Raw genomic sequence first — 72,089 nt, forward strand, 5'->3', positions numbered from 1 at the left:
GCAAACTGCATGGTGTGGCCCTCCCCAAAAAGAAATTACTTCTCACCCAGTTTTTGTAGAGAATCAAAGAAGAAAGTCTATAATTATAACTGCAGTTAATATCTACAATGAGATTACTCAAAATGCTAGTCCATTTTCCAACTACATACAGGTATGTGTGAGGTCATATTTCTTTCTTATATACTTCAATCAAAACAATATATTGCAACAGATTGAATTTAAAAACAGATGTGTGAATCCAGCATCGTCCTGTTAGACCTCAAAGAGATTTGCAAACACATAATATAATTTTCTTTTTTTTCTGGATTTTTAGATTTTATTTCTTTTTTTAATTGAAGTATAGTTGATTTACAATGTTTTGTTAGTTTCTGCTGTACAGCAAAGTGCCTCAGTAATACATATATATACATTTTTTTCTATAATATTTTCCATTATGCTTTATCACAGGATATTGAATATAGTTCCCTGTGCTATACGGTAGAAACATTGTATATCCATTCTATATATAATAGTTTGCATCTACTAACCCCAAACTCCCAATCCCTCCCCCTCCCTCCCCCATCCCCCTTGGTGACCACAGGTCTGTACTCTATGTCCATGAGTCTGTTTCTGTTTTGTAGATACATACAAAATACCATTTTTCTAACTATTTTTTGTAATGTGGTAGATTTGTTATTGTTTTTTACATAAATTAACAAAGATTTTTAAATTTATCAGTTTAATTTCTTATACAGTAAATATAAATACACAGAATACGCACTAATACAAGCATTTTTAAGGTCACCAACAAGATTTCAACGTGTGAAGCAACCCTGAGACCAAAAGTTACAGAACTACTGGTCTAGAAGTCAGCCCAGGAAGAAAGAGAGGGGGGTTTTGTGAATACATCATGTCCCTGCTACAAACACTACAGAGTCCATCTCTCCATGTAGAATTCTCTGTCATAAAAGTCACAAATACCTGAGGAAAGATAACAGCAATCATCTGTGATATGAGAATAAATCAACCAAAAGTAGCTGATCTGGGCTATTTCATACAGAAAAGACTCATGGTGGGGGGGGATAAAACAATGGAACATGTGAAGCTATGGTGCTTCTCATTATTTTACCTAACAGGGAAACGAACAGTCCATGAAGACACCCGTCCAGTAAGGATGGGAGCTTCCTTACATTCATGTTTTCAGATGCTCCTAAATTTAGGTAGAGTGATTTCCATTTTATACCATATTTCCAGACTCAATATTTTCAGTTTGGCCTTTAAATGATTTACAGTTTGATAAGATTCAGTCATACGTAGCTACTTATTTTAGAAATATCTTTGAAATGCTAGATTCTTTGTTGTCACAGTGTATACAAAACAAGCCTCAGTAAATTTGAAAGTACAGAAATCATACAAAATATGTTCTCCAACCACAATGGAACTCAGAAATCAATAACAGGAAATTTGGGAAATTCTGAAACGTGCATACTATATAACACCTCTTAAATAACCAATCGATCAAAAAAAAAATAAAAAAGAACAAAGGGAAATTAGAAAATACTTCCTAGACTGAAGTGATAATTCCACATAGGTTGATGAAATGGTGATTGGTTGACCACACCTGTGTCTCCCCTGGACCAGCAGTTGGCCAGCTGTGTGACTGTGTGTCTGCCATTTCCTATCTCATTACTCCAGGTGCTGCTACAAAACCTCAGCTCAGCCATAAGAAGACTCTCTACTAGGTTAGGCATTGCTCCAAATAATGTCAACTCAGCTGTGGACTCAAAAAATAAATTTGTCTCTAAAATTTCATATGTCTATAGTCAACCCATGACTATGTTGACAACATATTCTATTCCACTTATAAACAGTATAAATAATATGCATTTACAACACATTTCTTATCATATCACTTAAAAGAACAATTTCCACTGACATTAGAACTATTAAAACCATTGATATTGAGGTCTCAAACATAATTAGTTAATAAGTTAATGTATAAAGGAAAAAATGCACATCCCAGAATAATGGACATGTCAGGCAAAAACTGTCAAAATGCTTGTAGGAAAAAGTAATAATATCCTTTACATATATAGTTAGAATGAAGCAAATGGAAATTTCCATAGCAAAAAAAAAAAGAGTCAAAAGATCTAGAATATATTTCAAAGGTGTCAATGAATTTCACTTAGGTTCATTCAGAATTATTCTCCCCCATACACATACAAGGGAGTATTATAACTTTTATATTCACAGTAGTTACTGAATTTTTGAAAAGATAATACATTCATGTGATTCAAAATAAAAAGTAAAAGAATAGAGTGAGAAATCTTCCTGGCACTTCTGTTCCCCATCTGCACAATTACCATCCATCTCACCTCCAACCAGGTAACTACTATTATTACTTTCTTGTGTATCCTTCAGACATACTTTATGACCACATAGGCAAAAATTATAATATTGTCTCATCTTCCAACTTTTTAACACAAGTGGTAGCATGTGACCCAAAGTGGGCTGCATCTTGGTTTATTCAACTAACTGTATACACCAGAGATATTTCTATTACACTACATAGTGGATTCCCTTATTTTTTAAAATTGTTTCATAGTAGTAGTTTATAGACAAAAGAAAAGGACCGGAATTCACCAACCCATATTAGTGAAATTTTAGAAATTTTTTGTTGTCAAAAATAATGTTGCAATGAATTATACAGTACATATGTTATTTTTAAATATGTGAATATATTCATAGGACACATTCCTAAAAGTAGAATTGATAGGCCAAAGGGTATGCATTGATAATTTTGATCAATATTGATAAATTGCTCTCATGTAGTTTATATTTACACATTTCCAGTATATGTGAGTCCCTGATCCCCACAGCCTTACTAATAGAGAATATTAACAAATTTTCAATTTGCCCATCTGATAGAGTTGAGGAAACTCAATCACATAATCTGATGTATCTCTTTATTTAGTAAGAAAATCAGTCCCTTATGTGATACAAATTGAAACATTTCTTCAATCATTTGAATTGTGACTATGCTCAATTTATGTTTGTTTGTTTTGACCAAGTATATGTTTTGTGGTTTTGATGACTGCCCCTAAAGTAGTCAGCTTGTCAGACTGTTTTTTATGGGTTTTGGATTTTAAGTTATGGTTAGAAAGTTCTTTTCCACTGTTAGGTTATAAATAAATTCCAATTTTCATTAATTACATTTAAATCTTTGACCTACATAGAGTTTTTCCAGCTGTTCACTGGGAGGTGGATCCAAATTATTTCTTTCCAGATGGCTAGCCTCATTTTCTCAATAATATTTATTGCATAGTCCATATTTTCCTCCACTTATGTGAGATACCAACTTTAGTTTATACTAAATATCTATAAGTATAGGTCTTTTTAACTATCTTTCCATTAGTCTACATGATGCTATTTTAATTAGAAAGGTTCTATAAAAGTGTTTCATATCTGTTAGAACCAATCTACCTGCATTGATCTTCTCCTTCTAGTGTTTTTGTTATTGTTCCTTTTTTGATATAACCTTATACCTTTCATGTAAGATCAGATACCATAAAACTCCTGGAGGAAAACATAGGCAGAAAACTCTTTGATGTAAATCATAGCAATATTTTTTTGGATCTGTCTCCTAAAGCAAAGGAAATAAAAGCAAAAATAAACAAATGGGACCTAATTAAACTTAAAAGCTTTTGCACAACAAAGGAAACCATCAACAAAATGAAAAAACCTACTGAATGGGAGAAAATACTTGCAAATGATATGACCTGACTGATAACAGGTTAATAGCCAACATATATAAACAGCTCATACACCTCAACATCAAAAAATAAATTACCCAATTTAAAAATGGGCAGAAGAACTGAATAGACATTTTTTCAAGGAGGAAATACAAATGGCCAACAGGCACATGAAAAGATGTTCAACATCACTAATCATCAGGGAAATGCAAATGAAAACCACAATGAGCTATCACCTCACACCTGTCAGAATGGTCATCACAAAAGAATCTACAAATAATAGGTGCTGGAGAGGGTGTGGAAAAAAAGGAACCCTCCTACACTGTTGGTGGGAATGCAAAATGGTACAGCCACTATGGAGAACAGTATGGAGGTTTCTGAAAAAAATAAAAACAGAGTTACCTTATGACACAGCAATTCCATTCCTGGGTATATATCAAAAAAAAAAAACAAAAACAAAAACATTAATTCAAAGAGATACATGCACCTCAATGTTCATAGCAGCACAATTTACAATTGCCAAGAAAAGGAATCAACCTTAGTTTCCATCAACAGATGAATGGACAAAGGAGATATATATATATATATACATACACATGTATACACAGGTATATATGTATATACACACACACACATACACAATGGGGTACTATTCAGCCACATAGATGGACTTGGAGGGCATTATGCTAAGTGAAATATGTCAGACAGAAAAAGACAAATACTGTATGATATCACTTCTATGTGGAATCTAAAATATACAACAAACTAGTGAATATAACAAAAAAGAAACAGACTCACAGATATAGAGAACAAACTAGTGGTTACCAGTGTGGAGAGGGAAGGCAGAAGGGAAGTAGGGGAGTAAGAGGTACAAATTATTAAGTATAAAATAAGCTACAAATATATATTGCACAACATGGGGAATATAGCCAATATTTTATAATAACTATAAATAGAGTATAACCTTTAAAAATTGTGAATCACTATATTGTATACTTATATAATATTGTACAGCAACTATATGTCAATTAAAAAATACTAAATAAATAAAATTTACAACAGTAAATGGGTATATAAAATATAAATAAGCACTCTAATTAGTTTTTGTAAGCTTATAGCATTTATAGTTCTGAAGTTAATGAAGCTTAAAAATGCTCTAGAAAAAAAAACTTTACTGCTAATAAAAGGTAAGCATCATAGGAGCCTTCTGCAAGTTGTAGTAGTAACATCAGAGATCACTGACCACAGATCAACATAACAAATACAATAATAATGAAAAAGTTTAAAATATTGCAAGAATTACCAAAATGTAACACAGAGACATGAAGTGAGCAAATGTTGTTGGAAAAATGATGCCCACAGATTTACTGGACACAGGGATGCAACAAACCTTCAAGTTGTAAAATATGCAATATCTGTGAAGCACAATAAAGCAAAATACTATAAAAGGAGGTGTGTCTGGATTTATGTGTGAATTCCAATAACTTCACCATTCTATGCCTCAGTGTTAACCATTTTAGGAAAGGTCTTGCTTGGCATACGGTATAATCTTTCTAGATATAAACTGGAATCTTAATTTTACTTCTTCAAGTTTATCTTTAAATTTTTTTCCGTCATACTGTTTTGATTGGTAGATGCCAATTATGCATATGTTGAATCACCTTTCCTTGTGTTTTATTTTCTCTCTCTTTTTCACTTTTAACACATTTTAATTTTTCTTTTATTTTGTTTACTTTTTTTGTTTCTTTCCTCTATGTCCCCTACTATGTTTTCCATGGTGTCCATCCTGCCCTTTACTTGTTTTTATTTCTATAACGGTTTTATTATATTTCTCTCAGCTCATGCCTAATTTCTTCCTATGTCATGCTGTCTCTTCCTTGATTTTTTTGAATTTTTTCTTGTTTTGTGGCCTTTCCTCATACAGGCAACTATTCACTAAATTTTGGAGTTTGTTTTTAACTGCCCATCTGATAGAGTTACCCATTCTCACTCACATGCTCATTTGGATGCAAAGCATATACAAAAGAGCAGAGATCTTACATAAGACCTAGTCTCTTCTAGTCTCTCTGACCTTAGAGATTTGTGTAAACCAAATTTTGCATACCAGGTAAGGAAGTTAGAACATTTTTTTGATATTTACTATTTTAAACTTAAGTTGCAGCATGTAAGTCAACTGGAATAGTGTACCCCACAGATACATTTCACTAACACTAGAGTTATACTTTCCTAAAATGTAACAGTAGCCTCAAGACTCATAAAAGAACCTGCCAAACTACCTTTCCTATGTCTTACGTGCATCTATTTTCTGTTTGTCTCTTGAGATGGTTGATGACAAAGGAAGTTGTCTCCTTTTCTCAGGTCCTTTCAACCCAATGGGACCCTGAGTCAGTGTGGGTGGGAGAGGCCTTCTTTAACAGTACCATCCTCCAGATAGATAGATAGATAGCCACACTATATCTATATAATATTTTCAGGATGAAAAATATCTACTTGGTGAAGTATCTCTGGTGTCACAAAAGATGTTGGTCTTTTTTTCCATTGTTATATCTTGTTTCTTCTTTTTTCTCAATAATTTTTACCTTCCTACCCAAAGGTTCACGCTTTGTCTTCTCTTACCATCTTTCCTATACTACTCTTTTATTACAAGTAAATATTGTTCAAAACTAGACCCTATGAAAAATTCTATGCAGAACTTACCTACAGTGTTGGCCTGGCCTCTGTCCTCTTCTGTGGGCACAACCTGTCATTCATGGTTCTGCTCACATCTCCAGTTAGAGAATCAGGTCCAGTGGCTACAAATGACCCCCACACCCCACCCTCCAGACAGGCTGGGCCAGGGTGCCAATGACCACAACAGGAATGGACCTTGCTTGCAAGCTGGGAAAGTCATTTCTTCCTTCTGCAGTTTGGAATCAGGACATGAAACGTAAAGTTAGTCCATTAACCATTTAAATGGAGGCCTTAAATCTAGGTCTGGGGCATCCTGGTTTATGAAGACAAGAAAAAGCGAGAGAGAAATAAAGGGTAAGAGAGAAAGCAGAGAAGGGAGAGAGGGATCGGGCTGAAGGATGAAGGCCAGGAGAGAAAGTGCAGGCTCCCAGGGTAATGGAGTGAGAGCAGCATGGTCTGAGCTGTTAGACCTCCACGAGCCCAAGCCTGCTTTTCTGATGCTGGGATCAGCGAGTTTGCCAATTATCACTTTAGATTTCCTTTTTTGCTTAACCTGGTTTCACTAAACCTGTTCTTTGTGAAACAGTGATTCCATAATTAGATATACATATGCTTTAACACAAGGCAACATGAAGACATTTTGTGAAAGAGCAGTGATAAAAAGCAACAAAAATATTTGAATTAATAAAATGACAGCAGAGATTCAAATTAAGGCCTGGGAGGAGGAGTGATGCTGGACCCTTGCAGCCCTGACCTACAGGAAATGACTTGTTTGTGCTGGCTCATTAGACTTTGAGGAATCCCCTGTGGAGCATATTATGTAGAATAAAATTAGAATAAAATATCACAACCTCCTAAATTTTCAACCCAGCTATGAATATCAGAAAGCTATGCTTCCAAACCTGCTTACACACCAAAAATGTTAATTAGATCCTCGAGACCACTTCAGATGAATTAACCCAGATTCACAGACATGGTATGAAAATGATCCTTTTTCAACCAACTGGGGATCATCTATGAGGAATAAAACCATTATTGTTTAGAGACAATTTTTAAAAAACAGACATGGTCCAGCACAGACAGTGGGCATAGCAGGAAGGTGAAGTCAGTGGTCCCACCTGGAATAGTAACTCCGCTGGAGGTCAGATACCAGATACAGGGCAGGTCTCCCAGTGTCAAGCTTTGGTGAAACATGGCATGAGCTATTAAATTAGATGAGCTATTAAATCCCAGTCATGAAAGAGAATGAACTGGATGTACGAGACCTGTCCACCAAGGGCTCATGATCCAACTTTCACGACGAATATCTCCTGTTGTCAAACCAGGGAACCCGGATGTGTGTACGCACACATGTGAGCCAGGCACACGCAGGTGCATGCTTCTTCAGATGTGCTTTCTGTCTCCTTCACCCGTGTTCTCATTCACACGCTCAGCGCTATTAAACCCATCAGCATTGCTTAGAAGTTTCCAGTCCTGTTTTGTCCTGTTTTCTCGCCTAAGTGCAGACTACCTACGAATTTAGAAAAGTTGATGCAGTACAAGAAGAAATTCGATCATCTTACTCTTTATTCAAACAGAGCTGCAATCATCTGTCTCTGATTGAATATATAAACACATTCATTTAACTCGCATGTCTTCCTATGGGAGCGGAGGGCTGGGCGTGTGCATCTGATTTCGTTCACCCCCAGGAATGAAAAGGCTTATGTTAATGTTTTTTGCTTTTATTTTGGTGCCTAAATGTTTAGTTTACTAAACAACTGTTGAATGTGGGTTCAATATGAGTCGTAAAAAAACGTTGATGGAGAGCAGGAAGCATACTTGGCCAGAAAAAAACTACATCCAACATCTCTCTCTGTAACTTGTTTTGCCCTTGGAGCCCTGCAACCAGGGCAGGCTCACCCAGCCCACTTCTCCATCTAGAGCAACAGCCCTGGGAGTTAATAGTCCCTGTGCATGTCCCTGTGATTTAATAGACGGTGACAAGTAAAGGATTTGTTTAGAATCTTTGGGCTCACTCTTTGGAATGATAACAATGTACAATACATTTACCATTAAGATAGTCTCCTTAACAGCTTCTTTTTAAGCACCAAACACTTTTTTCCCTAAAAAAAAGAAAAATCGGATTCAAAACCCCTGAATATTGAATAGTGCAAAATGCAAAACAGAGCTGCTGTGGTTAAAGAGGGGAGGGCTCACTGTAACCACTACTTCCCAGTAAACCCAAGATCTCGCTAGAACACTGGCACATGACAAGGAAAACTGAATAAAATAGCCTTTCCTCCTGGATGGATGCAGAGTTAAAACTCTCGTGCTCTTGGGCTGGAAGAATTAACGTCATTAAAATGGCCATACTACTCAAAGCAATCTACAGATGTAATGCAATTTCTATCCAAAATTATTGATACCCTTTAAGTTATGTGGTTTTTAAAATAGCTTCAGTTATTGCCAGACCTGAATTCTTTCTGAATTTTCCTTTTTTTATTCCATACTTCTCTGTGTCCACAATGATATAACCGTACGCCAGTTCGAACCACACTTACAGCACAGTGCTGATCTTCAGCTCTACTTGTTGACACATTCATACTCTATCATGTTCTCTCCTGATCAAAGGCCTTGTGAGGGAGGCTTCACTCTGTCAATAAGCAACTTAAATGTCTGCTACTAAATACATCCAATGCCGGGAAGTTGTTCTCTTCCCTTTTCTGCAGTACCTGAGTCACATTTTATGACATAAGCATTTGATACTATTTAGTAAATGTCACGATCAGCAATTATTCTTCTGGAACAGCTCCCCTGACAGGTGTGGTCTACTCTCATTGCCGACCATTTGGTTTCTAACTCAAGTTCCCACTGAAGATGGCCTTTCCCAGGGGGCTGAATGACAGGTCTGGTGACCTATTCAGTGTTGAACTTGCCCATCACCACCAGCACCAGAGCAGGTCATTTCCTTTCTGTGTATCTATCCACTGCCTTGTGCCTTTGTGAGGTCCAGATGATTTTATCTAATTAAGTAGAATTTCAGTACATCAAATAGAATTGGTATCATTTTGAGGGTCCTGTTGGACTTTTTAACCTTGGCTTCATATTAGAATCACCTGGGGAGAATTTTGAAGATGCTAAAATATTGTCCACCTCAGGTAAATTCAGTCGGACTGTCTGGAGGCAGGGCCCAGGAGTCAGTTGTTTCCAGCTCTGTTCAGGTGATTCCAACAGTGGCCAAGCCCTGAGGGCTGCCAGGTGCAAGATGGGGCTCCTTGTATCTTCTAGGAGACAAGCGCTCTGAATGTGTCCTGCGGGCTTTTCTACTCCTTCCTCTGGGCGGCGCTACATTGCTTTTCTCTCTAAGCAACACTATGTTAAACTCACATCTGAGTGCCCTCCGTCTACCATTTTAATCGCGTTCTCCTGTGACAGGGCACCTGGCCCGGAGTCCTGCTCTGCATGTGGAAGCTCCCTGCGGGCAGGAGCTGCCCTTCCCCTCACTCCCCTGTCTCTGCAGTGAACAAGGAGGGAGAGGACTGATTCTGTGGAGGTTGCCTGGCAGGACTCTGGCTGTCATTTCAAGGGACTCAGAGGAAAGCCCGTTTGTACCTCCAAACCTTGCCATTTTCAACAACACAGCTGGACTAGTCACTCTGATATTTTAATTCCCGTCTTCATCCTGAGTCCTTTCTCAAATGGTTCAGGATCTATGCGGCTGGGAGTACGAGTGAGTATAAATCCACATGGCTTGCTCCGTGGCTGAGCTCCATCTCCGCAGCGGTGCAGAGATGCTGCCTCTGAGGGGAAGCAGTGTGCCTGCTCCAGGCATCCGCAGGCGCCACGCCGAACACTAAGTGGACGATGAAGGATGCTCCGTTTCCGCCCGGAGCCCAGCGCAACTCCTCAGTAGTGATGATAGGAGGGAACAAGGCATCCCACGCGCAGCCCACGACACCTGCCGCTCTGGGGTCACCAGGAGGCCGCCTAAGCTCCCACGGAGAGTGTGAGGCAGGTACAGTGGCTTGGGTCTGCCCTTGACCCTCGGTGTAGCCTCCAGTTAGGTGTAGGATTCAAGAATAAGTAGGTTTATATTCAGATTAACACTAAAATCATTTTTATTATTTTATTTCTGAGTTTTACCTGCTAGTGATTTTTATTTTAGAATTTCCCTTAGCTGAGTTTTCTAAACTCTAGTCTGAAGACCTACTGCTTATTGAAAAGGAACAAGAATTAAAATGCATTACTAAAATAAAATGATTGTTTTGTAGTTAGCTTTTGACATTTGTGCATGTTTATTTCATGGGAACTATCTCCAACTTTTCGTTTTAGTTTAACATCTTGCTTAATTAAGCCACATCACAGCTCAGATAGTATAACATTCAATATTTTTGAAAACATACTATGGAGCAGGAATGTACTAGGTCTTTATGTTAAATCTGTTTAAAAGCAGATAAATGGTTCCTACTTTACAAATGAAAAATTAAAATACTCAAATATTTGTACTCACATGCCCAAATTCCCACCTTCATTCTGAATGTTTTGTCTTTTTTTATCTAGTCTAAATCAGGAATCAATTTTTTAAAAGTTATGCATTTAATACCATAAATATTTTAATATTAATATACACTCTGCTTTCCCAAACTATATTGCATTAATACATCAGTCTCTTCTATTGTATTTTTTTACATTTCTATTTCTTAATTGAAGAGTACAAGTTTTGGAATCTCATGAACTAGATTTATGTCCTAGGTCTGCCTGCTGTAAGAGAAATGAGCAGTGGCTTTGTATTCAGAGATAGGAGTTTCCGTCCAGGGCAGCCGCTCCTTATAGCTGTATGGTTGGTCCTCCCAAAAACTCATTTTCCTCATCTGAAAAATGGCGGTTACATTGCTTTCTTCATGAGGTTACTGTGAGGAGAAAATGATGTAACGCCTATAAATCCTATTGCACTGTGACTGCATCACAAATGTTAAATTGGTCATGGTTCCCTTTCTTGCCTCTTAATCATCCATACAAATATTTCAAGTTTATGTAGCTAACCCCCCTGCTATTCAGAGAGTCACCATGCATATGTCTTTGTGTCCCCTGATTCTCGTGTAACTGATCATTTAAGGAGAGGTTGAAGTTTACAGCAGCAAAAACATCTCAATTCTCCCTAATGAGTCAATCCAAATCGATGATTATATGACAAGAAAAATAGTACAACAGAAAGGTGTGATCAGGGTTTTTTTCTCCCAGAAACACGCATTTGAGTTTTAGCCCCTAGAGTGAAGCCTGAGACAGGTAGAAGTCAGCAGAGCGAGGGCAGTTTTCCTCCTAAGAATTCCCTTGTTTTCTCGCTCACCAAGAATTTTACAGAGCACCTGCTACCAGAATCCTCGGGATGCAGATGACAAGATATCATTCATTTCCAGAATTAAGCCCACATTCAAAATCTTCTATCCCACTGATGTCAGTGTGACAGACAGGGCTCACTCTAGAGTTTCCAGTGCGTTTAATGAACGGAGAATGTGAAATCATGAGTTTTCTACCCATAAAGTGTTTGCCAACTTGGCTTTGCATTAGATGCAACACTTGTCCACCGTGTTCATCCTTAGGAGGCCACTTATGTTATCATAGCTCAAAAGACAAGCCCAGGTCCATGCAGATGGACATGCCAGCTCCCATGTTCACACACATGTACAAAGTCCAGATCGTCCAGTGGAATCAGACCTCTGAACAGGTCAAGTTCAACTTTTGTTTGTTTCTGTTTACAAATTTCCCAGTGTTGTCAATGGAAGAGACAGTCTTGAAAGACTATTTCATTGTAAACCCACCCATTGCTGAGGCATCTTCTACACCTTCCCTTATAGCCAGACATGTGGGCTTCCTGTGAAAGGTGACGAGGTGAAAATATAGTAGAAAAAGCAAAAAAGCAGGGAACCAGCCAGATCTGAGCTCAATTCCTGGCTTCATTACTTAATGGTCTAAATCAGATTTGAAAATTAATTTATTTGAGCTTCAGTTTCTTACAAGGGCTAGCAACACCAGCCCCATGGAATGTTCTTACTTCTTCTGTTTTCCTATCTTGCATGGATCCTGTCTGCTTTAGTGTGACTTATACTCTTGGCCTTTTTCTTGGCTACCTCTCCTCACCATTATTTACCTTAAAATAACCTCTTCTTTTCCTCATCCCAGCCTAACCCAGCATTCCTGTTTCATTAGGATTTTTCAGTGAGAAGGAACAAAAAGCCCCCTCACATATCCTAGGTCAGGAAGGAGTTTTATCAGCTCAGTGATTGGAAAGTTTGAAGGTTCCTAGGTTTCATGCTCAGTCTTCTTGACACTATTAGTGCAACAGCTATTCCTCTGTGATTTCTTGAGCTCTAAGCTCCTGAATGTGCTGCCTTTGCCCCCTGAAAGATGGCTGTCACTATTACTGGGGCTTCGTTCTTCACATCTGGGGAGACTCTGTCTCTTCCCATAGTGATTATAAAATGTCTTCAGCTTCACTACTTGGGGAGCATCTCAAGCTATGAGCCTACCTCCAACCAATCACTGTGTCACCCTGATTGGCCCTCCTTAGTCGGAAGTGGGGTCTACCCACCTAAGAACACATGATTGCCACACACAAGAAGAGGGGTGGCGTGGATTTGGAGAAGGCAAATAAAACTTCCCCATTCCCTCACCACCACCAAGTCTCCACTTTCTGCAAAGCTTCCCAGCCCTGACCCCTTTGCTCTTATGTTACAACATTCTAACTGAACCTGATCCAAGAAGCTGACTCTAGAAACTTCCATGGGAGAGGCTGCAGCCAGACAGCAGTACCATGATGTATCTGCAGGAGAAGGTCATCTACTCGACTGCCAGTAATATGGAAAGAATTTGCTAAGATTGTAAAGACCCTTTATAAACCACACATGGGTAGGAAAGTCTTCTGGCTGGTTCCAAAGTAAAGCTCATCTACCACAATAGACTTGAACACTGGTGAGAAGATACTGATTTATGGGAGAGAAAATTAGGGGGGAAAATCCAATAGCAGAGGAATCGTTAATTAATTGAAGGTTTATTACTCAGTTACTGCAACAAAGACAAAGGTATTCAAAATTCATAGTGTCATGGAACTTACTAATTCTCTATATCAAATTGGTATGTTTTGAAGTAAAAGTCTGTTTATAATATGATTATATTTACATGAAACAAATAAACAAAACCAGTGCATATAGGGGTGGTGAAGACAAAGGAAAACATGAAAATATTAGAAGTGCCCATCTGTGGCATAATGGATATATTTTAATAGTGGAAAGGAGGAATCCATATTAGTTTTTAAATTACAGGGTATACTATCAACAGATTCCAGAGAGTTTGTCATATGTACAGCCTCTCAAAGTGGCTTTATATGAGTAATACATGTTATATTTAGTGAAAAAGCAAAAAACAACCTAACGCTAATACTTAAAATATTCAAGATGACACCCATAATATTGGTTCTGTCATGACTTGTTAATACAATATTATTTATCATCTGTCACACTTTTAGACTGTGCTATTCAGTTCTATTAAGCCTCCATCACGTAAATAGTACTGCAGAAAAATTAACACACAAGCTCCATGTATATACATCATAATAAATTTAAACCTTTACAGGTAAATACAAATATGTCTCCTTCTTTAAGAAATTTCATTCTTATCAGCCAATAGAACCCTCCCTAACAGAAACGCCTATTACAGGACACCCTATAATCTTATTTCTTTCTCTGGAAAACCGGGAGCCACCAGCATCTCCCTGCCTGGATTCGCAGATGCCTGGCGCTTTAGTCTGATTACAAAGCTTGCCCATTTTAATCTGATTCTTTCTTCATGATACATGGGCCTCTCCTTGCAGGGTGAGTTCATTTGAGTGTGGTTCTGCCACTTTAACTTAATCAGCTGTTTTCAGCGTCATCCAGATTGAAGTGTTGATTGTGTAGTCTTCTTAATAACAAAATATTAATCTGCAAAGCAAATATCAAAGGAGCTGGTCCGTTGGCCATCCATGGTGAGAGAGGAAGTGGTCTGATGTTCTTACCTAGAGTAACATTTGCATCCTTATAGTTCTTCCTGGGTAGCTGTTGTTTTATTTCGGTGTGATTGCTCTCTGGACTTCATGATTTTATCCTCATTCCTAGGACACCCAACATATTCACTCCAGGGGTCATCGAGACAGAGCAGCTGCTACCGGCAATGCTGAAAAGGAACCTCTAAATTTCCCTTTTACGCCAATGCCCCCACATCCCTTTTTGGGACGACAGATGTAATGACCACAACAAAAGCAAATATTGCAAATGGATGCTCAGGTCTACAAGACACACCTCCGTCCTGCCTGGCCAGTGCAGTCCCTTCTTAACAGCTCTGCATCCTTTGATCCCCTCAACCCCCTTCCCCAACCCCCTTCCCATTCCACAGGGCAATTGCGGGAAATGCTGGGTAGGACAAGGGAACACATCCACAGAAGCTTAAAAAAGTAGATCCCATTCTAATTCTGTTCAGGACTCTACTTACCAAGAGGTCCGGCCTGTGCTGCATGGAAGAACAGCTGTTACTCTCAGGTTACGGGAAGATGCAGAAAAAGGCAAGTCCTTCTATAAACTAAGCTCAAAGGAATAAACAAAGGATATGATGGGGTCATGGTTGAAGCATCAACAGAGCCCTGAGATGAAGCCTTGTCTCTGTATCATTCCTTCCATCAACCCTCCTGCCCTTCATCCAGGGCATGGCAAGTACCAGCCACATGCCGGCCCTGGGAAGGCGGGCGCAAGAGGACTTCACAGCCCTACCCCCAGGGGACTTGGAGGACACGATAACACAGACTTATAGAGACCACATTAGATGCCTGGCATTGCTCTAGATGTTTCCCATATACAGCAAGTCCCCTACATACGAACGAGTTCCATTCTGAGAGTGCATTAGTAAGTCCAACAAAGTTAGCTTAGACAACCAAACAACACAATCAGCTACATAGTACTATACTGTCATAGGTTTATAACACTTTTCTCACAAATAATACATAAAAAACAAACACAAAAAATAAAGAAAACATTTTTAGTCTTACAGTACAGTACCTTGAAAAGTACAGTAGTACAGTACAACAGCTGGCATCCAGGGGCTGGCACTGAATGAACAGACAAGAGTTACTGGCTGGAGGAGGGAGAGGAGGTGGGAGATGGTAGAGCTGAAGGGTCGTCAGCAACCGGAGACGGAGGGCAAGCTGCAGTTTCGTTCACATCTGACGCTGATGGCACAGGTTCTGGACATGCAAATGCACATGCGCATCTTTGAAAGTTTGCAACTTGAAGGTTCGTATGTAGGGGACTTACTGTATTGATTCTTTTAATGCACAAAAATACTGTATGGAAATTACTACCACTGTCCCTATCTTTATAGATGAAGTAACATAGAAACAGAAAGTCAAAATAACTGGGCCCCAAACACAGGGCCAGAAAATTGCAGAGAAGGATATGTGCACAGGTGGGAATGGCCGGAATCTGTGTCCTGACCCCCCCAGCTGCATCCACGGTCCCTGCCATGCTCACCACTCATCCTCTCAAAACAAGACAAGATTACAGCATCTTTAGGGCTGCAAGTCAAGGTAGAGATCATCTTATCAAAAGTCTAGTTGTTTGGTTGAGGAGACTGGCACCCAGGCAAGGCTACTAAAAGACCAGGCACTGGGACGTGTCCGTATTCGCCGTGATGCTTTCCCCAACTTAAAACTAGCTGAATCGTGGAGGTGCACCACACTAACTGGAAGGCCGCACCCCACTTTCCCCAGCCTGCATCTGACATAAGAAGCACAATGGAACACTTCTCTCTATAGTTTAACTTCAGTTTCTCTCTCAGTTCCCCAACTCCCTATCAGTCTATGTATTTGTGAGCTTACATCTCATTCCAAGTCTTGTGTCTTGACACCAGGCACCTCACCCCAGCAAGGACCTTCACAGTGTCCAGATCGCCCACAGACAGCGTGACTTTTTTCCCTAGATGTGTCCATCATGGGAGAGTAAGTAGCTGACCTTCTGGAGTATCTAAGAAGACCAGCACAAAACCAAAATAAATAGGTTCATTTGTGCCGTATTTTAGATTCCACATATAAGTGATATCATATGGTATTTGAGACCATATCCTCTTAATCATCATTTTATAATGAGGACATGCAGGCAGAGAGAACAAAGCTCCTATTTAAAGGAGCAGAGATAAGCATGTGTCTCTGGCTAGGTCACCAGTCATGTCTTCTGATGCACTTCACTTTTCCTTTCTACTGTTCTGTACTTTTGGAGATGCCCAGCTATACTCAGCGGGTCATTAGTATTGAATATATATTCTAGTTTGCATCCACCAACCCCAAATCACCAATCCATCCCTCTCCCTCCCCTTCTCCCCCTTGGCAACCACAAGCCCAGTCTCTGTCTGTGAGTCTGTTTCTATTTTGTATCAATAGGATGGATAAACAAGAAGGTCCTACTGTACAGCACAGGGAACTATATCCAATCTCCTGGGATAAACCATAATGGAAAAGAATGTGAAAAAAATATATATATATACATATATATGTGTAAAGCTGAGTCACATTTTTGTTAAGCAGAGATTGGCACGGCATTGTAAATCAACTACACTTCAATTAAAAAAAAAAAATGGATATGGTCTCCAGAACAGTGACTATCTTGTACAAGTGCCCGAAAACGGTCACGCTAATTGTTGACGAGTGATTTTTATCCAGTGTTGGATACTTAAGTGTTTTCACTTTGTGAAAATGTATCACTTTTTTTAGCGTTTTTTTAATAACGATTTTTTATTGAAGTATAGTTAATTTACAATGTTGTTAGCTTCAGCTGTACAGCAAAGTGGTTCAGTTATATATATGCATATATATATGTGTATATATATATACACATATATATATTCTTTTTCAGATTATTTTCTGAAAATGTATCACTTTTGGTTTGAACCCTTTTCTGTGTTTATGGTATACTCACTAAAAGTATATGAGATTTGAGATCACACACACCTGAGTCTATAACCCCAGATGTTCACTCCTACGTTTGGGCAAGTTTCTTAATCTAGCCTGGCTTCCATTTAGAAATACAAATAATCACACCTCCCAGAGATTTCCTGGGAAAGTAAAAGAGTTCCACACACATAAAGGCATCTGGAACACAACAGCCCCCTTGATCCTCTCATAAGGAAAGAGACTGTGTCTTTTGTTTTTACCTTTTTTCCCAAGTGCCCATCATGAATCAGCTTAGCTAGTGTTTTGTTTAAAGTACCTATTAAGTGATTAATTTTTCTCAAAGCACCTATTAAGTGATTAACTAATTTTTCTCAAAGCTCCTTTCATTTACAAATGGAAGTTCCCACAATCCTGAATTTGAGGACTTAGAGGTTCTTTCCACAACCCAGGGGCAGAGGAGATCCAGTGGATGGGAGTTTCTTTTCCCATTGGGATTGAGCACAGCCCTGCTGAGCTGGTTAATATAGTCCTTCAAGACCTGGCTCTCCCTGGGCTTTCCCCAGCCAGCAGACTTGGTGTGGGGGGAAGCATTTGTAGGATGTAATGACCTGATTTGCATGGCTAATCACCCTCCCTGACCTGTGCCAGCAGCCTGATGCAAGGCTGAGAGCCAGCAATGCCCGGTGCAGACTCTCTCTCTGCACTGCATTTGCTGAAGTGCTCAGACAAATCACTTAGAGCCTCCACATCTCAGCCCTGTTCTCTCGAGAACAGTGGCCACAGTTTATATTTGTTTACCAATTAGCTGACTTAGTTAATACATTTAAATTGCTTTGTAGATAGGTGATATGGCAGTGTTAATTATTGTGATTTGTGGACACTTCTCAAGTCCCTAGTCTTGTATGCAAGAGACAGTAACTACCTCATTTGGTAAAAAGAGAAAGAAATGCTAAGTAGAAATTGCGTCAGCAAGTGCAAATGTTTACATGAAAGAAGAAAGGAAGAATGACAGGACTCTTTGGTGGGAAATTGTCCTTGGGCCACCAAATTAATCTGCTGCTTGAGGAGTCTAAAATCTAAAAGAGACAGAGTGACTGGCGGGGCTAGTGAGAGCCTGGAACAGCCTCAAATCCTCAGAGAGGGCGGGTGGAAATCTCAACAGCTGGCTCTGGGAGAAGGCAAGGTGCCCAGCAGTTATGAAGGCTGCGCTTGGTAGTAATTAATTATCAGATTCAATATACTTGAACTGAATGTGGATTAAGAACCAAACTCTCTGCGGGTGATTGGTAGGAAGAATGTGACCATGAGAAAGACAAGTACTAATGAGTTACTTTCAACTTTTGAAACATTCATGATCTAAGAGCAGATCACCTACACATTCAGGTGAATAAAGAGCTACAATAGATATGTGGATAAGAGCAATCAGGAGAAGCTTCAGAGAGGAGGTGACATTTGAACAGGGTTCTGGATAGTTAAGTAGGAATTTACCAGGAAGAAATGACAAAGGGATCCTGGGGGCAATGGGATATGCAGGCCATTGTGGCCACTATATTGAGAGTGGACAGACAGACCCAAGGACGACCAAAGCAGCTAGGAGACGATCAGGATAGTAGGTGACAGGATAGGTGACAATGTAGCCCAGGGGAGCATCTGAGGCCATCTCCCTAGTTCATCATCACCTAGAAAACAAGATTCTGTGCCAAGGACAGATTTCAGGTCTACAAAAGGATCTCTTCCCTCAGTCGCTAAAATTTCACTGTACAATGAACCCCCAAGAATGTATGCCACGACAGTCAGAAGGTGTATAAAATGTCAGGTTTATGCTATTAAGTGTACAAACCTACAGCAGCCAATGGCCTTTACGTAACAGATATTTCTTTCTGGCATGATCCCTACGGGATCACAATCCCTTTACTCATGTCCTCACCCGTCCACCTGTCACACTCCCAACCCCCCAACCCTAGGAGTCTCTGCTGGATATTGATCCACGTGGGCCTCCGGGGAACTGAACCCCCTTCCTATTTGGGGGCACTTTTGTTGCTCGCTCTTGGAGGAGGCAGGATCCTCTCTTTGTAGAGGCCACCCCAGAGCCAGTAACCCCTCTCCCACCTGGAGGCAGCCGGGAGGGGGGGGGGGAACAAGGCCACCCTCTGGGCTCCGACAATGTGGTCCTGTGGGGCTGTGGGGACCGGGTGCAGAGCCCAAAATAGCCAGAGAGCACGTGCATAGTCACAGTCATAGCAGTGGTGGGGCCCCAGCCAGATCCTGCCTGACCTTTCTGGATTCCAGCTTCAGCCAGGACCACCATGCTTCTCCCAATATGTGTCGTATGGGTTTGCATGTATTTCCTGTTTGAACTTACAACCAAAATGTTGACTGCACTGAACAAGTCCCACCTCATACGGGAGGAGCATGGGGACACCGGCCCCATCCAGCACTGCCTGAGGCTCTGTCCGGTGCCCACTGTGTGGGCACACAAGATTGGGCAGAGTAGGAGGGGGCTGGAAGCTACCCAGTAATGAATCTGTTTCGTCTCTATCCACACCCTACGACCCAAGTAACAGAGGGTAAAAGCAACCATATATTTATATCCACTCCCTGTTTGTCTTGTGCTTTATGCAGACCATCTCAGCTGATCTGATTATCTATGTAGGACAGTATTATCCATGTTGACAGAAACAGAAACTGAAACTCAGAAAAGGGAGGTGATTTGAAAACAACAGAGGAACAATACATGTTTTCTTTACTCCCAATCCACATTCTTTCTATCTCACCAAACTACAGTCTACCTGAGAGAGGTAGGTCTGATTATCTGTGCTAAATGTCATTTCACAGGTTGTGCAAACGGGGGACAGCAGAGCAGAGCAGAATTCAGGAAATAGGTGCTTATTTTTAGGTTTTACTATATTAGTAAATGACCCCTATTATCCTGCAGAAATAGAAGCTGTCTTGCTTTTACCCCTCTGGTATCATTCATGAATAAATACACACATACATAATAAATACATACATAAATAAATACAAAAATAAATAGGGAAAATCTTTACAAATCATAATCTTATAAAGGACATGTATCCAGAATACATAAATAATTCTTATAACTCGATAATAAAGATGGATAACCCAATTTTAAGATGGGCAAAGATCTGAATAGAAATTTCTCCAGTGAAGATATACACATGGGCAATAAGCACATGAAAAGAGGCTCATTCAAAAAGAGTCAGGTACCACAATGTTCATTGCAACTCTATTTACAATAGCCAGGCCATGGAAGCAACCTAAGTGTCCATCAACAGGTGAATGGATAAAGAAGATGTGGCACATATATACAATGCAATATTACTCAGCCATAAAAAGAAACAAAATTGAGTTATTTGTAGTGAGGTGGATGGACCTACAGTCTGTCATACAGAGTGAAGTAAGTCAGAAAGAGAAAAACAAATACCATCTGCTAACACATATATATGGAATCTAAAAAACAAAAAAAGTGGTTCTGAAGAACCTAGGGCAGGACAGGAATAAAGATGAAGACATAGAGAATGGACTTGACACAGGAAAGGGGAAGGGGAAGTTGGGATGAAGTGAGAGAGTGGCATGGACATATTTACACTACCGAATGTAAAATAGATAGCTAGTGGGAAGCAGCTGCATAGCACAGGGAGATCAGCTCAGTGCTTTGTGACCACCTAGAGGGCTGGGGTAGGGAGGATGGGAGGGAGAGGCAAGAGGGAGGAGTTATGGAGATATATGTAAATGTATAGCTGATTCACTTTGTTATAAAGCAGAAACTAACACACAATTGTAAAGCAATTATACCCCAATAAAGATGTTAAAATAATAAATTTTAAAAAATGATGTTCAACACCACAAGTCCTTAGGGAAATTCAACTCAAAAACACAATACAATATCTCCCCACATCCACTAGAATGGCTGAAATAAAAAAGACAAGAGAATAATAAATGTTTGCAAAGATGCAGAGGAATTAGAACTTTGATACTTTACTGATGGAAACGTAAGATACATGTGGTAACATGGATGCTTCTCAAAAACATTATGCCAGAGAACGTGAGACAGAGAATGACAAATATCATGATATAACTTATATGTTGAATCTAAAAAAAAGATACAAAACAGAAACAGACTCACAGACATAGAAGACAAACTTATGGTAACCAAAGAGGATAAGGGGATATAAATTAGGAGTTTAGGATTAACATATAAACACTACTATACATAAAACATATAAACAATAAGGACCTACTGTATAGCACAGGGAACTATAGGCAATATCTTGTAATAACCTGTAAAAGAAAAGAATCTAAAAAAGAATATATATAGATGTACAACTGAATCACTGTGCTGTACACCTGAAACTAATACAACTTTGTAAATCAACTATACTTCTAGAAGAAAAAGAAAACCATTATGCCAGTTGAAAGAAGCCAGTCTCCAAAACAACACGTATTTATGGTTCCATCATATGAAACATCCATAATGGGTGAATCTAAGAGTAGATTAGTGTTGCCTAAGGCTGTGGGTCAAGGAGCTGGGGGGCAGTCAGGGGTAGAAATGGGGGGTCACTGATACTAGGTCAAAGGGTTATTTTCATTCCATCTTTTATTTCATTTTAATAATATACAATATAACAGGAGGTTCCCAGTTTCAATTGCCATTGGAGTGCCTTTAACAGCAACCTAGATGTACACAAAACCAAAGCTGCAGTTTTTACATTTAAAAAAATTATATCAAACCCATATTTTCAGTGTTCAGAGTTTTTAATCTGAACTTAACATTGCAACTATTATGTTGGAATAGATGTGTGCCAGAAATGGAATATCCTCACTAAAAATTATGTGTATGTTTATTTTCTATTCTATTCACATTTTCAGGCTAATTTTAAATTTATTATTATGTTATAATGTGACTCTGGGAAGCCTTACACATTAAATTTTTTTTTAATTTTTTTATAATTTTTTAATTTTATATAATTTTAAAGGTTATTTTCCTTTTCAGTTATTACAAAATATTGGCTATATTTCCTGTGTTGTACAATACATCCTTGAGCCTGTCTTACACTCTAGTGTTTGTACCTCCTCTTCTCCCACCCCTATATTGCCCCTCCCCCCTCTCCACTGGTAGGTCGAAGTTTCTTTGGGGGTTAATGACAATGTTCTAAAATTAGATTGTGGCTGATTTCTGAATAAGTGTACTAAGAAGCATTATACACTTTAAGTGGTGAGCTCTGTGATATGTAAATTATATCTCCGTGAATCTTCAGAAAGAAAGAAAGAAACAAAGAGAAAGAAAGAAAGAAAGAAGAAAGAAAGAAAGAAAGAAAGAAAGAAAGAAAGAAAGAAAGAAAGAAAGAAAGAAAGAAAGAAAGAAAGAAAGAGAAAGGGAAATGCCATTGTCAAATGATAATCATACCCTCTGACATATTTTCCTACTCAAATAAACTTACAGAATTGGTTTAACAATAGCTCCTCTCTGTAGCTGAGGAACCTGAGGCTTCAGCATAGAGGGCAGGTGACCTTCTCAGGGTAACACAGCAAATGAGGAAAGGATCCAAGCTGAAGAGGGTAACCCCAGCAGCATCTTACAATGACAGAGAAACAAGTTCTATCATGTGTTTAACCCAACAAATGTTATTCAAATGAAAGGACCCAATATATTTTGGAGGCTGTATATTTAACCCCACAGTAAGTTTGTGCTGTCTCTATTATTTCCACTTTATGGTTAAGAAAACTGAGATGCAGAAAGGATATTTTAAAATTTTACACAGTGAAGAAGTAAGTTGTCCAAATTCACATTTCTCTGACTTCAAAATGGCAACTCTTTCCTCCTATATGCATTATGCTTTGTTCTTTAGTAGTTCAAATCCTTAACACTTCATTTTCTGTTTCAAAATTATCAAAAACTTACGTAAAGCAAAGTTGTGACGTCCTCATAACTCGTACAAAGAAATAGGCACCAAAGGATTGCAAAAATTGTCAGAATTAAACACAATGTGTAGGAATGATTATGTTCGTTGTCTTCTGAATCTAATATTCCTGAAAATGTTTGAATAGTGCAGTATACCTAGAACCAACATTTAATTTGGTTTTTGTTAATTGTTGCAAAATATATTTAATATTTTTTTCTTTAGAAAAGTAATATAATTAATGCACTGATGGTTAAAGAAGAAAAATAAAAAGACCTTTCGATTCTAGAACAGGTGTTAAATTAACCACAAGAGGACTCTCCTGTTATTTCCCAAATGTAATACAATAAAATTACAAGGAATGCATCACTAAAAAGGGAAAAGCTTTTTAAAATCCTCTTCTCCGGTCTAAATTAATAGCTTCTAGGTTAATTGGTTCCCAGAAGAAAACAAGCTGAATTTGTTTACTCCTACATATGAATAATCATGCCCATCATGTTCCAGGGGAAGGAAACACGCAAGAATGATCAATGTCCCTTGTTCTAAGAAGTAAACAGAAAGCACAGTCAGAACAAGGAGGGAGGGGTTTGAAAATGGAACACAGATAATGGAGTTTGCCCCAGGAAGTCTGGGTTTGTAGACGGAGCAGTAAGAGGCAATAATCCAGGAGGAGGGTTAAGTTCATTACAAGAAAAACGTGACCCTACTATGTACCAACCAGCATTGGATGAAAACTATTTACCCCCTGCCCCCAGCAGAGAGGTTAATGTTTCCTTAATTCCAATTCAGTACAGTGAGTTTCATTTGGGGGAAACAGGGGGACGGAAAATGGGAGGATGGGAATAAACTATTCCCAAAATAAAAATGGCCTGTATATAGATTTTACACTTGAAAAATAGCAAATTAGCTAATTACATTCAGTAATCACAAATACCATTAGCCAATCTCACTGAGCAGGTTAAACTTACATAACAAGTGATTTACACATGCGTACTATTCATAAAAACCTTATGAGATATTGTGGTCCACATTTTTCAGATGGGAATACTGAGGTCAGAGCAGGTATGTGCACTCAAGCTTAAGTGACCTGGTCTGTGCCTACCATGCAGGGCCATTTGACTCCCAAAGCCGTTCTGTTAATCCCTATGCTTATCACCTTCTCTTGGAGGAGTAGGCAGACAAAAGTCTAAAGAAAATCACTCCAAGCACACAGGCGAGCAGGAAAACAAAGTGAACTAACAAGGTGTGCTCAAGGAGATACCAGCCTACAAAAGTCATTGGGGGAAAAATCTCCAGGGAACAAGTTGGGAGGTGAAGCAAAAGAATTAGGAGGGACTAGGTCCTGTAAAGTGCAGTGAAGTCTGTAATGGTCAACTCTCGCTGCATAACAAACAAGCTCAGACTCTCAATGGCATACACATGTAAGCGTTTACTTCTTGCTCACATGTTAGTGGATCAGCTGGGGTAACTTTTGTCCATGTATCTTTCATCCTCCATGCAGGATCAGCAGGCTACCAGACTATGTTCTTTCTGGGGCACCAGCAGCCGCTCTGAGAGCCCTCCCAGCTGTGCAGCCACAACACAAGCCCCTGCCTGAGTCCAGTCAACTGCGACCCAATGGCCAAAACTAGTCACAAGGCACAGCCCAAAGCCGAGGGGGAGGGAAATGGACTTTGCCTTTATGGGAGGGATACCAGAGTGAAAACACACAGTGTGTGGATACACTGAGGTGTGAGGAACTGGGGCCAATCAATCAATCAATCGCAGCATTTAAAGGAATTTGACTTCACAAGAAGCTTCTGAGGAACCATTCCAGCTTTTACTTGCTAGTTTGAAACAGATTTGTTTTACAGAGAAAAAAAACTTTGGAAGAAGAAACCAGTTTGGGAGATGCTTGGTTAAGGGAATAACTTTTTCCCTTTTCTGAAAAATGTGTGGAACTGGAGAGAGAGATTCTACTCTGTGTGAGAAGGATGGATGGAACACACATGCTTAATTCACTCAGATGGCTTCTGTGATCTAGTACTGAGGGTTTGTCCCATCAGACTCCTGTAAACACATGAGTGTATGCATTTTCCTGTAGTTTTCATAGACACTTGTTCAAAGACAAAGAAGCCAAAAAAGAACGGGGATCAGATTTCAAACCCACTCAAAATTAAGCAACATACTTATATCTTTATAAATGTATTTTTATACCTTTGTTGAATAGACAACTATTTAAGTTACCACGTAATTTTTATTCAGTATATACATTTCCATTCAATAAATGTGTGTAGTCCTGTCATTGTGTCTTTAAATTGACATGCGTATTTTTACAGCCCTTTCCCAGCTTTACCCACCATTTGAGCACCCTCCTTTTTGTTTGGGCTGTGACAGGTGGCATGGTAAAGCCATTACAAACTTTACCTACAGGTGGCATGTAGGACATTAGTTCCCCGACCAGGGATGGAACCCATACCCCCTGCAGTGGAAGCACGGAGTTTTAACCACTGTACCGCCAGGGAAGTCCCTGAGCATCCTCCTTTTACCAAAATATGCGTGAACATGCCTGTTTGAAACAGAAATTATCTTCGTGTTTTGGGATTTTGAAGTCACACATCTGAGCATTTAACTTTTCTGAGCCTAAGTTTCCTTGTTTTCAAAAGAAAAATACTAATACCTACATTAGAAGGAAATTGAGCATTAAAGAAAATGTGTAACCAGCCTCAAGCCTAGCACAAGGCCTTCAGTAAATGGGGCACGTGAGGATGATGCTTAGATGGTACCACTCATTTAAAAGTGGACACATGGTTACAACCCATCAAAGCCTTCTCCAGATGAGGATGAGCCATGGCCAACCCTTTTGAAAATACAAACATCAGGAGGAAAATTCTTTGCTGCTTAAGAATCCATGAGTCAAGGGATAGGCTTGAAAAAACAAGCTACAGCATTTTCATTTTCTTGCTCAGTTTGAATCTAGGTCTGCACTCTGAAGACTAAATGTTATTATGGCCCGATGGCTTGCAGTAAAGATGGGAGTCTCCATCAAGGGCTGCAGAGACAAGTGTCTGGTCCAGTAAAATAAATGTCTTTAATTTCGGGCACTCCTCAGAAATGCTGAGATGGATGAAGGATCCACTGAGCATATTGATGTGTGGTCCACGGCATCTCCAACAGGAGGAGCAAGGAGAGCTTGACACATGGACTTCTCTGTTTCACTCCCTTCTTTTAACAGAGCAAACTAGGAATGTCCCTCCGCAACACCAAAAGTTTATGTAAACTCTGGGCATTGGGTTCATATGGTGCTAAAAGCGAGTCCATGGTAGTAATGTGGCCCACATTTGACAAAGTTTCCATCACATACATTTGCAGGTTGTGTCTGCTTTTCCATTCCTTCCAAAAAACAAAAGCATAAAACACCTAATCGCCATGAAACATAAAGAAAAAATGTATTTCAATATTTGGACTTAATCTCTTAAACACAAGAGTCTTAAATTTCTCTTAAGATTTCCATTAAGTGTCTGAGCAACTCTTCTGGTTGTGTCTGGTTGTGTCCTACCCTATGGGAAGGAAATATCTGGGTTTTTAAAAACTTACTTTGGAGAATAAGACTCTATATTTTCTCCAAATTTGTCCTACAAATGTATCGTGGATATGGTTGAATATTTGGGCAGTGCATTCATCATTTTTTGGAGTGGACAATAGCCAGGATAATTAGAACATTTATTGGATGCCAGCATCTCAAATGAACTTAATAGGCAGTGGCAAAGACAATGTGATCAAAATTAACAAGAATGAAATTCCCTGCGCTAGTTTGGGTAAGGGAGAAGGAACTGTTTTATTTTGGTTTTTTCCTTGCACCTAGTTGAAAAACCTATAATGTTTCTCTCATCTATCCCTGAATACAGAAACCAAGAAGAGGAATGGAGACAGACATTGCCAGGTAAGGTCCACTGAGGCTGCCCATGAGGAGGTCAAGCCACGGAGATCTATTCTCCAGAGACTCCATACCACGAGTCAAGATGCACACCTGGAGTATTTGGTAAAGCAAGGTCAACTTCAAGAGCATCAGTAAACTGTGATGCCAAAGCTAGAGACAGGGACAAAATTAATGAGAGGAGAGGGATCTCTGATCCAGAGCTTGGGGCAGGTGGCAGGGAACCACGGTTGGTTGAGGGCCAAGCTTGTGAACTCAGCATCCCATGTTTGAGAAGCTCCTACAACACTGAGCAGAGATGGTAAAGATCATTCTGTGATGTTGAATGAGTACGAACATTCATTTGAGTACTCTAGAGTCTTTTTGAAAGACACACGTTGCAATCTTGCCAAATGTAATCATGGATGTGACATCATCACCCATATCCTTTTGGAGAAAAGTAAGTCACAGACCCTCCCCAAACTGAAGGGTGAAGAGTACCAATGGGCATGAGGCCCAGGAGGTGGGCTCATTGGGAGCTATCCCAGAGTCTGTCGGCCACCTGGCCTCCTTACTTGGGGGATGGGAAAAGGAAATACTACCACAGACAGTCAAGCAAAATCCAAAATCGCATGCCACCCTGCCCAATTCTGCTCTGTCTCTTCCACTCATTCTAAGAGAGATCTCTCTACTATTAGGACTAAGAATACATTCCATGGGGACTTCCCTGGTGGTGCAGTGGTTAAGAATCCTCCTGCCAATGCAGGGGACACAAGTTCAATCCCTGGTCCAGGAAGATCCCACATGCCGCTGAATAACTAAGTCTGTGTGCCACAACTACTGAGCCTGCGCTCTAGAGCCCACGCGCCACAACTACTGAAGCCTGCGTGTCCATGCTCCACAACCACAAGAGAAGCCATCGCAATGAGAAGCCCGTGCACTGCAATGAAGAGTAGCCCCCACTCACCGCAACTAGAGAAAGCCGGCGTGCAGCAACTAAGACCCAACGCAGCCAAAAATAAATAAATTAATTAATTAATTAAACAAAAATGCACTCCATGGAGAGTAGTGAGTTACCACCAGAGTTTCCAAGTAGAGACTGGACCCTTGATTGATTTGGATACCTGCTACCTGCTTATCCTACATGAATGTTTGATATCCAGTTTCTAGCACAGAAACTTGGAAAGGACATTAACATGTGTTGTACACCTACTACTTGCCAGACACTATTATGGTTGCTTTACATAAGCTTCTTTTTAAATTAAATATTGACACAACTCCATAGCGACTCTATTTTATAGAAAAGAGAAATGCAATTCAGAGACAAAACAGATCTTTTGCAAGATTCTGTATCTAGAGAATGTCAGGGCTGGGGTTTAACAAGCGTAATCACGCTTTTATTTTGCTTCACCTCCCAAAACTACTTGATAACCTTTGTACATGAGTAACGATTGTGTGCAATCAGAAGGTGAATTTGATTCAGTTTAGCGTTTTTTCTTTGGTGACTAAGCACATTACCCTATGAGTCAGAAAGGAAGGCAAATAAGGCAGCAGTTTCTATGGAATTATCTCCTGCCGGTAGATTGACTGGAGGGGAATGAGAAAAGCAAAAGCTGTAAAAAAAAAAAAAAAAACAGCTTTGGAGATAGCCATAAAATATTACACCCCTAAGTAAAATGGGTGAAAAAAACAGCTTTGGAGATAGCCATAAAATATTACACCCCTAAGTAAAATGGGTGCCTCTTCCTGGCTCCTGATTATTGTGAAGTCAAGAAGATGGTAACTTGGCAGGAGTTAGGAGGTGAAATATGAAAAACAAAAGCTTTCCTCTGTAGCAGGGACGGGAACACAGAAGAATTACCAAACTTCTAGGTTCCTGCAGAGCCAACAAAGAATCTCTACTCAACCCTCCAAACCCCAGGCTTCCCTGAAGATAGAAGTCAAAATGTCTTGAGAAGTATAGGATGGCTCTGCTGGCTGGAAAGGCTTTGGACATTCCCTAAATCCTCTCCGTGGAGTCTTCAATTTCTGGAAGAGTTGTCGAGAAGAGAAAAACAAAGAAGAAAAAATCTAAAGGAAGACAAGAATCTCCCTTTAGTCATGTTCATAAAAACCAAAATAGCCAACCATTTGAAAAGGCGAGAGTTTTAAGAAGAGGAGGCTCATCGTGACTAAGGAAACAGAGAGCGCGTGGAAGATGAGATGGGCAGAGGCCAACCTTCAGGAGAGCAGCGTGACAGTGTGTTCCCCCTGAAACCTCCTAAACTCTGGTCTGGAATTATCCACAGCCCTTTGTCTACCCCTTCAGTTGATATGGGTTAGGAGATATTAGATGTTGGACACTATTCTAGATGCTGATTTCAGACACAGAGCATCATTTTTTCCAGAGACCCAGAACTGGTGGAGAGGGCAGGTCAGCTAGCCAATGATCAAACCTCACGTCCTAAGTACTGTAATAGTGGGGTATTTTCTAGAGCAATGTGGACACAAAGGGGGAAATGTCTGAGTTCCCCACATATTGGGTCAGGGGTTAAAAGAAAGAGTTGTTGTTAGACAAGAAATTACTGCAATAGTATCAGCCTTCTTAGGTTAATTCAATATAAATAGGCACATTAGAGGGGTCAGCATTATGTTTCACATTCAGTAAGGAAGTTAAGGGACCTCTCTGAGGCAGATTGCCTAGGCGAGAATCTCAGCTGCAACATTTACTATCTCTGTAACCTTTGACAAATTATTTATACTCTCTAAGCCCCAGTTTTTTTAAATTTATTTTATTGAAATATAGCTGATTTACAATGTTGTTAATTTCTGCTGTACAGGAAAGTGACTCAGTTTTATATATATATATATATATATATATATATATATTCTTTTTCATATTCATTTCCTTTATGGTTTATCACAGGATATTGAGTATAGTTCCCTGTGCTATACAGTAGGACCTTGTTTGCATCTGCTAACCCCAAACTTCCAGTCCATGCCTCCCCACCCCACCTCCCCTTTGATAACCACAAGTCTGTTCTCTATGTTCTAAGCCCCAGTTTTCTCAACAGTGAAATGAACATACTGATCTTCCTACCTTATTGTGTTTGTATGAGGATAACTAGAGATATCTATGGTTAGTATAGTACTTGAAACATAGTATCCCTCATATAAATGTTGGCAATTATTTTCATTATAAATTAGACACAAAGATTAATTTGGATTTGTTTCCCCCATTGAGAATTAATAAGCCTTATAATATTCTGGAGAGAAACATCCTTCAAAAGCCAATGGACGAAGATGACATGGACAGTCTCTTCAGATGGTAGCAGTGCTGGCTTTTTAACTGTTATCCATGGATCAGTTGCAAAAGATTGAATTATTTTATTTGAATATTCTTGGCATAGGTACATTCTTTCAGGGTATCTATGACAACTGGGCTACAAAATGAAGAAATTGTCCAGTTACTGAGATGAACCAGTAACAGCATTACTATACAGGAAAGGAAAACAGGTCTTTCAAACTATAGTGTTTCTAGTAAGGAAAACAGTCCAACACAAAACATGAGAATCTGGATGGGTCATTTAAGGCATTTAGGCACCACCAGCCCTGGGGCTCCAATACCCTGCACTCTTTGTGGCCTAGGAGCAAACCACCGACTTCTCAACAAGGAATGGCCACTTTTCCCAGCTTCTGACTTTGTAATGGGCTGTCTTATTTGTAATCTGAGCTCACCTCCTCGGTTTTGACGCTGTCCAGCACCTCCCATCACTAGGACGGCTCCTCTCCTTTATGACGCTCCAGACTGCCCTTCTTTCTACACATCTGAGAGAACATCCCATCCCACGTCCAGAACCCCTGGCAGGCAACCTTGTCAAGGGCAAAGCCTTCTCTACATTGCACAGCAAGCAATTCCATGCGTTTCTATGTGCGTCTGGTCACATAGTCTTTTGGACCCAGTGCCAAGTGAAATGGTAGGGTCTCTTACCCACTAGGATGAGAGCAGAGCCCTAAACCAAGCATGGGAACCTTCCAAGAGGGGGTCCTGTGCAACTGCATGGGACACTATTTAGGGTCCAGTACCCAATTCCACTGTTTAGGGGAGCAGGAAGGGTGTTCCTGCCCCCCCCCCCACACACACACACAAAACAGCAAGAAATGCTCCACATACCAGCTGGGGATCCCACAATTCAACTCAGTTCTGATACCATCTGCCTAGAGACAGCGTCAGATCCCACAGATAAAGTGCTGAGTCCCACAAAACTGCCCAAAACTTCAGGCAGATGCCCATCGCAAGACCAGGTTGTTACCTGTACTTTTGACTAATTGGATATAAATCAGAGCTTCCCAGGACCCCCTCCTGGGGTTCGATTAATTTTTCAGAGAAGCTCACAGAACTCAGGAAGCTGATTTACTTACTAGATTACCCATGTATTGCAAAGGGTGCTAAAGGATACAACCAGGTGAAGAGATACAAAGGGTGACGTTCCAAACAAAGGCACCTCTGTCCTTGTGGAGTTTGGGGCCCTGCACAGTGGCATGTGGACGCGTTCTTGTTCATCAACCCAGAAGCTCTCTGAACCCTGTCCTTTTTGGGTTTTTATGGAGGTTTCATTATATACGCACAATAGATTAAATTATTGTCCATTGGTGATTGATTCAACCTCTGGCCAATAAACTCAGCTCAGTCAGTTCTGAACTCTGAAAACAACCTCCTGATGACACAAAGTTTCCCCCTCTGTCTCCAAGGTGAAGGGAGCAACAACACATTCCAACGGAAATGCAATCCCCTGGGTATTTCAGATGAATAACCTGAATATCTGCTGTATACAAATGTTTTCCTCAGGAGTTTAGTGAACACTAGTCAACATCCCTCAAGCTCAGTCAGTTTTATGATTCTGACAATATTAAGTGACCAGTGGGCAGGGCTTAAAGGCCAATCCCTAGGCTCAGTGAAGACTCCCAGTGCTCCATCCTATCTTGTACACAATATGCCATTTCAGCCAGCCTTCCTTGCTGGGGGTCAGCCACACCACCTTCCTTAAAAAGTCCAGAGTCCTACTGAATATTTCTCTTACAAAAAGCTTAAAATGGTAAAGTAGAAAGTATCAAAGGTCACCCGATTCCACCTCCTCTTGGGCAAGGAGCCTCCCCTCATGGAATTACCAGGTTTTTGCCAGGGGTTACGCTCCTTCATCTTTTCCTTCTGAGGCTGAGTGGACCACCCAAGCATCTCCTGACCTGGACCTCAGAACGGGACCCTTGGTTAGTACGCACTGCAAAAGAAGTGATGCAGACACAGCTCTGGATGGAGCAGCCCAAAGAGACCCTGTAGTTCCTGCTTAAAGAGGGCAATGCGCAGAAGTGTGTGGTCAGAAAATGACCTAAATGAGTAGAGACTGATGTGACAAAAACATGACTTAAACTCAAGGCTAGAGGACGTATCTTCTAGTCCCACCCACTGCAGAAGCAGCAAACATCTGGGAATCGTGCTCCCCAACTCCAGCTAAATGACGCCTACACTCTGCACACGAGGCAAGATGTTCGCCTCTGAACATGATGTCTGTGTTCAGACTGATGAAGGCTATGAAGGCTGACTTCAAATGACGGATGCAGCCACCACATCCCTTCTTGCAAAAAAAAAAAAAAAATCACGTAAAGGTGATTAATGGGCTAGGAGTGTCGGTGAGTGAATTGTAGGAAATAAAATACGTATTCAGCAGTGTTTCTATTCTCCTTCCCAAGGGAGATCTGTGATCAAGTTGGGTGTGGTTTGGATGCTTTAAAAGTCTACTTGTTCTTGGAAAGAAAGTATCCTGGATATCTAAAAGGCTGTGTGGAAGTACCACACACCACAAAAGGCCTCGAGGCTTGGCATCACATCTGGACAGAGACGTTAACTTGGGCAGGTGCATTTGTGACACTGCCTGATGGGGTGATATTGGACTTCTCTGAACATTTTCTATTTTCCTCTGCACTTTCTTCTGATAATATTGACAGAGTTCAAAATATTTGCTCAGTTCCATTTTATCTGTTGGGAAATAACTATAGTGTAATATCCTATAGAACCATGAGGACATGAACAAAATTCTAATTGAATTGTGTATTGGTGCGAGAAACTTCTTTTAAAAGATGAACCCTCAAGAACTGATGCACAGGAGCGAAAATGAAGGCTAGAACAATAACCTCTGTCCCCGGGCAAATGAGGGAGAGAGGGCAGGCAAGACATTCCAATATCAAGTCGGAGAAAGAGCGGTGACCTCATCAGACACTAACCAGTGGGTCAATATCCAAAATATTCAACTGGAAGGAGATTATCCAAGTGTGATGTAGGAAAAACTGAATAATGGGGACTCCTGGCTGCAACAGACCAAAGAAGTCTATTCAAACGAAGTGAGAGTTACTCAAACAAAATATACGTTTGCATAACTTGAAGAACAAAGGTCAGAATTCCCAGGTGTTAAGGACTGAGCTAGCATCACACAGAAAACCTGGAGATCTGCTACAGGGATTCAGATAGGGAAGCCTGTTAGGCAGGAAGGTGCACCAAGAGGGGGCCTTAGAGGGAGGCTACAGTGCACAGCCCATACATGTAAGACATGAATATTTACGTCAGCAGACCTGGGAGTTCCTGACTTCATGACATTAACATTCAAAGATTTGATTTACTACTAGCAACCCAGAAAATCCATAATACACCATAACATAGCATAATACTTACTAGAGTCCTTAGAAAGATTAAAAGGAATAATGGATAGAAAGTACTTGAAATGTACCTGAATGACACAGGTGAGTCAGACCAGCAGACCACACAATGTTGGTGTTTTGGTTTGTGGATTTATTGCTTCTATTTTTTGCCTTTCTTTTTTTTTTTTTAACATGAAGGACAGTTAATGCCTATTGCATTCCTCATGAATGGGAATATCAATTTTCTTTCCCCGCTGCCAGTGAGCAGGGAGGGTCGAGTGTCTTCCACTGACCTGGTGCGTGGACAAGGTTTAGCCCATAGCACCGAGACCTCAGTAGGGACTGAGAGGGGCAGCCAAAGACGCACACATGGGGTTTACTGAGATCAACTGAGCTCCAAAAAGAGTGAGGAAACGTTTCTATAGAAATGAAGAGGCTCAAAGAGTGCATCAGGACTCAGGACAGTCAGCACATAGGCTGCCACCCTGGAGGTGGTAACCAGGGGAAGGTACTGGGTCAGCCTCAGCCTCTGAAACAGCAAGAGCACCTACAGGGCTTCCAGGAACAACATTGGACAGGAAGTGGTCAAAGGGGCATCCTCAGGTGATGACGGCTCCAAGCAGAGCCCCACTGGTGTCCATGCTTTCAGAAATCTCCTGGACATAGCTGACAGAGCAGCATGAGATCTGAGCTCCTGGAAAGTAGACAGTGAGGGGTTCTGTGGAGAAGTCCTGCTCTGGGTAAGGAAGGGATCAAAAGGAGCAGAGTGGCTGAGGACTGCTCAGATGCAGTCATCAGAATGTGGTAGAGTTATACCATGGAATACTGCTTGGCCATCAGAAACAGTGACATGATGCCATTTACAGCAACATAGATGGGCCTAGAGATTCTCATATTAAGTGAAGTAAGTCAGACAGAGAAAGACAAACATCATATGATATCACTTATATGTGGAACCTAAAAAATGGTACACAGGAACTTATTTACAAAACAGAATCAGACTCACAGACTTAGAAAATAAACTTAGGGTTACCAAAGGGTATAGTTGGGGGTGGGGAGGAGTAAATTAGGAGTTTGGGATTAACAGATATACACACTACTAAATATAAAATAGACAAACAACAAGGACTTACTGCATAGCATGGGGAAATATATTCAAAGTTTTGTAATAACCTATAAAGGAAAAGAATCTGAAAGCTAATATATACACAAAAACTGAATCACTTTTCTGTACACCTGAAACTAACACAGCATTGTAAATACCCCAATAAAAAGAAGAAAAAAATAGCAAAGATCAATAAAACTAAAAGCTGGTTCTTTGAGAAGATAAACAAAATTGATAAACCATTAGCCAGACTCATCAAGAAAAAAAGAGAGAAGACTCAAATCAACAGAATTAGAAATGAGAAAGGAGAAGTAACAACAGAAACTGCAGAAATACAAAGGATCATGAGAGATTACTACAAGCACCTCTATGCCAAGAGAATGCACAATCTGGAGGAAATGGACAAATTCTTAGAAAGGCACAATCTTCGGAGACTAAACCAGGAAGAAATAGAAAATATAAACAGACAAGTCACAAGCACTGAAATTGAGACTGTGATTAAAAATCTTCCAACAAACAAAAGTCCAGGACCAGATGGCTTCACAGGCAAATTCTGTCAAACATTTAGAGAAGAGTTAACACCTATCCTTCTCAAACTATTACAAAATACAGCAGAGGGAAGAACATTCCCAAACTCATTCTATGAGGCCACCATCATCCTGATACCAAAACCAGACAAAGATGTCTCAAAGAAAGAAAACTACAGGCCAATATCACTGATGAACAAAGATGCAAAAATCCTCAACAAAACTAGCAAACAGAATCCAATAGCACATTAAAAGGATCATACACCATGATCAAGTGGGGTTTATCCCAGGAATGCAAGGATTCTTCAATATATGCAAATCAATCAGTGTAATACACCATATTAACAAATTGAAGGAGAAAAACCATATGATCATCTCAATAGATGCAGAGAAAGCTTTCGACAAAATTCAACACCCATTTATAATAAAAACCCTGCAGAAAGTAGGCATAGAGGGAACTTTCCTCAACATAATAAAGGTCATGTATGACAAAACCCACAGCCAACATCATCCTCAATGGTGAAAAACTGAAACTAAGATCAAGAATAAGACAAGGTTGCCCAGTCTCACCACTATTATCCAACATAGTTTTGGAAGTTTTAGCCACAACAATCAGAGAAGAAAAAGAAATGAAAGGAATCCAAGTCAGAAGAGAAGTAAAGCTGTCACTGTTTGAAGATGACATGATACTATACATAGAGAATCCTAAAGACACTACCAGAAAACCACTAGAGCTAATCAGTGAATTTGGTAAAGTAGCAGGATACAAAATTAATGCACAGAAATCTCTTGCATTCCTATACACTAATGATGAAAACTCTGAAAGTGAATTAAAAAAACACTCCCATTACCACTGCAACAAAAAGAATAAAATACCTAGGAATAAATCTACCTAAGGAGAAAAAAGACCTGTATGTAGAAAATTATAAGACACTGGTGAAAGAAATTAAAGATGATACAAATAGGTAGATAGATATATCATGTTTTTGGATTGGACGAATCAACATTGTGAAAATGACTCTACTACGCAAAGCAATCTACAGATTCAATGCAATCCCTATCAAACTACCACTGGCATTTTTCACAGATCTAGAACAAAAAAATTCACAATTGGTATGGATACACAAAAGACCCCAAATAGCCAAAGCAATCTTGAGAAAGAAAAACGGAGCTGGAAGAATCAGGCTCCCTGCCTTCAGATTATACTGCAAAGCTACAGAAATCAAGACAGTATGGTACTGGCACAAAAACAGAAATATAGATCAATGGAACAGGATAGAAAGCCCAGAGATAAACCCATGCACATATGGTCACCTTAACTTTGATAAAGGAGGCAAGAATATACAGTAGAGAAAAGACAGCCTCTTCAATAAGTGGTGCTGGGAAAACGGGACAGCTACACATAAAAGAATGAAATTAGAACACTCCCTAAAACCGTACACAAAAATAAACTCAAAATGGATTAAAGACCTAAATGTAAGGCAAGACACTATCAAAGTCTTAGAGGAAAACATAGGCAGAACACTCTATGACATAAATCACAGCAAGATCCTTTTTGACCCATCTCCTAGAAAAATTGAAATAAAAACAAAAATAAACAAATGGGACATAATTAAACTTAAAAGCTTTTGCATAGCAAAGGAAACCGTAAACCAAATGAAAAGACAACCCTCAGAATGGGAGAATATATTTGCAAATGAAGCTACTGACAAAGGATTAATCTCCAAAATTTATAAGCAGGTCATGCAGCTCAATGTCAAAAAAACAAACAACCCACTCCCAAAATGGGCAGAAGACCTAAATAGACATTTCTCCAAAGAAGATATACAGCTTGCCAACAAACACATGACAGAATGCTCAACATCGTTAATCATTAGAGAAATGCAAATCAAAACTATAATGTGATATCATCTCACACCGGTCAAAATGGCCATCAACAGAATTCTAGAAACAATAAATGCTGAAGAGGTTGTGGAGAAAAGGGAACTCTCATAAGCTGCTAGTGGGAATGTAAATTGGTACAGTGACTATGGAGAACAGTATGGAGGTTCCTTAAAAACTAAAAATAGAACTACCACATGGCCCAGCAATCCCACTACTGGGCATATACCCTGAGAAAACCATAATTCAAAAAGAGTCATGTACCACCATGTTCATTGCAGCTCTATTTACAATAGCCAGGACATGGAAGCAACCTAGGTGTCCATCGACAAATGAATGGATAAACAAGATGTGGCACATATATACAATGGAATATTACTCAGACATAAAAAGGAAGGAAATTGAGTTATTTGTAGTGAGGTGGATCGACCTAGAGTCTGTCAAACAGAGTGAAGCAAGTTAGAAAGAGAAAAACAAATACCATATGCTAACACATATATATGGAAACTAAAAAAAAAGGTCATGAAAAACCTAGGGGCAAGACAGTAGTAAAGATGCAGACCTACCAGAAAATGTACTTGAGCACACAGGGAGGCGGAAGGGTAAGCTGGGACAAAGTGATAGAGTGGTAGTGTATATATGGACATATATACACTACCAAATGTAGAATGAATAGCTAGTGGGAAGCAGCTGCATAGCACAGGGAGATCAGCTCAGTGTTTTGTAACCAGCTATAAGGGTGGGATAGGGAGGGTTGGGAGGGAGGGAGACGCAAGACAGAAGAGATATGGGGTTATATGTATATGTATAACTGATTCACTTTGTTATAAAGCAGAAACTAACACACCATTTTAAAGCAATTATACTCCAATAAAAATATTAAAAATATATATATACATATAAAAAAAAACTACAATGAGGTATCACCTCACACTGATCAGAATGGCCATCATCTAAAAATCTACAAGCAATAAATGCTGGAGAGGGTGTGGAGAAAAGGGAACCCTCTTGCATTGTTGCTGGGAATGTAAACTGTTACAGCCACTATGGAGTGCAATACAGAGGTTCCTTAAAAAACTAAAAGTAGAACTATGATATGACCCAGCAATCCCACTACTGGGCATATACCCTGAGAAAACTTAATTCAAAAAGAATCATGTACCACAATATTCATTGCAGCTCTATTTACAATAGCCAGGACATGGAAGCAACCTAAGTGTCCAACAACAGATGAATGGATAAAGAAGATGTGGCACATATATACAATGGAATATTACTCAGCCATAAAAAGAAATGAAATTGAGTTATTTGTAGTGAGGTGGATGGACCTAGAGTCTGTCATACAGAGTGAAGTAAGTCAGAAAGAGAAAGACAAATACCGTATGCTAACACATATATATGGAATTAAAAAAAAAAAAAAGGTCCTGAAGAACCTAGAGGCAGGACAGGAACAAAGACACAGACGTAGAGAATGGACTCTAGGACACGGGGAGGGGGAAGGGTAAACTGGGGCAAAGTGAAAGAGTGGCATGGACATATATACATTACCAAATGTAAAATAGATAGCTAGTGGGAAGCAGCTGCATAGCACAGGGAGATCAGCTCAGTGCTTTGTGACCACCTAGAGGAGTGGGATAGGGAGGGTGGGAGGGAGATGCTAGAAGGAGGGGATATGGGAATATATGTATATATATAGCTGATTCACTTTGTTATAAAGCAGAAACTAACACACCATTGTAAAGCAATTCTACTCCAATAAAGATGTTAAAAAAGAATAACACTAAAATGAAAAAGAAGAAAAAAAAAGCAAAATCAGAACAAACAAACAAACAAAAATCTATACTTCAATAAAATTGAAATAATTTTTTTTTAAAGTATCACTGGGAAGGCACTAACAGTAGGATGATAGCCTAGAATTGCAATCAGCAAACTTTTGCCTGTAAAGGTCTAGAAAATAAATACTTTAGGTTTTGTGGGCCATATAGTCTCTGTTGCAGCTATTCACCTTTGCAGTTGTTGAATACAAAGCATCAAACAACACATAAACAAATTGGTGCAGCTGTGTTTCAATCAAATTTCACTTTTAAATTCAGGTTTCCAGCTCGATTTGCCTGTAGTTGGCCCATGTGTGTCTTAGCAAAGAGCCTTTACATTTTTATTTATATTTTTTAATTTTAATTTTTTTTTTTTTTTTTTTTTTTTTTTTTTTTGCGGTACGCAGGCCTCTCACTGCTGTGGCCTCTCCCGTTGCGGAGCACAGGCTCCGGACGCGCAGGCTCAGCGGCCAAGGTTCACGGGCCCAGCCACTCCGCGGCATGTGGGATCTTCCCGGACCGGGACATGAACCCGTGTCCCCTGCATCGGCAGGCAGACTCTCAACCACTTTACCACCAGGGAAGCCCTGAGCCTTTACCTTTTTAAATAACATTTTATTTCTTTGTCCTGGCAACAATAAAAATGTGCTTACTGTTCAAAATTTAGGCAAAATAGGGAATTCCCTGGATATCCAGTGGCTAGGACTCGGTGCTTACACTGCAGGGGCCCCAGGTTCAATCCCTGGTCGGGAACTAAGATGCCACATGCTGAGTGTGTCTGTCAAAAAAAAAAAAATGTAGGCAAAAGAGAAAAGTCATTTAATGTATTCCATCCAGTATTTTTGACAAACTTTTATACAAAACAAATTCGAATGTATGAAAGATCCTGACTATTGCTTTTTCACTGAAAATTACATCATGTATATAATCTCATAAAAATTCCTCATAAATATTTGGACCATGATATAATATTCTACCATATGGATATATCAACTTTTATTTAATCATATAAACTAGACAAAAAGTTGCTTTTAATATGTTGCTGTTATAAACAGTTTTGTGATACACCAATTTATTTTTACCCATGAATATATTTACCCACAAACCTTTGACACAAACGTTTCTCTGTGTCTTATCGTTTTCCCATAATCTACTACTTCAAGTAGAAGCTGAGTACAGAACCCAGTCTGTGCTTTGGATCACAGAAAGGAACCAAAGGAAGGGCTGATTTTCAATACTATCTGGAACTTGGATTTTAGAACAGACCAGAGAATAATGAAAGAATTTTTCTCCAGTTAAACATAATTATTATTGCTGTATGTGATAATTCTATTACCATGAAAATTTAAACCAAAAATATTTTTATGACTATGTATGGTGATAGATGTTAACTAGACTTACTGTGGTCATTTCACAGTACATACAAATATTGAATCCTTACACTGTACACCCAGAAACTAATATAATGTAAAATGTCATTTATACTTCAATTAAAAAATAACTATTAGAGGGGGAGCTTCAAGGTGGCAGAACAGTAAGACGCAGAGATCACCTCCTCCCCACAGATACATCAGAAATACATCTACATGTGGAACAACTCCTACAGAACACCTACTGAATGCTGGCAGAAGAACTCAGACCTCCCAAAAGGCAAGAAACTCCCCACGTACCTGGATAGGGCAAAAGAAAAAAAGAATAAACAGAGGCAAAAGAATAGGGACGGGACCTGCACCAGTGGGAGGGAGCTGTGAAGGAGGAGAGGTTTCCACACACTAGGAAGCTCCTTCACGGGCAGAGACTGCAGGTGGCGGAGGGGGAAAGCTTCGGAGTCGCGGAGGAGAGCACAGCAACAGGGGTGCGGAGGGCAAAGCGGAGAGATTCCCGCACAGAGGATGGGTGCCGACCGGCACTCACCAGCCCAAGAGGCTTGTCTGCTCACCCACCATGGCTCGTGGGGCTGTGAGCTGAGGCTCGGGCTTCGGTCGGAGGACCGGGAGAGGACTGGAGTTGGCGACGTGAACACAGCCTGCAGAGGGTTAGTGCACCACGGCTAGCCAGGAGGGAGTCCAGGGAAAAGTCTAGACATGCCAAAGAGGCAAGAGACTTTTTCTCCCCTCTTTGTTTCCTGGTGCGCGAGGAGAGGAGATTAAGAGTGATGCTTAAAGGAGCTGCAGAGACGGGCACGAGCTGCAGCTAAAAGCGCGGACCCCAGAGACGGGCATGAGATGCTAAGGCTACTGCTGCCGCCACCAAGAAGCCTGTGTGCGAGCACAGGTCACTATCCACACCTCCCCTCCAGGGAGCCTGTGCAGCCCGCCACTGCCAGGGTCCCGGGATCCAGGGACAACTTCCCCGGGAGAAGACAAGGCGTGCTTCGGGCTGCTGCAACGTCACGCCGGCCTCTGCTGCTGCAGGCTTGCCCCGCACTTCGTACCCCTCCCTCACCCCAGCCTGAGTGAGCCAGAGTCCCCGGAGCAGCTGCTCCTTTAACCCCGTCCTATCTGAGCGAAGAACAGACGCCTTCCAGCGACCGACATGCAGAGGCAGGGCCAAATCCAAAGCTGAACCCCAGGAGCTGTGCAAAGAAGAGAAAGGGAAACCACTCCCAACAGCCTCAGGAGTAGCGGATTAAATCCCCACAGACAACTTGCTGGACACTGCATCTGTGGAATACCTGAATAGACAATGAATCATCCCAAATTGAGGAGGGGGACTTTGGGAGCAAGATTTATTATTTTATCCCCTTTTCCTCTTTTTGTGAGTGTGTATGTGTATGCTTCTGTGTGAGAGTTTGTCTGTATAGCTTTGCTTCCACCATTTGTCTTAGGGTTCTATCCGCTCGTTTGGGGTTTTTTTTTTTTTTTTTACATTTTAAACAACTTTTTTTTAATAATTATTTTTTTATTTTAATAATTTTATTTTATTTTTCCTTTATTTTATTTTATTTTATCCTCTTTATTTCTTTCTTTCTACTTTTTCTCCCTTTCACTCTGAGCCATGTGAATGAAAGGCTCTTGGTGCTGCAGCCAGGAGTCAGTGCTGTGCCTCTGAGGTGGGAGAGACAACTTCAGGATACTGGTCCACAAGAGACCTCCCAGCTCCATGTAATATCAAACGGTGAAAATCTCCCAGAGATCTCCATCTCAACGCCAGCACCCAGCTCCACTCAACGACCAGAAAGCTCCAGTGCTGGACACCCTATGCCAGACAACTAGCAAGACAGGAACACAACCCCACCCATTAGCAGAGAGGCTGCCTAAAATCATAATAAGGCCACAGACACCCCAAAACCACCAGACGTTGACCTGCCCACCAGAAATACAAGATCCAGCCTCATCCACCAGAACACAGGCACTAGTCCCCTACATCAGGAAACCGACACAACCCACTGAACCAACTTTAGCCACTGGGGACAGACACCAAAAACAATGGGAACTATGAAACTGCAGCCTGTAAAAAGGAGACCCCAAACACAGTAAGATAAGCAAAATGAGAGACAGAAAAACACACAGCAGATGAAGGAGCAAGATAAAAACCCACCAGACCTAACAAATGAAGAGGAAATAGGCAGTCTACCTGAAAAAGCATTCAGAATAATGATAGTAAAGATGATCCAAAATCTTGGAAATAGAATAGAGAAAATGCAAGAAATATTTATCAAGGACCTAGAAGAACTAAAGATGAAACAAGCAACGATGAACAACACAATAAGTTAAATTAAAAATACTCTAGAAGGGATCAATAGCAGAATAACTGAGGCAGAAGAACGAATAAGTGACCTGGAAGATAAAATAGTGGAAATAACTACTGCAGAGCAGAATAAAGAAAAAAGAATGAAAAGAACTGAGGACAGTCTCAGAGACCTCTGGGACAACATTAAATGCACCAATATTCGAATTATAGGGGTTCCAGAAGAAGGAGAGAAAAAGAAAGAGACTGAGAAAATATTTGAAGAGATTATAGTTGAAAACTTCCCTAATATGGGAAAGGAAATAGTTAATCAAGTCCAGGAAGCACAGAGAGTCCCATACTGGATAAATCTAAGGAGAAACACACCAAAACACATATTAATCAAACTGTCAAAAATTAAATACAAAGAAAACATATTAAAAGCAGCAAGGGAAAAACAGCAAGTAACACACAAGGCAATCCTCATAAGGTTAACAGCTGATCTTTCAGCAGAAACACTGCAAGCCAGAAGGGAGTTGCAGGACATATTGAAAGTGATGAAGGAGAAAAACCTACAACCAAGATTATTCTACCCAGCAAGGATCTCATTCAGATTTGATGCAGAAATTAAAACCTTTACAGACAGACAAAAGCTGAGAGAGTTCAGCACCACCAAACCAGCTTTACAAAAAATGCTAAAGGATCTTCTTTAGGCAAAAACACAAGAGAAGGAAAAGACCTACAATAACAAACCCAAAACAATTAAGAAAATGGGAATAGAAACATACATATCAATAATTACCTTAAATGTAAATGGATTAAATGCTCCCACGAAAAGACAAAGACTGGCTGTTTGGATACAAAAACAAGACCCATATATATGATGTCTACAAGAGACCCACTTCAGACCTAGAGACACATACACACTGAAAGTGAGGGGATGGAAAAAGATATTCCATGCAAATGGAAACCAAAAGAAAGCTGGAGTAGCAATTCTTATATCAGACAAAATAGATATAAAATAAAGACTATTAGAAGAGACAAAGAAGGACACTACATAATGATCAAGGGATCGATCCAAGAAGAAGATATAACAATTGTAAATATTTATGCACCTAACATAGGAGCAGCTCAACACATAAGGCAAATACAAACAGTCATAAAAGGGGAAATCGACAGTAACACATTCATAGTAGGGGACTTTAACACCCCACTTCCACCAATGGACAGATCATCAGAAATAAAAATGAATAAGAAAACACAAGCTTTAAATGATACATTAAACAAGGTGGACTAATTGATATTTATAGGACATTCCATCCAAAAACAACAGAATACACATATTTCTCAAGTGCTCATGGAACATTCTCCAGGATAGACCATATCTTGGGTCACAAATCAAGTCTTGGTAAATTTAAGAAAATTGAAATTGTATCAAGTATCTTTTCCGACCACAACACTATGAGACAAGATATCAATTAAAGGAAAAGATCTGTAAAAAATACAAACACATGGAGGCTAAACAGTACACTATTTAATAACAAAGTGATCACTGACGAAATCAAAGAAGAAATCAAAACATACCTAGAAACAAATGACAATGGAGACACGACGACACAAAACCTATGGGATGCAGCAAAAGCAGTTCTAAGAGGGAAGTTTATAGCAATACAATCCTACCTTAAGAAATAGGAAACATCTCGAATAAACAATCTAACCTTGCACCTAAAGCAATGAGAGAAAGAAAAAAAAAACCCCGAGGTTAGCAGAAGGAAAGAAATCATAAAGACCAGATCAGAAATAAATGAAAAAGAAATGAAGGAAACGATAGCAAAGATCAATAAAACTAAAAGCTGGTTCTTTGAGAAGATAAACAAAATTGATAAACCATTAGCCAGACTGATCAAGAAAAAAGGGAGAAAACTCAAATCAATAGAGTTAGAAATGAAAAAGGAGAAGTAACAACTGACACTGCAGAAATACAAAAGATCAGGAGAGATTACTACAAGCAACTCTATGCCAATAAAATTGACAACCTGGAAGAAATGGACAAATTCTTAGAAATGCACAACCTGCCAAGACTGAATCAGGAAGAAATAGAAAATATGAACAGACCAATCACAAGCAGTGAAATTGAAATGGTGATTAAAAATCTTCCAACAAACAAAAGTCCAGGACCAGACGGCTTCACAGGCGAATTCTATCAAACATTTATAGAAGAGCTAACACCTATCCTTCTCAAACTCTTCCAAAATGTAGCAGAGAGAGGAACACTCCCAAACTCATTCTACGAGGCCACCATCACCCTGATACCAAAACCAGACAAGGATGTCACAAAGAAAGAAAACTACAGGCCAATATCACTGATGAACATAGATGCAAAAATCCTCAACAAAATAATAGCAAACAGAATCCAACAGCATATTAAAAGGATCATACACTATGATCAAGTGAGGATTATTCCAGGAATGCAAGGATTCTTCAATATACGCAAATCAATCAATGTGATACATCATGTTAACTAATTGAATGAGAAAAACCATATGGTCATCTCAACAGATGCAGAGAATGTTTTTGACAAAATTTAACACCCATTTATGATAAAACCCTCCAGAAAGTAGGCATAGAGGGAACTTTCCTCAACATAATAAAGGTCATATATATGACAAACACACAGCCAACATCATCCTCAGCTGTGAAAAATTGAAAGCATTTCCACTAAGATCAAGAACAAGACAAGGTTGCCCACTACCCCACTCTTATTCAACATAGTTTTGGAAGTTTTATCCACAGCAATCAGAGAAGAAAATGAAATAAATGGAATCCAAATCGGAAAAGGAGAAGTACAGCTGTCACTGTTTGCAGATGACATAATACTGTACATAGAGAGTCCTAAAGATGCTACCAGAAAACTACTAGAGCTAAACAAGGAATTTGGTAAAGTAGCAGGATACACAATTAATGCACAGAAATCTCTGGCATTCCTATACACTAATGATGAAAAATCTGAAAGTGAAATTAAGAAAACACTCCCATTTACCATTGCAACAAAAAGAATAAAATATCAGGCTTTCCTGGTGGTGCAGTGGTTGAGAGTCCACCTGCCGAGGCAGGGGACATGGGTTCATGCCCCAGTCCAGGAAGATCCCACATGCCACGGAGTGGCTGGGCCCATGAGCCATGGCTGCTAAGCCTGCGTGTCTGGACTCTGTGCTCTGCGATGGGAGAGGCCACAACAGTGAGAGGCCTGCGTACTGCAAAATATATATATATATATATAATTATATAAATATAAATAAATAAATAAATATATATATATATATATATATATATATATATATATATATATATATATATATATATCTAGGAATAAACCTACCTAAAGAGACAAAAGACTTGTATGCAGAAAATTATAAGACTCTGATGAAAGAAATTAAAGATGATAAAACAGATGGAGAGATATACCATGTTCTTGGATTGGAAGAATCAGCATTGTGAAAATGACTCTACTACCCAAAGCAATCTACAGATTTAATGCAATCCCTATCAAACTACCAATGGCATTATTCACAGAACTAAAACAAAAAATTTCACAATTTGTATGGAAACACAAAAGACCCCAAATAGCCAAAGCAATCTTGAGAACAAAAAATGGAGCTAGAGGAATCAGGTTCCCTGACTTCTGACTATACTACAAAGCTACAGTAATCAAGACAGTATGGTACCAGCACAAAAAAAGAAATATAGATCAATGGTACAGGAGAGAAAGCCCAGAGATAAACCCACACACGTATGGTCACCTTAACTTTGATAAAGGAGGCAAGAATATACATTGGAGAAAAGACAGTCTCTTCAATAAGTGGTGCTGGGAAAACTGGAGAGGTATATTTAAAAGTATGAAATTCGAACACTCCCTAACACCATACACAAAAATAAACTCAAAACGGATTAAAGACCTAAAGGTAAGTCCAGACACTATCAAACTCTTAGAGAAAAACATAGACAGAACACTCTATGACATAAATCACAGCAAGATCCTTTTTGACTCACCTCCTAGAGAAATGGAAATAAAACCAAAAATAAACAAATGGAATCTAATGAAACTTAAAAGCTTTTGCACGGCAAAGGAAACCATAAACAAGTCCAAAAGACAACCCTCAGAATGGGAGAAAATATTCGCAAATGAAGCAACTGACAAAGGATTAATCTCCAAAATTTACAAGCAGCTCATGCAGCTCAATATCAAAAAAACATACAACCCACTCTAAAAATGGGCAGAAGACCTAAATAGACATTCCTCCAAAGAAGATATACAGATTGCCAACAAACACATGAAAGAATGCTCAACATTATTAATCATTAGAGAAATGCAAATCAAAACTACAATGAGGTATCATCTCACAACAGTCAGAATGGCCATCATCAAAAAATCTAGAAACAATAAATGCTGGAGAGGTTGTGGAGAAAAGGGAACCCTCTTGCACTCTTGGTGGGAATGTAAATTGATACAGCTACTATGGAGAACAGTATGGAGGTTCCTTAAAAAACTACAAATAGAGCTACCATATGACCCAGTAATCCCACTACTGGGCATATACTGCAAGAAAACCATAATTCACAAAGAGTCATGTACCAAAATGTTCATTGCAGCTCTATTTACAATAGCTAGGACATGGAAGCAACCTAAGTGTACATCAACAGATGAATGTATAAAGAAGATGTGGCACATATATAGAATGAAATATTACTTAGCCATAAAAAGAAACGAAATTGAGCTATTTGTATTGAGAGGGATGGACCTAGAGTCTGTCGTACAGAGTGAAGTAAGTCAGAAAGAGAAAGACAAATACTGTATGCTAACACATATATATGGAATCTAAGGAAAAAAAAAAAGGTCATGAAGAACCTAGGGACAAGACTGGAATAAAGAGGGACAAGACTGGAATAAAGACACAGACCTACTAGAGAATGGACTTGAGGATATGGGGAGGGGGAAGGGAAAGCTGTGAAAAAGTGAGAGAGTGGCCTAGACATATATACACTACCAAATGTAAAATAGATAGCTAGTGGGAAGCAGCCGCAAAGCACAGGGAGATCAGCTCGGTGCTTTGTGACCACCTAGAGGGGTGGGATAAGGAGGGTGGGAGGGAGGGAGATGCAAGAGGGAAGAGATATGGGAATATATGTATATGTATAACTGATTCACTTTGTTATAAAGCAGAAACTAATACACCATTGTAAAGCAATTATACTCCAATAAAGATGTTAAAAAATAACTATTATTATTATACATGATCATTTTACTGCCATAAAAATTTGAACAAAAAAATTGTGGGTGTGGCCATTGCTCAGAAACTATAACAAGGTTAAAGCTTTAAATTTCAATAGTTGAGATTTAAACTTGAATATTAAGAAAAAACATCTGCAGATAGAGCTCAAGAACCAAAAAAGCATTCAAAGGAATAGTTATAAGGATAGTCTCCACTTGTATCATGATTTATTGGTTTTAAAATCATTTTCACATACATTATATTATTTGCCTGTAGAATTAGCACTTTCTCCAGATGGGTATTTTAAGACAATAGATGCATCATCTCAGTTAAGCAAATCAGTTCCCAGACTAGATACTCAAGCGCCAAAGCAAATCCATGTGCTATTTGCAGGATCACAAACTGAACTCTGAAATCTCTTTCTAGAAGAGGAATTTGTGGATAGGCATCATCCACTACTTTTTGTTTCCTGCACCTGCTATGCTCATAGAGGGTCTGATTGCTTGTATTTTATTTTTGATCACAGGCATTTGGTGCTTCTAAAGCAATTAAAAGCAGGCTTGGTAAAAAGGCCAAATTAGTATCAATTAAAAAAAATTGAACATTTATGTAACACTTTACTATTTGCAAAGATCTAAATAAATGTTAAAACATGAACTATTTAACACTAGATTACTTTTTCATTCTTTAAAAGTAGTTGTTTCCTAATTATTCTTTACCATAAGAATCACTGTCCATTTTACATACTCACATTCAAAAAATGATTTTGCAGTACGATTATGTAAAGAGGACCCCATTGTTCAAATTCACGGAAAACCAAAAGATAACTTGTATGATTCAACTCCATTTCAATCAATCCAACAATCACTGCTTAGGTTTTCCATGTGTTGATTATTATAAACTGCGATAGCCATTACATAAACGAAAATAATGGTCTATAGAAAAACAATTGTCTTCAAAAGTATTGCAGTTTGTTTCAATAGATCAATAGAGGAGAAGAGGGCAGAAATTGTATAGCCTAGAAAAGACTATAAAATTTGCAATAGATGTTTGACTGGGACACAAATTCAAATAAAGGAGATAAATTAAAATCTACATTGATAAATGATTTGTTTTTGGTAAAAATCTGATAGGGTCCCCATATCTTGAAAAAATATATAGTTTTATAGTATGTAATCCACAGCCTATAGCAATGAAAACGTCACAATGTATTCGACAATTTCTCTGAGATTTTACACTATTAGGGTTATCTCTGACTCTGAACTACTGTTTCCACTGAAATGATTAACCAATCAATTGCCTAGAAATTCTACAAATGTCCTCTCCATTTGTCTTATATTGATAAAAAGAATCTCGGGTTACACGTGGGCACAAAACAAATTTAAGTAGCTGCAAAATCAACTTTATTGAAAACTTCTTAGGAAGGGCAGAAGGGTTTATATCTTATCAACATGAAGATATTCATGGTCTTATTCTTAAAAGAACTCCTGTAAAGAACAGGTATTGAAACCTTGGGCAGACCCAGTGTCAGGAGTCTGAATGGTGACTTATGTTTAGTGATGGGATATGGATATCACACCCTCAGTTTAAGTGTGGATAAAAAAAAAAATCTGAAAAGCAGAAGGAAACAACAGGAAACATAGTTGTTTATAGCTAAAGTGTGGATGAAGACTTTTTTTTTTTTAATCTCCCTCACCAAACTTAACCAGAGCTTGTAGACAGAATCTGTGCTACCAGAGTTGCCTGAAAAACCTCAGATGAAGGATTTAACTTAATATAGTCTTGGGTTGGTGGTATTAGAGGCAACTGACAGAAACAAGTCTCTGAAGGAATATCATTTCAACTCACAGGTAAATTTCCAAAAGCGTTTTCTAAATAAGAAGAAAGAGAAAAGAAAGTCATAGAACATGCAAGGAAATGAGGCACTTTGAACAAAGGCAAACAAACAAAGAAAAATACACAGTGCAGATATCAGAATGAATAGAGACAGATTATAAATTAATATTTGTCCCAAAATGAAAGCAGTACTTTGAAATATAAGCAATGAGCAAGGGACCAGGAATATTTGGGAAATAAATAATAAACTTCTCAAAACTGAGAAAAAATTATTAAAATTGGGGATTCATTAAATAGATTAAAGAGAAGTTTAGATACAGATAAAAATAAAATTAGTAAACATGAATATGGATTATGAAATATTATTCAGAATACAGCACAGAGAAAAGAAAAACAAAGTATTTTTAAAATATAAAAAAGAGGTTAACATACATAGAAGATTATTAATAAGAATTCAAGTAAGAGATTATAGAAGGATTAAGCAAGAGGCAAAATTTGTTAGGAATACAGTTCAGCATTTTTCAGACTGGTTAAAAAACTAATCGTCTGAACCAGAATCACAGTGAAACCAAAAATCAACTACAGAAATAATGATATTTTACTGAAAAAGAAGTGAGAGATTATTTTCCACAACAAACACTTTAGTAAATTCTACAGACTATATTTTCAGTAGAGATTAATAATCTAAACTGAAAAGTCAGAGAAGCAAATAGGTTGAGTAACCAACTTAGTAAATTTTTAGTAACATAATCTACTCTTTAGACCATTAATATTACTGTTAACAAAACAGGATGAAACCAAGGTACTGAACAAAAGTAGTATAACAGTTGGAAAGAAAATAAGTTAAAGCACTCAGAGGTCCTGTCTTGTTCATGAAGATCATAAAAGGACTGATTAGGGCTTCCCTGGTGGTGCAGTGGTTAAGAATTCTCCTGCCAATGCAGGAGACATGGCTTTGATCCCTGATCCTGGAAGATCCCACATGCCTCGGAGCAACTAGGCCTATGCGCCACAAACTACTGAGGCTGTGCTCTAGATCCTGTAAGCCACAGCTACTGAGTCCACGTGCCACAACTACTGAAGCCCACATGCCTAGAGCCTGTGCTCCGCAACAAGAGAAGCCACCACAATGAGAAGCCTGCACACTGCAACAAAGAGTACCCCCTGCTCACTGCAACTAGAGAAAGCCTGTGTGCAGCAACGAAGACCCAATGCATCCATAAGTAAATAAATAAATAAATTATTACTTTTTAAAAAATAAATAAAAGGACTGATTAGTATTACATAATCAATCCAAAAAAAAAAAAAAAAAGACAAAGATCCAGTCCAAAGGACAAATAGTAGGCACAAAATAAAATGAAGAGAAACAAATTCAAATATATCAAAATTAAAGTAAACATAAAAGAATTAGAGTTTATTGATAAATGATAGATTTTCATGCAAAATTAAAAAATCCCAGAAAGATTGAAATTCTAATGTGGAGAGTGATTGCTAGATATAATAACCAAAGGAAAAGTGATGCTGTTATATTAGTAAATGGGAAAATGGTCTTTTGGCAAAGAACATTTCTAGAGACAGAGATTACTACTTTCTAACTTAACAGTACAATTCATCAAGAATAATAAAATACTCAATTGTGAATATTTTAGCCTAATATTATAGCCTCACATTATATAAACCAAAAATAGGCTTAACCAATAAGAGAAAAAGATTGAAAACATAAACTTCACCAAAATTTAAAAATTCTGCTCATCAAAAAATATAATTAAAAACAGAATAAACAGAGTCAGAGCCTACAAGAAAATATTAGCTGGAGAAAATATTAGCAAAATATATATTTGTCAAGGACTAGTGAACTTGCTTTATAAAGTAATCTTAAAACTCAATAATAAAAATGAAATTTCTGATAAAAAATGGGCAAAAGCTTTGAGCAGTCATTTCACAAAGAAAAATACATGAATGTCCAATATGCACATGAAAAATTGCTCACCATCATTGGTCATCAAGGAAACAATAATTAAAACTAAAATTATTCATCACTATACCTCTACCACAATTGCTAAAATTTTAATAACTGAAAAGCATCTAATGTTGGCAAGGGTGTAGAACACTAGAATTCTCTTCTATTGCTGACTGGAAGGCAAAATGTTGCAACTCCTCTGAAAACAAGACTGACCCCTGTTTTTATAAAATATACTAAATATTTTATAAAAACTAAATATACATCTACCATATGATCCAACAATTCTACTCCTGGGTATGTCCACAAGAAAGGATTACACTTGTATGAACTTAATAGTTTTAATTCATAATAACCCAAAAACTAGAAACAGCCCATGAGTCCATCAATAGAAAAATGAATAAAACAATGGTGGGACAACTATAGATATACTAGACTCCTGTTCAGAAATAAAAAGGAGGAAACAACAGCATGGATAAATCTCAAAATCACTATACTGTGTGAAAAAAAATTCTTTAAAGAAGATGCTGTAGAGAAATGTCTATTTAGGTCTTCTGGCTATTTTTTGATTGGGTTGTTTGTTTTGATGCTATTAAGCTGCATGAGCTGTTTGTAAATTTTGGAGACTAATCCCTTATCAGTCACATCATTTGCAAATTTTTTCTCCCATTCTATGGGTTGTCTTTTCATTTTATTTATGGTTTCCTTTGCTGTGCAAAACCTTTTGAGTTTAATTAGGTCCCATTTGTTTATTTTTGTTTTTATTTCCATTACTCTGGGAGACAGATTGAAAAAGATATTGCTGCAATTCATGCCATAGAGTGTTCTGCCTATGTTTTCTTCTAAGAGTTTTATGGTGTCCGATCTCACATTTAGGTCTTTAACCTATTTTGAGTTTATTTTTGTGTATGGTGTTAAAGAATATTCTAATTTCATTTTTTTACATGTAGTTATCCGGTTTTCCCAGCACCATTTATTGGAGAGACTCTCTTCTCTCCATTGTATTTTCTTGCCTCCTTTATCATAGATTAGGTGACCATAGATGCGTGGGTTTATTTCTGGGCTTTCTATCCTGTTCCCTTCATCTATATATATTCTGGTTTTGTGCTGGTACCATACTGTTTTGATGACTATACCTTTGTAGTATAGTCTGAAGTCAGGGAACCTGATTCCTCCAGCTCCGTTTTTCTTTCTCAAGATTGTTTGGCTATTCGGGGTCTTTTGTGTCTCCATACAAATTTTAAGATTTTTTTGTTCTAGTGCTGTGAAAAATGTCATTGGTTATTTGATAGGGATTACACTGAATCTGTAGATTGCCTTGGGTAGTATAGTCATTTCGACAATATTGATTCTTTCAATCCAAGAACATGGTGTATCTTTCCATCTGTTTGTGTTGTCTTTGATTTCTTTCATCAGTGTCTTATAGCTTTCGGAATACAGGTCTTTTGTCTCCTTAGGTAAGTTTATTCCTAGGTATTTTATTCTTTTTGGTGTGATGGTGAATGGGATTGTTTCTTGAATTTCTCTTACTGAACTTTTGTTGTTAATGTATAGAAATGCAACAGATTTCTGTGTATTACTTTTGTATCCTGTAATTTTACAAAATTTATTGATGAGCTCTAGTAGTTTTCTGGCAGCATCTTTAGGATTTTCTATGTATAGTATCATGTCATCTGCTAACAATGACAGTTTTACTCTTCTTTTCTAGTTTGGATTCCTTTTATTTCTTTTTCTTCTCTGATTGCTGTAGCTAGGGCTTCCAAAACTATGTTGAATAAAAGTAGTGAGAGTGGACATCCTTGTCTTGTTCCTGATCTTAGAGGAAACACTTTCCATTTTTCACCATTGAGAATGATGTTTACTGTGGGTTTGTCATATATGGCCTTTATTATGTTGATGTATGTTCCCTCTGTGCCTACTTTCTGGAGAGTTTTTATCATACGTGGGTGTTGAATGTTGTCAAAAGCTTTTTCTGCGTCTATTGAGATGATCACATGGTTTTTATTCTTCAGTTTGTTGATGTGGTGTATCACACTGATTTATTTGCAGATATTGAAAAATCCTTGCATCCCTGGGATAAATCACAGAAGACATACAGATTGTCAAGAGGCACATGAAAAGATGTTCGACATCGCTAATTATTAGAGAAATGCAAATCAAAACTGCAGTGAGATATCACCTCACACCAGTCAGAATGTCTATCATCAAAAAATTCACAAACAATAAGTGCTGGAGAGGGTGTAGAGAGAAGGGAACCCTCCTACACTATTGGCGGGAATGTAAATTGGTACAGCCACTCTGGAAAACAGTATGAGGTCCCTTTAAAAAAAGTAAAAATAGAACTACCATCTGATCCTGCAATCCCATTCCTGGGCATATATCCGGAGAAAAACATGTTCTGAAAGGATACATGCATCCCAATATTCATTGCAGCACTGTTTACAGTAGCCAAGACATGGAAGCAACTTAAATGTCCATCAACAGAGGAATGGATAAAGAAGTTGTGGTACATATATACAGTGTAATATTACTCAGTCATAAAAAAGAATGAAATAATTCCATTTGCAGCAACATGGATGGACCTAGAGGTTATCATAGGAAGTGAAGTAAGTCAGAAAGAGACAAATATCATACCACTTATATGTGGAATTTAAAATATGATACAAATGAAATTATTTATGAGACAGAAATATAGACTCACAGACATAGAAAACAAATTTATAGTTACCAAAGGGGAAAGGGGGTGGAGACAGGATAAATTAGGAGTTGGGATTAGCAGATACAAACTACTATATATAAAATAGATAAACAACAAGGTCCTACTGTATAGCACAGGGAACTCTACTCAATATCCTGTAATAAACCATAATGGAAAAGAATATGAAAAAGAATATATATAACTGAGTCCCTTTTCTGTACACCAGAAATTAATCCAACATTGTAATCAACTATACTGCAATAAAGAATTTTTAAAAAAAGGATGCTGTATAATTGCATTTACATAAAGTTCAAAAACAGGAAAAATGAACGTATGGTAGGAAAAATATCAGAGGAATAGTTGCCTGGGTTAAGCAAGGATTTACTAGGAAGAGATATTAAGGCAAAAGTCATGTCCTACATATCAACAGAGATTTTGGTTGCACAGGTTTGTACAGCTGTTGGCACTTACCAAAGATACACTTAAACAAGTAAATTTTATCTCAATGTTTTTTTTTAAGGTGTAAACAAATATTGAATTCTTCTCAGTGTTATGCATGAAATATTAGAAAGGTAGGAAGGTATACTAAAGTTTACTTTGAAATGCATCAAAAGAAATGTTGGATTGACAAATGGAGAAAGAAATGGAGAGATATGTGAAAAGCCAAGCACAGTGAAATGTTAATTGCAATATTTAGGTGGCGGTTTTATAAGACTCCACTGTAAAATGCTTTCAATCTTTCTGTACATTTGAAAATATTTATACTAAAACTATGGCGTAAGAAGTAGACTGAACTTCAATAAGAAAAAACAATAAGGATGATCTTCATAAACTATTTTAGTGTACCTACCCTCTCTGTAATTGATAGATCAAGTGCACAAAAATAAACAACATACATGAAACACATAAGACTATAGAAGATTTGAGTAATAAAGACCACCTTGACCTAATGAACAAATCAAACCATAGAAGAATGCTCAATCTTTTTCAGTCACCTCAATGCATTACAAAGCTTTGAATCAGAGACAATTTTTTTTCTCAAGAAGATACAATTATGTAGAAATCAATAACAAACAAATAAAAAGTCCATACATTTGAAAATTTTAAAAACCGTGTTAAACACTCAGGGTCAAAGAAGAAATATAATTTGAAAATATTTATATTTGCATAATAATGAACATTAATACATACTCTAGGAGCTTTAAAGGAAAATCCACAGTCATAAATGCTTGCATTATAAGTGAAGAAAAAAATGCAAGGACACTAATCACGAATTTTGTACCATGAACGAGTATTGCTGCTCAGTGCAGTAAGACAAGAAAAGAGATGAAAAACTATCAAGATCGGAAGCAAAAAAAAATAAAATAGCCTTTATGTACAGATTGTATGTTTACTTATGAAAAAATTCATAAAGGAGTATAGCAAGAATGCTAGATATACCATCAACATACAAGTGCTAACTAACCATAACCACACAGTACCAACATGTTAGAAAATGTTTTAAAACAGATAAAACTCTTCTACAATTGACTCTACATATATCATATCATGCAGAAATTCCATGCTTAGGTATGTATCCAAGCAGAAATATGTGCATATATACCCTAAATAATGATTTCAAAAACAATCATCGCAACGTTATTTTTCCTTTGCTCATGCTTCAGCTGCATGACTTGCAGTTTTGTTGTGTTATCCCTAAAACACAACTCAATACCTTGTTAGAAACAGAATAGGGCCAGTTTGGGCTGGTTCTGCAGTTACGTTGTCAAGGTTAGGGTTAGTGTCAGGGGAGTTGGCTGTTGGGCAATTCGAACAAGGGCTATCCATGTGGTTATGAATCAGTTCTGTATCTCGACCGTGCTGTTACATAAGGCTACTCGTGGGATAGAATGCAGACAACCACACACACTGCACCTGTTTTAGTTCCTGCTTTTGATATTTGCCTATAGTTAAGTAAAATGCAACCATCGGAAAAACTGTGTGAAAGGTACATGGAACCTACCTGCACTATATTTACAGCTTCTTATGAATCTAAAATGATTTCAAATAAAAAGTTAGAAAAAGGTTTGTTCCTATACTGACCACATTAAAATTAAGAGCTTCTGTTAAACAAACTGCCATAAAGAATGAAAAGTGAAATTTGGTAAAGATATTGCCACGTATGTAATCAACAAAGGACAATGTAAAAAGCATGCCAAGAAGGCTTACAATTCAGTAACAATTTGAAAACCAATCTAAGAGAAAATAAGTAAGCTACTTAAATAGCTATTTCTGGGAAGCGAAAACATGAATGACAAATACATAAACGTATACTCATCTTCATTTGAAGTAAATATCCATTAAACCATGATTGAATCATTTATAACCTGTAATGTTTGGGGTGGGGGGCAACAGAACAAAGAGAGCTGATACCCACCACTGGTATCTGGTACAATCAATTCCGAAAACAATTTGATGTACTTGAGTGAAGTTGAAGATTTGTATATCAAATGATCCAGCATGTTCCTACAAAATCACATACCTTAGAGAACCTCTGGCATCTGTGCAGCAGAAGACATTGTTTACAGATGATGATACTATGAAAAAAAAAGTGGAAACAAAATGTCTAAAAACAGGAGAATCAGGATGAGGAATGTCCGTATTTTTATATAACTGAATTGTGTGGAGGACTAAAACTAGAAAACTATGGTTACATTTTGCCACAGTGTATAATCCTCATGAGAAAAATACTGAAGGAAAAAAATTACTGAATAGTACATGTATGGAAAGTTTCCAACATACTAGAGTAAGTGAAATTTAGATAATTGAGATGAAACCATAAAGAAAAATGATGAGATACAGTCTCCAGGATGGTGGTTTTCTCACTGAGGTTGGAGGGAAGATAGAAGATGAAAGTAAAAAGGAAACACAGAGGTTCCCAGGGAGCTGGTTCTCTTCCTGCTCTTGAGGCAGGTGATGAAAATTTGGGTGTTTGGATTACTGTATACTTTACAGCCTTTGGATTTCCTTTGAACCTACTGGATATCGGTAAAAAAGAATTTAAGTGAAACAAAGTTAACTTAAGTGGTCATTTCGCCATCTCCCCACTCAAGGGGATGGACGCTTCATCCCATATGTACCTGAAACTCAGGCCATGTCACTGGCTCCCCACCTCTTTCCCATTCTGTCTCCCCACTTTAGCTTCCTTTTACCTTATTATGCAAAATAGTTAACAACTTTCCCCAGTTCTCAGTGGCAAACTCATGTCAAAGCCCACCTGTAGATATTCAAATTCCTCACAGTGTAAACAGAGGCAAATTCAAAACATTCAACGCTGCTGTAGAACAGACACTGATCAATTAGAACGGACTAGGAGATCAATCAGAATGTTAAATGATACTTATGAAGCAACGTTATAGCCTCTTAGACTGAACTAGCTGCATCTCAGCCTTAGCGCAAAGCAGGTCTACTCAACAACGTAGAATATCGACATCCACATACACTCTGTATGGGTGTCATGTAAACACGTAGTTTTGCTGAGTTATGATCATGAATGGTTTGCCCAATTGAGGCTAAGTGGAAACAAATCACTTAGCTCACAAATGAGTCCAGCCTGACAGCAGACCTGCCGGCCACTGTGTTTTCCCCTGTTGCAGTGGAGTGACTTCATGGAGTAAACCCTAACCCTAACCCGCTCTCACCTCCCACTCCATCCGTCTGAGACCATACACCTGCCACCATACAAATCATATTATTCAGCATTTACTGCCTTAGTGACCTTTTTTGTCACCTCAGCCCACCTCAGTATGTAAACCACCCCAGGACAGTTTTTTTTCTCTTTATTCCTACTACCAATCATAGTGACTAGAATAAATGTGAATTACTAATAAATTTTGGAGTCTCACTGTTAAAAATGAGAATAAAGTATTTAGTCCCCACAAGTACTTAAAGTATTTAAAGATGATCTGTGTTTGATGTCTTCCTTTTATCTTTTTCTTAACAGGAAAACAATTAAGAGAGAAGGGACATTTTATAGCACTGCTAAAGTGGCAATTGTGTAGACATCGCTCATCTTAGCTTTGGAAGGAAAATAATTTACAGGTCATGTCAGTCCATCTATAAAACGGTGCTTGTCAGATAATATTTTGTGGAAAAATCAGGACATTCATAAAGAAAAAAAAAGTGTGAATTACTTAATAAGAAATTTAATGTTTCAAACCATAAAACCCTAGTTTTCATTCATTTTGTGATTTAAAAGTTCAGGCAATTAAAGTCTCTAAGTTATCAAAATTGTTGAGACAATTTTGATTATTATATATTTCATGCTAAGTAGAATATCTTGAAATTATAGAAACATATAAAAATAATAAATCATGTATAATGAGAATATCTGGGAGTACAGAAGATGTAAAATGTTTATGTACAATTATATATTTTTCCTGACTTTTCCTGACTTCCTCCTATAGATTTTTATTCTGAAAAATTTTTTTCTCATCACAACATCAGCTAATTGTTCATTTACTTGTTCTAATATATAATTATTTATTTAAAAAATATAACTATTTCCATGTTCATGGATGGGAAGACTCTGTATTACCAAGATGTTAGTTCTTCCCAACTTGATCTATAGATTCAATGCACTCCCAATCAAAATCCTGACAAGTTATTTTGTGGATCTTGAAAAAAATGATTCTAACATTTCTATGGAGAGGCAAAAGACACAGAAGAGTGAACACAATATTGAAGGAGAACAAAGTTGGAGAACTGACCCTAGCTGACTTCAAGACTTACTATAAAGCTACAGTAATCAAGACCGTGTGGTTTTGATAAAAGAGCAGACAAATAGATCAATGGAAGAGAATAGGAGTCCAGAAATAGACCCACAGAAATATAGTCAGCTGATCTTTGATGAACCAGCAAAGACAGCACAATGGAGCAAAGACAGTCTTTACAAAAAATTGTGCTGGAATAACTGATATCCACACACAAAAATATTAATCTAGACACAGACTTTAACCCCTTCACCAAAAGTAACTCAAAATGGATCACAGACCTAAACATAAAACAATCAAACAAACAAAAGATATAAAATACTAGAAGATAACACAGGAGAAAACTTACATGACCTGGGGTATGTTATTGACTCTTAGATACAGCACCAAAAGCACAGTCTATGAAAGAAATGATTGACAAGCTGGACTTCATTAAAACTTAAGACTTTTGTTCTGTGAAAGACAATTCAAGAGAATGAGAAGACAAATCACAGAGTGGGAGAAAATATTTGCAAAAGACACATCTGATAAAAGACTGTTATCCAAAACATACAAAGAATGTGTAAAATGCAACAATAAGAAAACAAATCAATTAAAAAGGGGGTCAAAGACTTGACAGACGCCCCACCAAAGATATGTAGGTGGAAAATAAGCATACGAAAAGATGCTCCACATCATGTCATCAGGGAAGTACAAATGAAAAACACAGTGAGATACCACACTACACACCTATTAGAATAACACTCCCCCCAAAAAAAATCTGGAACACTGACAATACCAAATGCTGGCAAGAATGTGGAGCAACGGGAACTCTCGTTCACTGATGGTGGGGATGCAAAATGGAGCAGCCAATCTGGAAGACAGTTTGATGGTTTCTTACAAAGCTAAACACACTCTTACTATGATCCAGCAGTCATACTACTTGGTATTTGCCCAAAGCAGTGGAAAACTGCACACAAAAACCTGCACACAGATGTTTAGAGCAGCTTTATTCATAATTGCCAGAACTCGGAAGCAACCAACATGTCCTTCAGTAGGTGAGTGGATAAACTGTGGTCCATCCAGACAATGGAATATAATTCAGTGATAAAGGAACCATCAAGCCGTGAAGGAACCCTAAATGCATACTACTAAGTGAAAGAATTCAATCTGGGAGGGCTACACACTGTATAATTCCAACTCTATCACATTCTGGAAAAGGCAAAACTATGGAAACAATAAAAAGATCAGTGATTGCCTAGGGTTGGGAGGAGGGAAGGATGAATAGGTGGAACACAGAGGAATTTGAGGGCAGTGAAAATACTGCTTGATACCATAATGATATATTCATATGATTATTCATTTGTTCAAACCAACAGAATCTACAACATCTAGCGTTAACAGTCATGTAAACTATGGACTCTGGATGATAATGACATGTCAGTGTAGGTTTATCCCTTTCAACAAATGTACCCTCTGGTGGTGGATGTTGACAGTGAGGGAGGCTGTGTCTGTGCACATGGGAAAGGCTATACGGGAACTCTCTGTCCCTTCCTCTCAATTTTGCTATAAACCTAAAACTGCTCGAAAACATAAAGTCTTAATAAAATGATTTTTTAATATATATAGCTATTTTATTTCCAACTTTTTATTCTCTCCTTCATTGATTTATAATTATTCTTTGTTAATATATTAAGGTCATACGTCTACTAAAACTTATTCTGAAGAACTTCTGTTTCATTGATCATCTAGGATTTCTTCATTGTTATACATGTATATGTTTTGTTGGGATTTTTGTGTGTGTATGTTTTCTTTTAGGGGTCTTTCATGTGGTCTATCACTAGATACAACAGGCAGGCTGCACAATGTATGTTGTAATAAAGAATAAGACAGGTCACCTCCCATTGTCTTCATTTTCAAAATACACTTTGTAAATCGTGAAGTTGGGGAGGAATTCAGGCAGAGTGTATTCAGCTTCTAGATTTAAATGGAAGATTAAACACAGACGTCCAAATTTTCTCCTTCCAGATACACTTTAAAAATAACTGTTCGTTTGAAAAGAGGCATAAACCCACAGAAACGGTGAGAACAGGGAAGGAGATAAGAAGAGGAAATTTCCAAGGCTTCGAAACAGATGGATGGGGTGGGAGCTGACCTAGAAGACCTGAACAAAGTGAATCCCGAGCAGGGAAGCAGCTGGGAGCCGAATGATTGACAGGGCAAAATCCTGAGTGCACACATGACTGATGACTCCAGTCTCTGTATCCAGAGCTGCTGTTGGGATGGGGCTAAATACAGAGGAGTGAGGTGGGCCATCCCTCCATCCTCTGCAGAGACCTGCCTCCCAACAGCTATACATGGGACTGTGTCTGTCACTCGTGGCAGACCTCCAGTCCCAATGGAGAACCCCTCAATACCAAACAAGAGTGGGGTCTCTGCTGAGCCGACAGATGCACCGACCCCAGTAGCCCCCCATCCCAAGGCCAGGTGGGGTCATGGTCCCCAAAGGCTCAAGTATGACTAGCATGTCACAGCATCAGGGACCTTCACTGCAAAGGACTAGTCACAGCGTGGAGCAGTGGTATGATGTGTCCACCTGGGCCAGACAACCTGACACGCTTGTGGACTCCCTATGCTGGGCAGCAAGACCAGCTTGCTCAAGCCCTTCTTCAGCTGTGTCCCCCAACCTGCTCATCACTCCTGGGGATGAGAGGAGGACCTAGTACAGCCCAGGGTACCACAGTCCAGACCACGAACTATGGAGTTCCAAGCATCACAGGCAGCATTGCAGCAAACAGGCACAGTATGTGTTGGACATGTGCAAAGGATGAAGTACCCTTACACATGGAAGAAACAGTTATGCTTTGTGAACAACAGATACCTACATGGAGCCCAACCCACCAATATAATTGAATGCAAGAGAGCAACTGTGACAAGTCTCAGCGCACAGCATCGGACGATGGCACCGCACGAGCCCCACCAATGGACAGCATTCAGGAAGACCCCAGGGAGGTTGCCCGTCTGCCTTGATCCCCAGTTGCCTGGAGTCATCAAGTCGGACCAACGCTGCTGGCTATCTGCAGCAACTGTGCTTTGGCAACAACAGGGTGCAGATGGAGGTACAGGACCCAGTGCCTGGGATGCCCCTGGGGAGAAAGTACCTTTGTGTTTGGCAGTCACAAGCTCGCATGCTTCAGAAATTGGCAGATGCGATTCAGAGCTCTTTTTTAAAGGGATTTTTTTTGAGACCAGATAGTCTTTTACTTCTAAGTATGTATTTCAGTATTTCTCAGGAAAAACTAGGATAAATATATATCTTGGAGTGCTTTTAGCATTTTCATATCATACGTCCACTTCATTAGCTTACTTATAAAACATGAAGCAAAAATCAAGTTAACCCGCATTTCTAAAGTATTTGCCAAAAATCTATTAGATAATGTAATATGTGTGAAACTTGTGAGCTCATGTGTTTTATGAGATTCTGGTCAAGATTGGTCCAACATACAATTAAGGAGAGTTACAGAGGATTTATAACGGTTGCTAATACTGAACATAGAGGAATATTTTATTTCAGATTTTAAAGTATTTTCGGCATTTATAGAAACACAGTGAGTCACTGGTTACTGGCTAGTGTTCTGTAACATACAAATTCTTTCTATTCACATTTTAAGCCTTTTTTCTCCCTGCAATGTCATGTAGAACTTCAGTATTTTTCATCAATTTAATATTCAAAACAACATTCCATTTATGGACCTAAAGGTGGATACACTAAGCAAAGCACAGAAATATTCACGTAATGTACAAATGAATTAACAAATGGGAGAATATATAGGAAGAGTAGCTTCGGCAAACAACTCAAGGAACCAAATGACTTCCGTAACACACCATTGTAAAGCAATTATACTCCAATAAAGATGTAAAAAAAAAAAATTCCTTCTTGTGAGGAAGCCTCCTGCATTGTTGGTGGGAATGTAACTTGGTGCAGTCACTATGGAGAACAGTATGGAGGTTCCTCAAAAACCTAAAAATAGAGCTACCATATGATACAGCAATCCCACTCCTGGGCATATATCCAGACAAAACTATAATCCAAAAAGATACATGCACCCCAATGTTCATAGAAGCTCTATTTACATTAGCCAAGAGATGGAAGCAAATAAATGTCCATCAACAGAGGAATGGATAAAGAAGATGAAGTACATATATACAATGGAGTATTACTCAGCCATAAAAAAGAATGGAATAATGCCATTTGCAGCAACATGGATGGAACTAGAGGTTATCACACTAAATGAAGTAAGTCAGACAGAGAAAGACAAATACCATATGATATCACTTATATGTGGAATCCAAAATACGACACAAATGTATCTATGGAACAGAAACCCACTTGCAGACATAGAGAACAGACTTGCAGTTGCCAAGGGGGAGGAGGCTTAGGAGAGGCAAGGATTGAGAGTCTGGGATTAGCAGGTGCAAACTGTTATATATAGGATGGATAAACAACAAGGTCCTACTGTGTAGCACAGGGAACTATATTCAATATCCTGTGATAAACAATAATGGGAAAGAATATAAAAAACAATTTATATATGTGTATTACTAAGTCACTTTACTGTACAGCAGAAATTAACAAAACATTGTAAATCAACTATACTTGAAACAAAATAAATTTTTTTAAAAATCTGTTCCTGTGAGTCTCCAGCCTTGCGTGCAGCTTTGCTATGTTTGTGTATTTGTTCATTGCACTCGGAAGTGGAAGCACAAGGCCTGCATGTGGTTCAGCACAGGCTCAGCGGCCATGGCTCACGGGCCCAGCCGCCCCGCGGCATGTTGGATCTTCCCGGACCGGGGCACGAACGTGTGTCCCCTGCATCGCCAGGCGGACTCTCAACCACTGCGCCACCAGGGAAGCCCTCCCTTCCATTTCTTAATTAACCCAGGGAAAGATCTACATCTTCGAGAGTATCCTTAAACTTTATAAAAGATGTTTTATTTAGAATAAAAAGTAACCTTTGGACATTTCTTTAAAAAAGAGTATTGAGTGACAGCAAGAAGAGAAGCAATGCTGCCCTAAGATGACTTCCACTCTACATGGCTAGGCAGCAGCCAGAAGCCTGGAAATGCCTTAGGGTATTCAAAGCTCACCTGAGAGTACAGGTACATACTCACCATTAAAGGAGAGTTCAGGGACAAGGCAGGGTCCTGCTGGGGACAGAGCATCCACCCCCCACTCCCCACACCAAGCTCCCCAGTGATGATGGAAGGATGGCTCTCACCCCACGGTGGAAAGGCTCTTCTCTGGCTAATTCAGCGAACCCAACAGGAAGGACCTAGAGATGAAATATTAGTGGTTACCCCACAACAGCTCCCCTGCAGATGGGGTCAAAACTAACAAGCCTCATCCATTTCAGAGCCTCTGATCAGCTTTTCAGCCCTCAGACTCTTAATTATGAGACAGCAGCCATGTATTATCACGTATCTGAAGAAAGCTCCTATCAGGGAAAAGAGAGACTTCCTGAAATAATAGGAACAGACAAAAAACCAACTTGGAGGCAACAAAGACCATGCAGGGTGGAGAAAACTAAAACACAACAAAAGTTAACATGCTCAGAGGAAGAAAAGAACTACCCCATAAATGAAGTAAGTAATTATATATAATTAAGAGATATATGTGATAAATATATGACATCTATCTTATATACATAATGTATATAATTAATCATATAATCATAGCTAATTGTTAATAAATAAGAACTGTATGCACATCCAATATATGTATGTATTTGACATATATATGGCATACATTTCTGTTGTATGTATTACATTCAGCAAAGAGTAAAGTGTTCATAAAAATTGAGACATGATAGTACGAATATAAAACTGAACAGAAGAATCTCCAAGTAGGGTCTGATCAAGACTGCAGAGAAAGAAGACCCTGAGCTCACCCCCTCCCATATGACCCAGCAATCCCACTACTGGGCATACACCCTGAGAAAACCATAATTCAAAAAGAGTCATGTACCAAAATGTTCATTGCAGCTCTATTTACAATAATCCAGAGATGGAAACAACCTAAGTGTCCATCATCAGATGAATGGATAAAGAAGATGTGGCACATATATACAATGGACTATTACTCAGCCATAAAAGAAACGAAATTGAGCTATTTGTAGTGAGGTGGATGGACCCAGAGTCTGTCATACAGAGTGAAGTAAGTCAGAAAGAGAAAGACAAATACCGTATGCTAACACATATATATGGAATTTAAGAAAAAAAAATGTCATGAAGAACCTAGGAGTAAGACAGGAATAAAGACACAGACCTAATAGAGAATGGACTTGAGGACACGGGGAGGGGAAGGGTGAGCTGTGACAAAGTGAGAGAGTGGCATGGGCATATATACACTATCAAACGTAAGGTAGATAGCTAGTGGGAAGCAGCCGCATAGCACAGGGAGATCAGCTCTGTGCTTTGTGACCACCTAGAGGGGTGGGATAGGGAGGGTGGGAGGGAGGGAGACGCAAGAGGGAAGAGATATGGGGACATATGTATATGTATAACTGATTCATTTTGTTATAAAGCAGAAACTAACACACCATTGTAAAGCAATTATACTCCAATAAAGATGTAAAAAAAAAAAACAAAAAACAACAACTATGACTACATATACAGTAACTATCTCTGAGAATGACCTGAAGACCTGCAGGACAGGTTTTCTACAACTAAGGATATGAAGAAAAGGCCACATGGAGATGGAGAAGAGGAGCAGAGATACGGTCTAGTCGGAACCAGCACGCTCAGGGCAGTGACTCACAATTCGGGGGAATATCACCACCACAGAGGCCCCCCTGAGGAACAGGGGTCCAAGCCCCACTTCAGGCTCCCTAGCTGGGGCACCTACACCAGGAGAATGAGCCCCGCCATAAGACTGACTTTGGAAACCAGCCAGGCTTACGTCCAGGCGAGCCTAAGGGCTGCAGGAAGTCGACCTCGCTCTTGAAGGGCTTCCACATGACCCCCCTCCTTCTGAGTTCCAGAGCAGAGGCAGCAGCTTGAAAAGCACCTGGGTCTTAGGAGGAGGAGATACATTGACTAATTTTAAGGAGTGTGCCAGGGGGACAGGGATCTCTCAGAACCTTTGGAACTTTCTTGGGGATGGAAGCAAGCACTGGCAGGTCTGCTGTTTTTTTTAACTCTCCTTCCACCTTGCTGGCCTGTCTCTGTTGGGTATCATTTCTGTCGCTCTCCATAAAACTAGCTCACCCTGTGCACCCTGCCTTGTTGTTCCCATGAGGACTTGCCCTGCCCAACCCACCCACCCCAGCCTGCCCCTCCAAAGCAGCTACTGCCCTCCCCCGACTGGAGCAGGTGCCCCACTAAAGTGCCTCCCACCAGGGGGGCCAGAATCACCCCCCAGGATGCCCACAGCAGTCACAGCCCAACCATGACAGGAACCCACCTGGAGGATAACCCTGGGGCACCCGGCTCTGGAGACAGGGGGACTGTGTCACTGGACCCAATAGGACACCTTCTACATAAGGCCACCTCTTCAAGACCAGGACATGTAGCTGAAATACCTAATACGAAGAAACAACACAGAGAGATTGGCAAAATGAGGACAAACAACGTTGATTTAGAAAGTGGGCAGGGGACCTAAATAGGCATTTTTCCAAAGAAGACATACAGATGGCCAACAGACATATGAAAAGATGCTCAACATCACTAATCATCAGGGAAATACAAATCAAAACCACAATGAGATGTCACCTCACACCTGTCAAAATGACTATCATCGAAAAGACAAGAAATAACAAGTGTTGGCAAGGATGTGGAGAAAAAGGACACTCATTCACTGCTGACGGAAATGTAGATTGCTTCAGTCACTGTGGAAAACAGTGTGGAGATTCCTCAAAAAATTAAAAGTAGAACAACCATATGATCCAGCAATTCTACTTCTGGGTATTTTTCCGAAGAAAACAAAAACACTAAATCAAAAAGATATACGCACCCCTATGTTCATTGCAGCACTATTTACAATAGTCAAGACGTGGAAGTAAATAGGTATCCACTTAGATGGGTAGATGAATGGATAAAGAAATATATATATATATATATATATATATATATAGGTGATGAAATATTAAATTAGATTTTAATTTAAAAAATAAAATCTCGCTATTTGCAACAACATGGATGGGCTTAGAGGGTATTGTGTTTACAAAATGATAATCCGAATTGTCCTATCTCTATTACAGAAATTAAATTGACAGTTAATAATCTTCCAGCACAGAAAACGTCAGGAGATGATGTCTTCACTGTTCAACTTTAACACTTAAGAAAGAAATAATACGGAAACTACACAAACTCATCCGGAATACAAAAAGGAGAATACATTTTGTGATGCAAGCCTTACTCTGATACCGAAACCAGGCAAAGATGGTACAAATAAAGAAAACCACAGAATAATATCGCTTACAAACATGAATGCATACATCTTTAATAAGCCCTCACAAATAAAATCCCACAATATGTAAAAATTGTCATATATCATGAATAAGTGTGTTTTATCCCTAGAATGCAAGCTGGTTCAACATTCGAAAGTCAGTCAGTGTCATTCATCATATATCTTATGTTAAGTGTTTTTACCACCATAAAATGAAATAATATATTTTTTAAAATAATGTGACTCTTCAAGAGTAATAGGTCATTTGGAAATTTAGGTCATTTGAGGGGAGACCTACTGCCAGGGTTGCTGGGGTGTGGGGATGAAAGGTCAGGTGAGGCGAAAAGCCTCCACTGGCATCTCTCTGATGGATAAAGAGCTGAGTGATGGGGTACCACACCGCCACCTCCTGCTCTAATTTCCTCATCTGTGAGCCAGGCATTAGAACAGAGTGGCACTGCTACACGAATGTTCCCCATCATCAAGCTGAAGAAGAAGAATTATAGGAATAAAAAGGATTACAGGAGAAATGAGCATTTATCTTCTAATTCAGAACCTAAAAGGGCGTAGCAAACAGTGAGGCATTTTACACATTTCAAGGCTGGAAGATGTTTGTACACTCACCCTTTTCTAGTGAAATCAATGAATGGGAGCACTGGCCTCCCCCAGCGGTCCTTCTGGTGAGGATTCCAAAGCGCCTACTTACATTTGGAGAAGTAAGAACTAAGAGAATCCTGAACACAGCTTTTAATTAAAACCAAGTATTTCTATGTGGCTGCTAAATCGTGATTTCCCACGACTCTAAATAACAGGGGAGAAAAACTGTGTGAAAGTGTCTCTGGTGTCTGACCCGCGGAGCACAAAGGGCAAAGGTAGCTCCATCCGCCAAGTCCCCGTAGAAGGAGAAAGGGAAAGTCAGAGACAGCAGTAGAATGAAAAAGAATTCCCAAAAGTGGCTTTCAGGTGAGCAACGTTTCGGCAGTTACCCGCATATTTTCTGCTTGGAAAATGTAACCCTACTTTATGTCTTCTGCCACCTTTCTTCTATACTGAAAACACATTGGCTCATAAATTGTCAGCTTCTCTAGATTTTCAAAGGTCAGAGTTTTCCTTGCTTACAATGTTAAATGTGCTATGATTGGTGTTGGTATTTTTCTTTATATGTTGCTGCAGCATGTAGGCAGACTTTACCCTTCCTTTCCGAGCATTCTTTCAAGTGAGAAAAGTCTGGCAGGGTTTCTGTTAGGGAAGTCCAGCCACTTCTGTATCTGAGGCTCACTGCATGGCAGCAGCTCCTTACACCTTGAAAAACAGATAATTCCCCCAAATTATGGCATTCCTATTTTTTTTTTTTTACTTTAGCTGTGGTATTTCATTGTTTTCATTTTTTTCAATAAATTAAAGTAATATAGTCATTGTAAGAGAATAGGAAATGCAGGTAAACAGACATGGGAAAAAAAAGTAACATAGAATTCTATTTTCTAGAAAGAACCACCATTCATGTATTAGTTTATATTCTTCCAGGCGTATATGCTTATACGTGTATAATAATTCTCTGCCTTTACTAATCTACTTTCTCTCTTCGAATGCAAGGTTTCCCATGTAATAAATAAAATAGCTTTATCATTTTAAATAACTACTGCTTTGAGGATCCCATAATTTATTTTAAAATGGCTAGCTCGAGGCTAGAGAAGAAGTTTTATCAATAAAGATGGACTTTTAAGGACATAAAATGGCAAAAGATCTTGGGAGACTGTGTGGGCAAGGACTTTATATTTTAATAAATGAATCAATTTACTAAAAACCATTTGCAGTGAGTCTTCTGAATACATGGCAATCTTCTGTGAAAGAAATAAAGATGAAACAGACCAGGATTCTGATCTCACAGAGTTTACTATGTAATGGGGAAAGAGACAAGTTCCTCCAAGAAACTTTAATTTGACAAGCCACAAAACAAGTGAGGAGACATTTATGGGTGCGTGAGATGGGTGTAGAAATGTGTCATGATTATACAGAGACGTTAGCTATGTCCCATCGGGGGACTGGAAGGTTTTCTGGAAAAGATGGCATTTGATTGAGTGCTTGAAAATGATGACTCTCAGGTCCAAGTCGACTAGAAAAGTTCCCAGTGACGAAAGAACACCCTATGCACAATGCAAGGCAGGAGAGACAGACCAGAGCCTGGGGCTCCAGGGGCCACACCAGCTCCAGGCTGAGTGGGGAGGAGGGGCCCAGGGTGGACATGTAGGGCAGACAGTCACCAGATAAGAGCTGGCAGTGAATTCATCAGACGTTCCACAAACAAAACTCCCAACTGCTTATGACAGGTTCACTGGGCAGAATGGAAGAGGAGGAGGAACTTAAGCCCTTTGTGAATGACTTCCCCGTGTCGGGAAAAGATGCGCCTTAAATCGCAAAGCCGTACACCACCTGTTTGAGGGAACATCACTGACTCAGTTTTGTAAACTGAAAAGCATCAAACTTGTCCTCCAATCTATAGATAATAAGTGATGGAAGCCCATGGAAATTCATGTCCATTAGCTTTCAGAGACTATTTCAGTCCCATCATTGCCACCCTGAAAGTGATTTAAATGCAGGCAGTCACCTGAAATGTGCCTTTCAATGAAAGGGAGGCCCGAGCTGTTGGAGGAGTCCAGGAGGGGATCCAAAGAAAAAGATGAAAAGAGGAAGAAAAGAAAGCAGGAGGACTCAGTCTGGCCGACAGGCTTGCACCACTAATTGGTTCTTCTTCTCAACTACACTGTGTGGAAAAAAGGTCTCTTACAAGCCACAAAATACCAGCAGAACCTCTTTTCCCAGTATGTTGCCCACACTTCTGAGGGAGACCCAGAGTCTCCAGGGTGCATGGAAGCCTGGGTACCCTGGAAAGAACGGAACCCTGCTCACATCCATAACTTACGTAAGTGAAGACCGATGCGGGGAAGCTGGACCTGGGGAAAATCTGCAGCCGAACCCCAAGCACTTGAGCAGGGAGCACACAGGCCTGTACTGACCATCCCTGGCCTGACCTCGCTGCCTTCTATGGCATCTTTTTGTTCTAGGAAGCAAAACGCAAGGCTGAAATCCCTGTGTCACCCACAGCCCCAAAAGCTCTGCTGTGAGCCCCCTTCTCTGAAAGAGCTGGGTGTGCAGGGAAGAGTCACTTTAGAAGGCTGGGAGAGATTTGTAGTAGGAGAGGAGAGTGGCTCAGTTCCAGACACTTGGCAGGTGGAGAAATATTTATTCAGTGAATTTGGGACCAAGTATGGAAATGACTTTGCTCAGTTCCCTGAAGCAGGTGGATTTGTGAGACTTGGAAGCTTCCTTGAAAATTTATTTGAAGAAAAAATCGGGGGAATATCAAACAGGACTCCCTGGTAATCAAGACTCCTGAAATTTAAGCCCGTAGGAGCACCAATTTTTGAAAGCAGGGGCTTCCTTTCACTGCTGTGCCATGGTTCCCCAATGTTCATGATCTGTGGAGAGACTAGTTTTTCTCAGGATGAGATTTTCCAAAGCAAAGAATATCCAGGGCCACCTGTTAAATAAAGATATTTATTAATTTTAAGCACCCTATTACAATTGAAATGCTCCATGTACGGGTCAGGGATAAGGCCACAGATACTAACTGTGCAGACTACCATATGGCCCCCCAAGTTCCTATTTGTCACTGCAGTAAAATTTTTGTGGACAACATTCATCCTGCAATAAAGGGACATCAAATGCTGTTTCTGAACTATTGAGATGGCCTAGTCCTACCTCTAAGAATTCCAACATCTTCCTCCTTTGGGTCAGTTGTATGGTTTCTTCAGCGATGGATGGCTTCCACTCTAGATGACTCTTGCCCTCTTTAGCACAGGATGGACACAGCTCTTCCAACCGAGAGCAAGTTCAGGGGGATGGGAAAGCCAACTGCTGGCCGGACTCAAAACTGCAAAAAAGCAAGCAATTAGCTGCTGTGACTGGAACAGGTGGGTATCTGCAAGGGGAAATCAGAGAGATGCTAACCAGGAGGTCTGAGGTTGTCTGTATCATTTGGAGAAGCAAGCGAGAGGTCTAGAGTAACAGAGAAAGACAAATATCATATGATGTCACGTATATGTGGAATCAAAAAAATGATACAAATGAGCTTATTTACAAAACAGAAACAGACTCATAGAACAGAAACATAGAAAACAAGCTTATGGTTACCAAAAGGCTGGGGGAGGGATAAATTAGGAGGTTGGAATTAGCAGATACACACTACTGTATCTAAAATGGATAACCAGCAAAGACCTACTGTAGAGCATAGGGGACTATATTCAATATTTTGTAATAAC

Source organism: Stenella coeruleoalba (assembly GCF_951394435.1).
Source record: "Stenella coeruleoalba genome assembly, chromosome: 9".
Lineage (NCBI taxonomy): Eukaryota > Metazoa > Chordata > Mammalia > Artiodactyla > Delphinidae > Stenella > Stenella coeruleoalba.